Genomic DNA, 72089 nt, shown 5'->3' on the forward strand with positions numbered 1-72089 from the left:
TTCTAAATGCTCCCAAGCTCTTGATTTTACGCCTGACATGGTTAAAACTATCAGCTTATCTGACGTGAAAACAAGTGACTGACTGTCACCTCCTGTTTCCGTGTTTATGTTTATGTTGTTGTTTTTTCGGCGACCAACGACCAATTAAATCTTGACCGACCAAAGACTCTTTGGCCGACTAACCTTTGGTCGACTAATCGGGGGGCAGCCCTATTAGTTATACAGTAATACTATTGACAATCTAAAAAAAATGAGCAACTCAACAGTCAACTTTATGTTTCTTATTGTCTAAAGCATTTATTATTTTCATTTTCCCCCTCTCATATTCAGTGTGGACGGATTGAGACAGCGTGGTGTCCAGAACACTGCAGAGACTTCAGGGAGAAACCTCCGTGTGATGGACGTCCTGTCTGTTGGTTTGGAGAGGACTGAGGGTCTTTCCTCTGCGAGGGGGACCAGGCCTGATGGAGGAGCCCATGCTGGGCAAAGCTGATACCAACTGCACAGGCCTAGTCTGTCCCTTTATTTGACTAAATGTGTTTACTTATACATTTAATAGGTTTACACCTTCTGTCCATATGTGCTTTTTATTTAAAACATTTGATTAACTTTTGGTTCACATTTCAATAAATTGTATTTGTATTTGCACTCCTTTTGTCCATTATTCTTACTGAAAATGTTAGATTACACATTCACATCTGACTGAAGATTGGCCCTATTTATTTGTGACATTGCAAAGTCTGCGGTACAAGGCACAAGTGATGTGAAGCTCATAAAGTGAGGCAAATAGAAATAATCAGCTGATGGAGTGTAGATGTGGAGATAGGTGCATTCGATCAGCTGACTTTTTTTACAATAAAAGTAGTTTCTTAGTGTACTGGTCTTAAAATCTCATGACATCAGCTTTTAATGTTCCTCTTGGATGTTCTTCTTGACCCTCAAAGAAGGAGAAAATGTTGTGTCTTTCAGGCATGTCCATTCCTAACAAAAATTACAGGAAACATAAAACATATTATTGCAGAACAAGTGTGTTATTTATGAAAGCGGTGTTTTTGTGTGTTTAGGGGCTGTAGATATAATTATTTTGTAATTGTCCTTTTTTTTATTTCAACAGTGAGCAACAAAGACAATCAGATTATGAATGAACAGTATGAAGTTCATCAACATTGAAATATATGTTATCAAAATAATATTTAACTGTTATCAAAACGTAGTGCAACTGTAGAAGCTTGCTCTGTTGTCTCACTGAAAGAATAACTTTTACCACGTTTTTTTACAGACAATATTGAGAGATAAATAGTAGCAGTTCTCACTATGTGTTAAATATCTTTGCCTTCAATACATGAAATTAGAAAGCTGACAAAATCACATTGCTTGTTAACATCTAAATGTAACTTTTTGCATGGAAAAAACCCTCAACTTCACTGATGTGTACAGATGTAGCGATTCATTTCAGACAGTTTGAAACGCGAGGGCCGTGATTGGTACGTGATCTGCCCTCGCTCAAGGGAAAACCTCCAGCTTGACTTGAGACCACCCCTGTGATAGATAAATGTAATTATAATGAAGCTAGCTGCAATGGATCATTGATCCACCAGGGGGTGCAGTGGGGTTCCACACTGGAGCTCATGTGAAATAAAGTCAGATACAGTACGCTGGATGTACAGCGGAACTTTGTTAAGATCCATATGTCACGGATATCATACTACTGTGCTAAATAAGAGACATCTAATCATTTACAAAACATCACCATGTTGTTATTTAACAAAATAATTTTGTTATTCGAAAAAAACGAACGGGAGGAAATGCAGCCCGGCTCTCGATTTTTAATCCTAATTTAATCATCATCTTCACCACGATCATTTATGTTTATGTTCGCCGAATTGACATGAAATCACTGACACATATGAATATACTGTATTCAACTTCATTAAAACGTTATTAACGTGCCTAAACTCAGTAATTCACCAAAAATATGTATATTTTAATGGAGCTTCGTCGGTCGATCAGGATCCCAAAGTGTAGCGGAGGGATCCTCATCTGGATGAAGGGTGTTATTTTCCCCATAAGGAACAAGTCGCTGCAAATTATCCCGCTTATTACATGGCCACATTCTCAACAAAGTAACGACATGACTCCCAATATTAATTGAAATGCTTTTATGGATTTAGAAAATGTTTTTATTGATTTAAAAAATAGTTGTATGTATTGACTTAAATTGACATGCATCCGCTAAGAAAAATAGTCCGTTGTTACCATTTTTTAAACAGTCTGAATGAAACGGCAGCTCTCAGCTGTGTATTTACACAACTAATGGCCCATCAACCACAGCTCTCTCCCCCCCTCCCCCCCTGATCTTTCTTCTCCAGCAGCTAAATTAACAGGAGGTTACTCTGAGTGACCATAGACTGTGTGGCAAGCTTACAGTTAGTGACGTAACAACACCATAAAAGCTGGTGGGTTGAAAGCAATACGGGAGGTAAAAATAACTACAATAATTGTGATTTATTTATTGTGGCTTTTATGTTTTTAGGTATAAAATGTTATGCAATTCAGGCTTATAGTTCACCCTTCTCTAAAAGCCTTCAACAATGACAATATTCATAGTAATTTAATAAATCCTTCCAACACACATTGTAAAAAATAGCCTACTGTAAGTTAAGAAATCATTCCAATATGTACATCTTCTGATGTAACAACAATAACATTATAAATAGTAACATAGCTGAACATGGTATTGCACATTTAGCTTTGAGTGTTACTGACCTGAGATGTTTTTATTACATGAATTAAGGTGACTGAGGCTTTTTAACATACAGGGATGCAAACTCATCAGGTATGAAAAAGGTGACAAGGATCCGAGCCCCCGGCTCCCCCACCCCACGGAATAACAGAGGATTTTAGCAGTCAGAACAACTAAAGCAGCAGTGTTAATAATAACAGAAACGCCAAAGAGTCACATCTAATAGAAATATATAAAAGCATTTATTTTAAATTGTGTAGCAGTCAGTTTATAATTTTGGCAGCACTGTTGAGCATTTTGAAAATGTATTTTCATGCCTCTGTGCAAGGCTCAAGTCTTTTTATCTTTATAGCCACATGGTGTAAAGTAACTAAGTTCATAAACTCAACAAGTACTATACTTGGGCACAATTTTGAGATACTTGTACTTTATTTAAGTATTTCAATGTTTTGCTACTTTGTTCTTCTACTCCACTACAGTTCAGAGGTACATGCTGTACTTTTCCTCCACTCCATGTATTTAATACCTTTAGTTACTTCACAGATGTGGATGAATGATGTGAAATATAATCAAGTGTTAAATCAGACTTTAGTTCCACCTGGAGTAAAATCCACAAGCTACCCTGCAGTTTTCAAAGTCATTCAAACTAGCTGCACCTTTACCAGATTTGAGAACACTTTCATGATCAATCATTATAAAACATATCATATATATTATTCTGAAATGGACTAATCTGCACAATGACTACTTTTACTGTCGCTACTTTCACTATATTTTGATGATAATACTGTTCTACTTTTATTTGAGGAACATTTTGAATGCAGGACTTTTACTGTAACAGAGTATTCCTACACTCTGGGACTATTACTTTTACTCAACTACAAGATCTGAGTACTTCTACTTTTACTCAAGTACAAGACCTGAGTGCTTCTACCTTTACTCAAGTACAAGATTTGAGTACTTCTACTTTTACTCTATTACAAGATCTGTGTGCTTCTACTTTTACTCAAGTACAAGATCTGAGTACTTCTACTTTTACTCAAGTACAAGACCTGAGTACTTCTACTTTTATTCAAGTACAAGATCTGAGTACTTCTACTTTTACTCAAGTACAATATATACTTATACCACCTCTGCTTATAGCCTATGAAAAAAACTATTAGAAATAGAAGGCTAAAGCTAACGTTAGCAGATAGTGACAATGTATGCTAGCTAGCTAGCTCAACGATTCCTTAAATAATATTGCCACAGAAAAACCTTTCAGTTCACATCACGCTCTGCCGCTCCGACAGGGAGCTCTGCTCTGAACACCTGAACGGCCCGTTCTAACAGCTGTTCACCAGCGGTCCAGTCTGTGCCACAGTGACTCCGGACGCACAGTTAATATTAACGAACGCACCCGTAGGTAATGTAGCTGCTGAAGCTAGACCATCATCTCGGAGCAGCAGAGCCTTATTATACATCCATGAGCAGAGCCGACAGGCAGGAAGACTCGAGCACACAGCTCGTACTTCATTATAATATATAAAAAAAGAACACCATGCGTGTCACGATGGCACATAACAGCTCATGGTCGCAGATTACTCCGGGTCCCAGACCCCCCTATACCCCAAAAATATTTGTATTGCAGATCTACATGAATCACACAAACGACTTATTTTGGATTCAAAACGCCGAATTTCGCCGAAAGGTGACAAGTTTGCATCACTGAACATAGAAAGAGCACAACTAAAACATAACATCTGAAACGATGTAACAACATAATACACTTTTTGGGGATGCTTGGGATGTGAGGAGTGAGGGACACGGCTTAGAACGGGCGTGTCGCCTGGCAGGACAGGAGAGTGTGTGCACCAGTCTGCCTTGGTCTATGAATTCATGTCCGTGACACTCACTGCTGCCCACAGCTGTTTTATAGAAGGAAATTCCTTCACTTCATGAAAGTGTTTTAACCACACACACCTCAACACACACATGACGGGTGTTATTTTCCCCATAAGGAACAAGTCGCTGCAAATTATCCCGCTTATTACACGGACAGATTCTCAACAAAGTAACGGCATGACTCCCAATATTAATTTAAATGCTTTTATGGATTTAGAAAATGTTTTTATTGATTTAAAAAATAGTTGTATGTATTGATTTAAAAAATAGTTGTATTGATTTAAATTGACATGCATCCGCTAAGAAAAATTGTCCGTTGTTACCGTTTTTTAAACAGTCTGAATGAAACGGCAGCTCTCAGCTGTGTATTTACATAACTAATGGCCCATCAACCACAGCTCTCTCCCCCCCTCCCCCCTTGATCTTTCTTCTCCAGCAGCTAAATTAATGGTAGGTTACTCTGAGTGACAAGCTTACAGTTAGACACAACACTGTCATTGCAAGTGACCCTCAGTTAGTTGACTTTTATGTTCAACTGCTAAATTCGTTGCTGATAAAAAAGGGCTCCTACTGTACCTAATTACCTTAACACTAGAACCGCCAGAGGTTTTTGTATAGGCCTACCTAAACCCGTCAAATCCCGCTATTAGAATGCAATTTTTAACAACATAGGGTGCTACATAACACACTTTCAGGAAAAGTCACGGACTGGGAGACTCTAATATTTTATTCTTACTTACGTTGCTATGGTTATGGCGGTGATGCCGGCGCGGTATTTGAAATGTTCATATTGATATTTTTTTAACTCTGGCTTTGTAATAAAATATATGGCAAAACGAAAACAGCCAAGCGTCACAGCTTTTGGATTCACAAGCAAAGAAGCGAAGGAGTCTAAAAATGACAACGTGAACGGAAAACAACTTTTAGTTGGCCGGCTGTAAGCGGCGTTAGGGTCGAGCTTGACAGCTCCACACCGAGGGAGAGGCCTGCCGATGCGGAGCCTGAAGAGGCTTCAACAACGGCCACATCCGCCGGCATAGTGACACTGTTTGTATTAGTAGAAGAGTGTTTTTATAGCAATTGATCGCATCCGCGCTGCTGCGCCAGTCAACAGAGCGTGCGTGTGACATATTTAGTAGCAGGATGTGCTCTGAAAAATAGGGCTCGCCGAAAGCAAATGGGTAATTCGAAAACTGACAGAGCTCCCTCTATACAAATCAAACTGTAGACGGTGTGAAAGCACCTATTGTTTTAAATAATGGTCGGAATGTGACCTGTGAGCCTTCTGAATTACCGTGGGACAGCACATTCTAAACTAAAGTGTTCAATCAATAAAGTAACATCTTATCTTTTCTTAATAATAGCTTCATATTAATAATAATAATAAATCATACAGTATGTGTCCGAAAGGGAGCAGGAGGAAGCAAACACAAAAATATACAAAAAATATACTGCATATTAAAGCAAACGATTGTAAAGGTTAAAGTATGAGCATAACAAATAAAGAAGTGTAATGTAAACATTTAAATTATAATTATTTAATATATAAAGACTATATATTATTGAATTACAAGATTAGATATACTTTAGTTGATCTAAAATATTGATGTGTTCAAATGCTCTTCAAAACACAACTGAAAGTCCATGAAACTTGTCTTTCTGTATTTGTGAATGAAGCGCCATCTCCTGGTTAAAACCTGAAATTGAAAATCTGGCAACGCCCTCTTGGAAAATAGTGGGAGGGCTTAACATTCCTCTATACTGGTCTTTGGCAGGTCGTAGGCAGGAAGCTGTAAGCTGGAGTCCGAAATTCATTGCTACATCTGTAGGTGATCTAGTATTGTTTAATGGAATGTATATTAGTGTATTAAGGTCAATACTTCATTTATTTAAACCAATATCTTTGATTCTTTGTACAGTATGAAAAAAAGAGTCTTTGTACCTGAGCTGAAGTTCACTGCTGTGAGGAGTCCAGTTCTGTCTCTCACTCTCTGGTCCAGCCTGTCTGCATCACCTGGACAGCTTAAACAAACAGATAAAGTACCATGTGTACAAACAATATAACTGATTATCTTCTGTTGAACGTGTTGGATTGTGTATTGTCCGAGTCAGGGTCCTTTTTATACTACTGTAACTTTGGAAGTTGTGTTACCAATGCTTACTGTTTATTTGATACCAATTTCACACAATACACACGTACACTTCTTTGACATTAGCTTGTCTACATCAGGTCTACATACTTGAGCATAGCCAATTTAAATTAACCTTAGCGATGCATACAGTTCCTACCTACATAATAATCATCTCTCTAAGTTACAAGGATGACCTTATTTTATCAACCTCAAACAGAAGCCGTTTATTGTACAGTATTATCCCACTTAACGCTTAACACTTGTCTATTTCTTTTTAACCTTTATAAATATAGTCTATGATTTTAACTTGGAGGCTACTATTAGCATTGTTAGCACTGATGTAGCTACCACTCGCTTACACGCTAACCCAAGCCTTAACATTAATTACGTAGCTGATTAAAATCATTAACACATAAATAAGTACTCAAATTTCACTTACCGCAAAACCGCATTCATGCACCATCTGTTTCAACCGCAGAGCGAGTCACAATAGTCCGATATATAAGCATGAAGAACAAACAAACACGGCCGGTGGCAAGTTGTGTTCCCTGGATGAGCTGAACAGGCAGAGTGCCTGTATCTTCACGGAGCAGCTAGCAGAGAGACAAGAAGCTAACAGCAGCAGTCACTTCAAAGAGCCGTCGCTCAATGTGAACCACGCCCTAATTTATGCAAAAACTTTAAGACCTAATATAAATAAAAGGGTCGTGTTAGAAAACAATTCACTCACAGATCCATAATCATGAAGGTGGAATCTAACTGTATTCATAATAATATTTATTGCATCCATGGGTAGAAACATGTTTTTTTCTGCTGTAAACTTGGGCATTTTAACAAGGGGGTCTATTCATTTCATTTCAAGCCTTTATTTAATCAGATGAATCCCATTGAGATCATTGATCTCTTTTTCAAGGGAGACCTGCTCAAGTAGTTCCACGTGAAACAGACAGAACAACAAGGACATCATTACAGCATCATTTACATAATTATCCACAGAAACAGGTACCAATAGCTTCCGATTGAGTAACATCCAACCGAGCTTTAAAAACATTTAGCGGCATCAGATTGCTCAGCTTCCATTCCTTTTGCAGACTATTCCAAGACAGAGGAGCTGCGTATCTAAAAACTGTCTTCCCTAAGACAGTACTAGCAGTTGGCACATTTAATAAAACCACAGCATTTGATCTCAGGCAGTAGCCACTTACAATTTTCCGTGAGATCAGGGAGCAGATATAAGATGGAAGTTTCCCTAAAATGGCTTTGTATATAAAAATGTACCAGTGACTGAGCCTCCGTACAGTTAATGAAAGCAAACCAGCCCTTGCATACAGGGTACAGTGATGTGTTAATGCTTTACAATTTGTCACAAATCTTAGAGCACTGTGATACGCAGCATCTAACTTGACCAGGCAATTGGCAGGTGCATTCATATACATCAGATCACCATAGTCCAGCACAGGTAAAAAGGTCAGAGTGACTAGCCTTTTCTTGGCCTTAAGCGAGAAACAGGACTTGTTCCTGTAGAAGAAACCTAGCCTAACCCTCAGCTTTTTAAGCAGGTTATTTACATGAAGTTTAAAAGTGAGACAATCATCAAGCCAGATACCAAGGTATTTGTAACAGGTAACCACTTCAAGTTTTATTCCTTGCGTAGTTACAATATCTAAAACAGGCTCTGGTTTCTTTTTAGCTTTAGAAAAGAGCATTACCTTGGTTTTATCAACATTTAAAAGAAGCTTTAGTTCAGAGAGCTGAGTGTGAATAATGTTAAAAACAGCCTGTAATTTAACACCGGCCTCCTTAATGGAGGGACCTGCACAGTACATCACGGTATCATCCGCATAAAAATGTAAAGTGGCTTCATCGACATTTTCACCTAAACTGTTGATGTAGATGGAGAATAAAAGTGCACCTAAAACAGAACCTTGGGGAACACCATTTGCAATGTTCAACCACTCAGAAGACAGCCCATCAAAATGAACACATTGAGACCTTTCAGAGAGGTAGTTCACAAACCACCCCACTGCGTGGCTGGACATGCCTATACTGGCTAGCCTCTGCTTTAAGATGCGATGATCAACGGTGTCAAACGCTTTGGACAGGTCAATAAATAGAGCTGCACAACTCTGCTTATTATCTAAAATACTCACCACATCATTCACCACTTTCATTGTGGCAGTGATGGTGCTATGTTGCTTTCTGAAGCCTGACTGATGTTTAGACAGGATGTCATTTTTACATAAAAACTCCTTTACCTGTTCACTCACTAGGCGTTTGAGCACCTTCGCCAGAACTAACAACTTAGAGATTGGCCTATACTAATTTAATAAGGTGGCCTCCCCTCCTTTTAGTAAAGGCAGGACATACGCCGACTTCCACAATTTTGGAATTGTGTTTGTGCTGAGGGAGAGGTTAAAAAGAGTAGTAAGAGGTGGAGAAATAAAATCTGCAGCTATCTTTAAAAAGAAAGGTTCTAAGTTGTCCAGGCCAGCCGGTTTCTTAGGATCTAACTCGGTTAAAGATTCACGAACAACATCAACAGTAAAAGGACTAAAACTAAAAGGGTTTTTCAAAACACGTTTTTCAGAGTTACAGACTGTAATGTTCACAGAAACAGAGTTAGTGACAGAATCAAATAGAGAACCACAGGACACAAAATGCTCATTAAAGCAATTTAGCATAGTAGCCCTGTCCGATATGGAGCCAGATGCTGTGGTAATGCACGGAGGTAGCTCATTACGGATATCACCGATGGATAACGATTGAATGGCTTTCCAACATTTTCCAGGAGTATTCAGATTCTTTGTGGTTACTGACAGATAGTACTTTGATTTAGCACTTTTGATATGTGAAGTGAAGCTATTTCTTAGCTGCCTAAAACGCAGCCATTCTACCTCTGAGCCTGATTTCCTAGCCTTTGCCCAGGCCTCGTTTCTCTCATGCAGGAGACTGGACAGTTCAGCAGAAAACCAAGGATTGTCTCGTCCCTTTACTCTAAATTTACGCAGGGGTGTATGTCTATCAATGATCTCCATAAAACCAAGATAAAAATAAGACCATGCAGTTTCTACATCTGCACACAAATCGATTTTTCCCCCAATCAAACCCAAACAGATCATGAACAAAACCTTGCTCCACAAAATGTTTTTTGTCTCTCTTAATGATAATGCGAGGTTTAACCTTTTGGACCTTAGTGTCCCTAATTGTGGCTACAACACAGTGATCACTCAGATCATTTGCAAATACTCCCACAGATGAGTATTTATAGGGAACATTAGTTCAAATGAGATCAATTAGGGAGGATTTATTAGGGGACTTAGTGTTAGGACGAGTAGGACTGTCAACAATCTGAGTAACATTTAAAGAGATACAAAGGTTTTTAAAATCCTCTGACAATGCAGTTAACCAGTCCCAGTTAAAATCTCCAAGTAGCACTATTTCCTTGTAGTCTAGTTGCGATAAAAGTTTTGCTAGTGAAGACAAGGAGTCTTTGACAGCTGAGGGGGGTCTGTAACAACTCACTACCATGACCTGTTGACCCTTTGCCACTTCTATATTTTCGGCTAAAAATTCAAATTGCTTAATGATAGATTTGGAAACTACAGTGGTTACACTGAACTTATTTTTAACATAAATGGCAACGCCACCACATTTATTAGGCCGGTCGGTACGATACACATTATAACCATTTAAGGCAATGTCAGAGGCCAAAATTTATTTGTTTAGCCATGTTTCTGATAAAACAATGACGTCAGCGTCAGTCGAGCTTGCCCAAATGCGGACAAAGTCTAGTTTACCTAACAGACTGCGCACATTCAAGTGGATGAAACCCAACCCAGACCTAGCTTTAAAATCAGCAGGAGTAGCGATCTGACTACTACTACTGGGCGGACCAGGGTTTGATTGCACATTTCCTGATAGCAATAATAACAAGAAAACCAGACATTTTCCTTTTAAACGACACACATACATTTTCATCTAATTTAGAAACAGCAGCAAAGTCTGTGAAAGTGTGATTTGAGCTTAAGAAGCAGTCCTGAAGAACCATCATCGCAGGGAAACAAAAAAGACAAACATATTTTGTCGAGCAGATTGTCTGTGACAAGGCAACCGGTAATTGTTTGAGTATCACATCCGAACCTTTGCAGGGGATGCCCACTGCAGGCGGCAGAAAAGACCTGAATCCAGTAGATTTCTCCGAATGACTAGAGATCCTCTCATAGTCCAAAACAGTTAGCAGGCACAGCAAAAGAATCCTGACATGGGCCATTCTCCCAGCCCAGCCCACGGTATCCGCGATGTTCCTGGGGCAAATCAGCACAGCAGCAAAGGGCAGGAGAAAGCAGCAGCGTGGAAGCGCTCCGGTCCCTCCGCGGTATCCCCAGGGTGAAAAGACTCCTCAGCAAGCAGCACACGACAACGCAGCACACGACAGGCGGGAGCAGGCCTCGGCAACAGCAGAACCAGGACAGGTGGAAAGCAGGCCCCAGTCGCGTTAAATCCTCCTCCGCACAGCAGCACACGCCCGGTGGAAGCAGACCAAGCCCGAAGTGTGGAGCCACTCCTTCTCTCAGCGACGACTCCGGGGTAAAACCTCCTCAGTACAGCCGTACTCCACAGGTGGAAGAAGGCCTCCGCAGATCGCAGATCGTAGGCCGCAACAGGTGGAGCCGCAACAGGTGGAGCCGCTCCGTCCCTCCACGATGACTCCGGGGGAAAACCCCCTTGACACAGCCGTACTCGACAGGTAGGTGTAGGCCTCCACAGACCGCAGACAACTAAAAACTACTAGTTGTTATACAAACTACTACTTGTATAAGCAGAGATGGCTAAAATGTTTGTGAGCTAGATGCTAACAGATGCCAGATGCCAACAGGTAGTGGGAGCCTGTAAAAATTGCGACTGCCTCACGCGACTTCAGAACGTTACTAAGGCCCCGTCCACACGGAGACGAAAAAAAAGATGGAAATTGCTCCTTTCTGCAATCATTCCCCATCGGCCAATATATGAACTGCAGTGTGTGCCACTTCCGTATTGGCGCCCCGGCTCTTCCACAGAGTTTGCCGCTTGGTCACCCCACAGAAACTGGCTGGAAAGCGGACCCTAAGCGTATGCCTGTTACCATCTCACTGTATGTCACCAATGTAATGTTTATAGATCCCTTTATTACATTTATCCTCGCCATCCATAGTCTCTAAATAACTTATTTCACGTATATGATATTTAGGCCCGCTGGTCTCATCATACAACGGCAATGAAAAAAGCACCTGGAGAGGCAACCATAACCTCTGCCGCACTAAAGGGGGTGCACGTGAGCCCACAGGTTCTTGTTGCTACTGTTATTCTACGCAGAGACGGTAGACGCAAACAACAAACTAGACTTTTGTTTTGAAACTAAAGGGAGATAAGGAGGACTTTTACAAAAATGTAATGGAGATTGTTGTCCAGAAGGATAGCATGGATTTCATCTTCAAGTCAAGGTAAGACCACAATTGTAATGAACATGGGATCATCTTACTAAGAAAGAACAATCCAATATTTAGATTTTGGGTATCCTTTTGTTGAACAGTCTGTTTAAAATGAATCGAAGCATCAGACTAAAAAAGCTTTTGAAAATAACCGAACATTTCGATTAAGGTCAAAATATAATATTTGTAAATCTGACTGAAAGAGTCAGTGCCTCACCAGCCATGAACGTCACCGCACGTCACTCTGTGTGTGTGTGTGTGTGTGTGTGTGTGTGTGTGTGTGTGTGTGTGTGTGTTTGTGTGTGTGTTTGTGCGTGTGTATGTGCGTGTGTATGTGCTCTGCTCAGCTCCGCTGTGTGTGTGTATGTTCGGTGTGTTTGTGTGTCCAACAACAGCATTTGTTTTCAAATTACCATGAACAGTAATTTACACACATCTAGCCAACTCCATAGGTATGTGGGTGTTCCCAAAAGAAGTTAGTTTAATCTTAATCTCGATGTAGTGCTAAATGCTGTCGGAGTGCACCGAAACGAACGCCCTGGTATGGCTTTATTATTGCTGGCAAACAAGCCCAGGGGTCTCATTGACATTTCAGTTTTCATTCATAACACTCCGTTCGATGTCTCACTATGGGATGCGCCTCAACGCGTATGCAAACAGAAGCATCAATCTCATTACGCCAATCCTGATCGGCTGGTGATCTTGACGTCTACGTAAGGGAATCCACCCACCCTATAAGTAGCTTGCGCTACGACGCAGCGTCATTCAAACACCTCTTCTCGCTTCGGAGCACATCTCAAAATATCAGTAGCCGGGCTAGCTTAACTGTCCACAGACTGAACCACAAGCTAACTTTCGGTCGACGGGCGCTTGCCGGCTACTCTTCCTTTGCAAGAAGATTGAATTGAATATTAACACACTAGTTAATATTGAAATCTGCCACGCCGTTTTTTTTTTCTTTCGGAATAACGGTAAGGTTTAGATTTTTCTTCTAACGGTAACGTACCTGTTACTAGTTTATCCCTCCACGCCGACACCCCGGCGAGCGAGGACGGATTCTTCTCTCCCTGACACCAGAGGAGATGGAGATAAAAGATATTAACACACCAGTTAATATTACAAAATCTGCCCGCCGTTTTTCCTTTCGGAATAACGATAAGGTTTTGATTTTTTCTTTCAAACGGTAACCTACCTGTTACTAGTTTGTCCCTCCACGCCGACACCCCGGCTAACGAGGATGGACCCTTCTCTCCCTCACACCGGAGGAGACGGAGGCTCGGAGACTCGGATCTGCGGGTTTAAGATTTTGAGCACGGACTCACACCAGGTCTGCTCTTCCTGCCTTGGGCTGAAACACGCCCAGGAAGCTATCGATAACCTCGGTTCGTGAGGGCATTGTGCCCGCTTCACCGTCAAGGGCCTCCGCCGACGGCTAGCGCGCCAAGCTAGCCTGTCGGGACAGGACCCCTTCATGTCCGTTGATTTGCCGGCCGGCAATCGGGACATGGTGGCGACCGCCGCGGAGATTGAGCCCCGCGCTGTGTCAGGCCGGGGCTCAACAACGGCGGTAGCCGCGGAATCGGAGCCCCGCGCCGTGTCAGGCTGGGGCCCGGTGGCGGCAAGAGCGGAGCCCCGCGCTCTGTCAAGCTGGGACTCCCAACTGGACCTCACCGTGGTTCCACCCGCGGAGGATGTCCTGGAGCTGGATTATATGGAGGAGGATGAAGAGGATACCTCTGAGCTCCTCTTATCCGACTCGGATGAGCACGAAGATGACATCTTCGTTTCTGCTCAGGCTGCAAAGCCGGAGGCGATGTCCGCTCCCCCGGGCGAAAGCACACCAGCTTCGCCCTGCCTCAGTATGGACTTGCAGGCCATGTGCCAACGCGCTGCGTCCAGGCTGGACATCCCCTTGCCTAAAGTGGCCAAGGAGACCTCCAGATCTCGCTATGAGGGGAAGAACTTGCCCCAAGCAGCGAGGATGAAGAGGCAGCTTCTCCCAGTCTTTCCAGAGATGCTGGACGAGGTGTCGGTCTCGTGGAGAGACCGCCCTTTCAGCAACAAGGCCCCAATCCAGGGTGCCTCCTCTTTGGACTGTGACGGCATGGAGAAACTCGGCCGGTTCCGCATGCCGCCCATGGAGCCGCTGGTGGCAGCCCACCTCCAACCGCGGCTGGCTTCGGCACCGAGCAGGAACCCCGCGCTACCGGCAAAGGCAGACCGCTTCCAGTCAGCAATGACCGAACAAGCCTATAAAGCCACAGCTTTGTCCGCCAGGGCGCTCAACGTCTCCTCGCTGCTGATCGCTTACCACGCGGAGCTCTGCGAGGACATGACGAACAAACCTGAGCCTCCCGTATGGGACGAAATCGCAGCGATCACGGACATTTGCCTCCGTGTGCAGCGCTGTGCAGTCCAAGCCACGGACAAAGCACTGGGGATAATGGTTGTACAGGAGAGAGCCAGGTGGCTTAACCTGACGAACCTTCCAGACCGGGAAAAAGAGGACGTCTTGGACATGCCTATTGTTCCCGAGGGCATATTTGGCTCCGCTCTAGCTTCGATGCAGCAGCGGTGTGAATCCAAAAAGAAGGAGGATGAAGCTCTCCAGCTTTGTCTTCCCCGAAGGGTCCAGCCGCCGCCTTCAACGCCCCCGCGGCAGTCCTTCGCTCAGGCTGCCTCACGTCCTGCCCGTTTCAAGGTCCCGAAACAACAGAGGTCACAGCCCGCCCCGGTTCTCCAGCCCAGACACGAGGCGAGGACGAGCTGGCCAAGAAAGTCTCTGTTTCCGGCAGCTGCCGCTCAGGCACAGCCGGTCCAGACTTTCAGCCACCAGGCGAGGAAGAAGAAAAGGGCGGCCTGACAGCCTCCTCTCCTCTCCTCGATAAAAGAGCTGGGAGTTCCCTGTTCTCCAGCTCCAGAACACGTTCCAGTGTTGGATGCTCAACAACCATGCCCCCATCTTCCCGCCGCCTCGAGTGATGTCAGAACGTCATCCTCAAGTTCGCGCCATGAGGGAAATGGACTTAACATCAAAGACAGCAAGCTCCGCTGCCTGTTTAAGTCACACAAACACATGTCATCACTATTGTCTTTTAATAAATCATTTTCCACTGTCGTTTCCAGGCTTAAAGCCAAGGGCGCAGTCAATAAAAATGAAAAGAAAAACAATAAAAACAATAAACAGTCTGACGTAGTGCTGCGTACCGGTACGCCGAACCGGTACTGGACTTGTAAAAAGTTTCGGTTCAAGTCCGGTTAAAATCGGAACGTCGGGAACCGGTACTTACGTATATTCTCCTTTTTGTTCTAAACCATCTAAAACCTTCCATAGATAGAGAAATTTGCGCTGAGAAAAGACGAAAAACATTGTTTTGGCTTCTGATATGGCGGCCATTACTGAACTCACAAAGTCTCGCAAAATATCGCAACTGCTCGCGAGATCTGTGTGACGTCAAGGGAAGCTGGCTTAGACATAGTGGACACTGACAGCGTGGGATACTGGTTGCCATATATGGTAGTGTAGCTAAGCTAACTCCTTTGTATGTAAACACAATGCCGCGGTGCTTTAAATCCAGTAAGGTGTGGGACCATGTGACGAAACTGCCGCTAGATACTGTGAAGTGTAACCTGTGCGGGAACGTGATCAAGTGCGCTGGGGGAACATCGAACATAGCGAGGCACTTGAGGAGAAACCACAAAATAGAAACAACTCCACATGCGGCCTCAGCCACATTGGCGGCGATGTTTGGCGACCAAAATAACAATGATCAAGGTAAGCTGAACAATACTTTTGGAGGATTTTCAGTTCAGGAAATAGGCTTGTAAAAAATTGGCATTCGTTATTAACACATGTAGAGTTCTAGTAAAGACATGGTGTAGACACAAGTTGGAAGGGGGCACAATAAACCTGACGAGTTTGAATTTGAGTTGATTATGAGTTTATTTTCAATTGATAATTAGCTCACAATAAGTTCACTTTAGTTACTCACACAACTTGACACAAGTCCGGACTTATAAGTCCGGACCTGAACCTGAACCTCTGGACTTGAGTCCGGACCTGAACCTGAATGTGAGTCCAGGTACACAGCACTAGTCTGACGTCAACCCCCCTTCTAAGAGTGGCTGCTGCCTCTCTCAGAAGGCGGACGATGGACGGGGCTGTGAAGGCATCACCTCCACGCGCATGCGCAGTGTCGACCGGGGTTGTCAACCTGGGGTACCACCGTGTTCAGACACTAGAGGGCCCCATAACACAACAAATAAAGACACAGAGGGCAGACGACAGGGATGTGACATCTCCACTCGCTTTGAGAAGCGAAAAGTGGAGGATGCTCACAGATTCTGCTTGGGTTTTCAAGACAATAGCACAGGGTTACAGGCTCCAATTCGCTGTCACCCCCCCTCACTTTTCGGGCATTCTGCATTCGCAAGCCCGGGGAGAGTCGGCCCATATTCTGGAGCAAGAGATTCCCTCGCTACTAGAAAAGAAGGCTATATCTATAATACCCTCCGAACGGAGTCAGAGCGGCTTTTATTCCAAGTATTTCCTCGTTCCCAAACGGGGAGGGAACGGAATTCGGCCTATACTAGATTTGAGGGCTCTGAACAAATATCTCAAAAGATACAAATTCAGAATGCTCACTCACACATCTGTTGCGTCTCGTGCGCCAAAACGATTGGATCACATCAGTCGACCTGAAAGACGCGTATTTACACATCCCAGTATATTACCCACACAGGAAATATCTGAGGTTCGCATTTCAGGGTGTCTGTTACGAGTACAGAGTACTTCCCTTCGGTCTGTCTCTCAGCCCACGAGTGTTTGTACGGTGTACGGAAGCCGCGATAGCCCCGTTAAGACAACAGGGTATTCGCCTGGCAACTTATCTGGACGATTGGCTCCTTCTCGCACAGTCGGAGCAAGAGGCTATTACGCAGACGAATGTCCTCGTAAAACACCTGCTCGACCTGGGTTTTGTAATAAACATAGAAAAGAGCATGTTGTCCCCAGCCCAGACTGTACTCTTCCTGGGCCTACGCCTGAATTCGGTGCCCTTTACAACGCGCCTGTCAGCAGAGAGAGTGAAAGCCTTCAGGGCTTGCCTCGCTCATTTCCAGCCACGCAAATATGTTCTCTTCAGATCATGTCTGCGGTTACTGGGGCTCATGGCGTCAGTCATCCTGGTGGTACGACTGGGACGCTTACACGAGGGTGTTTTAGCGCTGGGTAGCTGCCCTCAGACTGGACCCCGCGCGTCATGGCGCGCGGAGAGTGATGGTCACTATGAAATGCGTAATGGCACTGCGCCACTGGCTGCACCCGACTTTTCTAGTATGGGGCGTGCCTATGGGTGCTGTCCTATCGCGGAAGGTGGTCACCACAGACGCATGTCTGACGGGATGGGGGGGTATATACGAGGGTCGACCTGTGAGGGGTCTCTGGAGCAGAGACCTCCAAAGGTCACACATAAATTATCTGGAGCTTTTAGCGGTGTTCCTCACCCTGAAACGCTTTCTGCCTTTTCTCAGGAGGGCATCATGTCCTCGTGAGGACAGACAACACGACCACAATATCGTATATAAACCGCCAAGGGGGTTTGCGTTCTCTCCAGTTACACATGCTGGCACGCAAACTGATCTTAAAAAGGCTTCAAAAAGGGACACGTCTCTTTTCAATGTCTTGTGGGGGTGATTCTATCATTTCTACAGGACCTGATTGATAAACACAGAGCTTTCTCTACGATCAAAGTGTACCTGGCTGCTATTGCTGCATGCCATGTGGGCTTTGAGGGAAAGACGGCTAGCCAACATCCCTTGGTCTGCCGTTTTATGAAAGGGGCTCGCAGGTTCCTCCCTGTTTCCAGGTCACTGGGGCCCTTATGGGACTTGGCAGTGGTTTTAGATGGGCTCACTCGACCTCCATTTGAACCCCTGGAAGAAGCTGACATGAAACACCTGTCGCTGAAGACAGTGTTGTTACTGGCTCTGGCATCTGCCAAGCGAGTCAGTGACATTCATGCGCTCTCTGTACATCCTTCATGCACTCAGTTTGCCCCGGGGCAAACGAGAGTGTTGCTGAAGCCCAACCCTGCCTTTGTACCTAAGGTGGTTGGCTCCTGTACCCCCATTGACATTGAGACATTTCCTCGGCCACTGTGTTCCTCTGAGGAACAGCGGCCAAAGTTTCTGTGTCCAGTCCGTGCTTTACGCACCTATATGGACAGGTCAAAAGAGTTTCGATGCAATGACCAACTCTTTGTATCCTGGGCTAACCCTCATAAGGGCAAGCCCGTTACCAGGCAACGGCTCTCCCACTGGATTGTGGAAGCGATTGCTCTGGCTTATACGAGTCAGGGTTTGCAGGCACCAACGGGCCTGCGTGCTCATTCTACTCGTGGACTGGCTACATTCTGGGCTTTGTTAAAGGGTGTTTCCATCCAAGACATTTGTGCAGCGGCGAGCTGGTCCTCACCGCTCACTTTTGTCCGCTTTTACAGGCTAGATGTCTCTGCTCCAAGTGTGGCCCGCGCAGTGCTGGGCCCCGTGTTGAGACAGGGTTCTACCTGTTAAGTTCTGGTTGTTTTGGTGATTTTCGAGATAAGCATGTCTAGCAATACGGGAGTTTCAATATCCCATAGTGAGACATCGAACGGAGTGTTATGAATGAGAACTATAGGTTACTTACATAACCCCAGTTCTCAGAGTAACATGAAGTGAGATGTCTCACCAGACGGCCCTTCTTGCTAAGGCGAAGCGAGAAGAGGTGCTTATTTTTGAATGACGCTGCGTCGTAGCGCAAGCTACTTATAGGGTGGGTGGATTCCCTGACGTAGACGTCAAGATCACCAGCCAATCAGGATTGGCGTAATGAGATTGATGCTTCTGTTTGCATACGCGTTGAGGCGCATCCCATAGTGAGACATCTCACTTCATGTTACTCTGAGAACTGGGGTTACGTAAGTAACCTATAGTTATATCAATATGTGTACAGTGGTCCTAATTTGTTTTAATTGTATCCCGGTTTTAAACGTTGTTATGTTTTGGATGCATATTGGTATTTCTTCAGGCTGTTAAATACAATTAGCCTCTGTTGCCACCTGCTGGTGAGTAAATGTTCAAATAAGTTAATATTGACAACCGGTCTGCGAATTTTTTTTTAATGTATCTGCCGGTCCTTGGCACAATAAAGGTTGGGAACCCCTGTTTTAAACAGTTTGTTCTTAATCTATTGCATGGGCCTACCTTATGTCATAAAAAAGTGTTTCAAGCTGCTTGTTTATTCAGAAAGAAACTGAAGCCTACAATATATATTTACAACCACATGTTAGACATCAAAAGTACTTTTTTCCCTGCCAAGCTTTTATTATACAATACAGCTTTATGTATAGAGCACTTTAAACCTCCAGACCAAAGTGCTGTACAGTCAAATAAACAAAACATACAAAAAATAGCACAGCACAGCTCACACACCATAAAACAAGTACAAGTAAAAACAATAGACAACTTAAAAGCAATAAAAGCAACAGTGCGGGAGCCGCTACAGAGAAGCAACGGCCACCTCTGAGCTTTGACTTGGTTCTGGGCACATTCAGGAGCAGTTGATCCGCTGACCTGAGAGTGCGGGTGGGCGTGTAAGGGTGTAGTAGCTCAGAAAGATATGGTGCGGTCATGCCATTTAGGGATTTAAAAGCAAAGAAAAGGATTTTGAAATGAATCCTAAAATGTATTGGCAGCCAATGGAGCGAAGCCAAAATGGGGGAAATGTGGTCATATTTCCGTGTGCCAGTTAAAAGCCTTGCTGCTGCATTTTGCACCAGCTGCAGACGAGCGAGGGAGGACCCACTGACCCCCATGTAGAGACAGTTACAGTAATCAAGCCGAGTGGTGACAAAGGCTTGGATTACTGTCTCAAACTGCTGTCTGAGGAGAAAAGGTTTTATTTTGGCTAGCTGCCTAAGGTGATAGAAGCTCGTTTTTACCACAGCTTTGATATGACTCAAGTTTTAGTTCAGGGTCCATTTAAATGCCAAGGTTCGTAATGGTGGGCTTGGTGTACTGAGCCAAGGAACCCAGGTCTACAGAATTGATGCCAGTGGTGCCACCAAAAACCATTACTTCTGTTTTTCCTTCATTCAGTTTTAGGAAGTTGCACGCCATCCAGGCCTTTATGTCCTCTAGACACTTTAGCAGTGGGCTAATTGAGTAATCCTCCTTCATTTTTTAGTGGGACATAAATCTGGCTATCATCAGCATAGCAGTAGAATGCGATGCCGTGCTTTCTAAGTATGGACCCAAGAGTAGTGCTGCGTACCTGGAATCAGGTTCAGGTCCGGACTCAAGTCCAGAGGTTCAGGTTCCGGACCTGAACCCATGGCTTGTGTCAAGTTGTGTGAGTAACTAAAGTGAACTTATTGTGAGCTAATTATCAATTGAAAATAAACTAATAATCAACTCAAATTCAAACTTGTCAGGTTTATTGTGCTCCCTTCCAACTTGAGTCTACATTTCTCTACAAAGTACAAATGTAAAAAAAACACTTTTTGCAGCTTGGTCTACAAATGACTTATGACAGCAACTACAGTGAACTACTACAAAATTCAAACATTTATTTCATTTACCAAACTAAAGTAACCAAACAGTCCCTGAGCTGACTGAGTCTAAATCCCTAAAACTTTGCTGAAAGGTAGAGTGTAGAGTACACTATACTCATTACACTGTTGCACACCCAGTGGCGTTTCTATATGTACAAAAGTGGTGGGGCACAAAAAACTTAGATGTCTATATATAAGCTTCTGCAGTGAGGTTCATGGCTGGTGAGGCACTGGCACTGACTCTTCAGGTTTACAAATATTATATTTTGACCTAAATCAAAACATATTATTTTCAAAAGCTTTTTTAGTCTGATGCTTCGATTAATTTTAAACAGACAGTTCAACAGAAGGATACCCAAAAAATGTAATTTTATCATTTAAATATTGAATTGTTCTCTCTTAGTAAGATCCCATTTTCAATAAAATTACGGTCTTACCTTGACTTGAAGATGAAGTCCATTTGCCTATCCTTCTGGACAACAGTGGGTCAACAGTGATGCGGATGATGAGCTACGGGATTACTGCCAGCGGACACCGCATATCCCCACAATGGATAATCCACTGGAGTGGTGGGCAGAAAACGTGCACCGCTTCCCCCGCTTTCGAGGAGCTACCTGGCTATTCCAGCCACAAGAACCCCGAGTGAAAGGGTTTTTTCCCTGGCAGGCAACACTGTCACCCGAAAGCGGTCAAGCCTCCTTCCCTCACATGTCGATGCGTTGGTGTTCAAACCAAACCAAAAATATGGAAAGGTGGACGTTATTGTGGAGGACAGCGAAGTGTTGCGCAATGCGCTGTTGCGCACTGGATTTACGTGGCATTTATGTGAACAAGAGTTTTTTCCTGTCGATTTTGGTGAGTCCAGTTACTGTTTGTTATTTACTCAGCCATGTAACACAAATTAAAATGCAGTGTTTAATGTTACTGTATGAGTTCCAATATAAAATACAGTTGTACACCTCTCTTTGTGTGTCTTTATTATGACGTAACCACTAGTCGACTGTTATTTTGAAAAACGTGTCGACTAGTAAATATTGGTAGTTGTGAAACCACACACACACACACACACACACACACACACACACACACACACACACACACACACACACACACACACACACACACACACACACACACACACACACACACACACACACACACACACACACACACACACACACACACACACACACACACACACACACACACACACACACACACACACACACCACTGGTGTGAGGTCAGCGAGACACCGCGGAATTCAGCCTGAGCACACACAAAAACTCCCAGCCAGGCTGCGGGTGTGTGTGTGTTTCGGGCTGGGTTTCGCTGTGTCTCACTGTCTCGCAGACGGCCACTGGGCTCACAGGGAGGGGGGGCAGGAGCTCCAACAAGCCGTTTAGGACAGAGAATGAATACACATACTATACAGAGATGCTGTATGATAAACTAATGTGAGTTTGGAAAATTGCACAATATAAATGTATTTTAGTATACCTGAACAATGGAATTATGATCAGTAGAAATGGCCATGACATGGGATCTTTAAGGTGTCCAAAACTGACAATAAAATAGCGGTATGCAACGTGTGTAAAGCAGAAATCCTGCAGCTCCACCCACTGTGACGGACCGGTGACCGGAGCAAAACAAAGAGTTAGACCTAACACACTTAGCTAATGTATCTACCTCTGGAACAAGCTAAACTAGTTATAAATATAGTTATTCTTCACTGTCGGCCGGGTCACTCATTACTGGATCAGTGAGCTGCATGAGACGATACTGACAGGCTGTCAGGAGAGAGGGGGAGGGAGGGAGGGAGGGAGGGAGGGAGAGAGAGAGGGAGAGTGTTATTATCCAAAGTTAATGGAAACTTGAATAATGTACTTCATTTGAATGTAATAATTATGTTGATTGTTGTTTGTGGAAGCACCAGTGAATGAGCACCATTAACTGAGTTTTAAACATCATTTTAAATGGAAGATCCCCATCGGCCCCGCCCACTCGATCGGAGATCGGCCGATACTGATTCCGGCGATCGGCCCCAAAATTGGCGATCGGAGCATCCCTAGTATCTGCAGTAAAAAAAAGTTCTTGATAGGTATGTGGGAACCTCTTATGCTTGTACTCGGGTAGATACTTTAATTACCTCAAACAAGCTGATGGAAATACAAACTCACTCAATATTGGTTGCCACATTAATTGTTGAATCAACAATTAATGCAAAATAATCGCGATCAGCTCTCATAATCATGTGATTACAGAGTAATTGCAACAGTCGTAGTGCAGAGGGTTACGAGTTTCTTTGACAGTCAGCCTCAATGTTAGGGCTACAGTGTTATTATCTTGACTCTTTGATTTTGTTGCCATTGAGCTGGGGTGAATTTGATAACTTGAGTAGAGGTTCTACCTTTTCCAGAGACACTTTCCTAAGGCCTCTTTGCTGCCGCCTGGCACTAATGGTCAAGAGTGGCTACTAATACTCTACTGCTGGATATTTAATCACCCAATCAATCTTACCTGTGACAAAGGCTCCTTAGCTACACTTGGCGAGAACATCTCTGCCTGCAATCTCAACCACATTTGCCCCGTCAATGGAACGGGAGAATGGGTGGAGAGGAAAAGAAAGTGGGGAGGTGAGTGAGAGAGAGGGGAGAGGAGATGGGAAGAGCGGAGGAGGAGGAGGGGGTGTTTAATCTACTGATTCAATTCCTGCCAATGCCTGTCACTCTCCCTCTCTGTAAGGGAGGGCAAATGGAGCATGCAGCCCAAAACACCCAGACCAAATCACATTTTCTCTCAACTTCTCAGTCTCTCTCGCTGTATGTCTTGTATCTCTATGTCTATCTCTCGCTCCCTCTCTCACCCTCTCTGTCTTTCTCCCTTCTCACACCAACTCACTGACAGCCTCCCACTCCCGTCAGCCCTGTGAAAATTAAACCTTTAGAATCCAAAACTTATCTGAGGGAATTGGTAAACCGCAGGCTTCGTGTTTGTTGGTCTAGATCACCGTTTAGACACCCAGAACTGATACACACCGGAAAAAAGAGACATCCAAACCCCTGAAGTGAAACTGCAAAAATGATCACTCTATCCATTATTTTACATTAATAATAAATGATAAAAGTGATGGAATTCGGCCAGTCAGACAATTTTTCTAAGAAAAGTAAAATAGGAAATGTCTTGTTATCATGAGGTGCACATACTGTAACAGCACCCTGAAGTAGAATAACACTTTTCAAACCTCAGAAACTAACTGCTCCTGTATAACAAATAGCCACAGAAGAAACCACTGTTTGTCATTTTGACATTTATTTAAGGGGGGGTGAGGCTGGAAAAAAACAAGAAAACCTACAACATGTTCATTTTTAAGCTTTAGGGATGCATGTTGGTACTGTAGGTAGGTTGCACTGTCAACCAATAGCAGAAAGGTGTTGCAATAGAGAGGTGCAGTGACGCGTCCTAAAACCCGGAAGTAAGCTGCGCATGGGTTCCCTCGATTAGATTTATGATTCGAAAATTATAAAAGTAGGGTAGACATGTGGATATTATCCGGTTGAACAAAATGTGCATTTATCCAACAGGTGCGTTTTACACAGACCTTATTTCGAGCTATTTTCCAAAATCCTATGGAGAAATTGCATTGCTTTTTTGTCGACAGAACCCATGCGCAGCTTACTTCCGGGTTTTAGGATGCGTCACTGCACCACTCTATAACCATTTAAAAACACAACAGACACCTCATCGCTTCCTATAGATGGAACTTAAATTCACTCTGACCATTCACTAAATAGTACTGGTAACTATTATCTCTGCAAAGATTTAACATTTTTAGGCAGCATTGTGCCATGTCATAGTGGAGAGATTTGAACAAGGGCTGATCCTAAAAAAGATTTTACAGCCTTGGTTGGAAAATGTACATGATCACACTATGGTACAGCAATTTACAACAAAAACTCTTTACACAAATAGTTCTAAACATAATGCCAAAATGTTCAAATACTCTTTAAAAATGTGAATTTGGTTACCATGGTAAAAGTCCCCCTGACTGCTGTATCACACTCCGTTAATTTACGAACATGCTTGGAATAATAACAGGAGCAAACAGAGCAATGAACGTGCTGAATACATTTGTAAAGAGCTGCTCACCGTCCTCACCACATAGTTAAGTTGGATAATGAAATACTGATAAAAAACACTCCTCCCCGAGTTTTTCTGTTGCTAGGATGCAATGGGACATTTATTGTACATTGCCACTGGTTTGATGTATAAATTAGACTAGAAGGGTGTGAATAGAATATGTTTGGTGAAATTATACCCTTTTATTATGCTTCTGTATAATTTCCCCCTCGCCCTTCTCTGTCTAATCGTTTACTGATATACAGTGGGGCAAAAATGTATTTAGTCAGCCACCAATTGTGCAAGTTCTCCCACTTAAAAAGATGAGAGGCCTGTAATTTTCATCCTAGGTATACCTCAACTATGAGAGACAAAATGAGAAAAAAAAAAATCCAGAAAATCACATTGTGTGATTTTTAAAGAATTTATTTGCAAATGATGGTGGAAAATAAGTATTTGGTCACCTACAAACAAACAAACAGACCTGTAACTTCTTCTTTAAGAGCCTCCTCTGTCCTCCACTTGTTAACTGTATTAATGGCACTTGTTTGAACTCGTTATCAGTATAAAAAGACACCTGTCCACCTGAAAACAGTCACACTCAAAACTCCACTATGGCCAAGACCAAAGAGCTGTCAAAGGACACCAGAAACAAAATTGTAGACCTGCACCAGGCTAGGAAGACTGAATCTGCAATAGGTAAGCAGCTTGGTGTGAAGAAATCAACTGTGGGAGCAATTATTAGAAAATGGAAGACATACAAACCACTGATAATCTCCCTCGATCTGGGGCTCCACGCAAGATCTCACCCCGTGGGGTCAAAATGATCACAAGAACGGTGAGCAAAAATCCCAGAACCACACGGGGGGACCTAGTCAATGACCTGCAGAGAGCTGGGACCAAAGTAACAAAGGCTACAATCAGTACAGTGTTTCCCATACATTGATTTATTTGTGGCGGGCTGCCACAATTAAATATCGTCCGCCACAAATGGATCTCATAAAAAAAAAATATTATTTTTTTTTTTTTTTAAATGTTGGTGGTCTAATGCAGTGGTTTTCAAAGTGGGGGCCGCGGCCCCCTGGGGGCCCGCCAGGGGGCGCTAGGGGGGCCTCAGAAAATTGGAGGGAAGATAAGAAAAAAAAAGGAAAGACAAAAAAAAAAATTCTAATTATTTTTTAATAAATATTTTAAATCTGACTTTTTTAAAAAAATCATCATTATAAAATATAATTTATAATAATGGAACATATAATTTGCCATAGTCATCTTTCTGATTGCCTACCAGTCAAAACATCGTTCACGACGCCATGACGTCATGTTTAGACCTGGCGGTTTGCGCCATTTATCAAGCTGCTTTGCTCCTCAAGCGAGCAAGCTAGCTAGCTCAAAATGGACAGGTTTTTGACAAAGAACAGGTCAACGGAACCGACCAACAGCCCTGCTGTGGAGGACACTGCTGCAAAAAAACCTAAGAACTCCTGGCCAATTAAAATCAGAAGGTACGAGGCAGCGTACATTAAGTATGGCTTTACAGCCATACAGAAAAATGGCCATGATTGCCCGAAGTGTGTGCTCTGTCTGGAGACCCTCTCAAACGAGTGTTTAAAACCTTCGAAACTTCAGCGTCACTTGATGCAAAAACATCCGGCAGAGGCCGAAAAAACGGCAGACTTCTTCAGACGTAAAGAGGAGCATTTGGCCAGGCAATCTGCTGCATTCACACAGCAAGCTACCGTTCCCGAGCGGGCCCTGAAGGCATCATTTTTAGCTTCATACCACATTGCTCGTGCAAAAAAACCTCACACAATCGGAGAGGATTTGCTTTTACCAGCTACCAAAGACATTGTCCGAGAATTGCTTGGCGAGGATGCTGCTAAAAAAATTGACGCTGTCCCACTCTCGGACAACACCGTCAGCCGACGGATTGGTGACATGGCGCAGGACGTATCTGCTCAGCTTTTGGAGCAGGTGAGAGCCAGCGAGTACTTCGCTCTTCAACTAGATGAGAGCACAGACATATCGAATGAGGCCCAACTGCTTGTGTACATTCGATTTATTTCCCAGGAGAGATTTGTCGAGGAAATACTGTTTTGTAAAGCACTTGAAAGAAGAACCACTGGGAAAGATATTTTTCAAGTTTTGGACGATTACATCGAGTCTAACGGATTGAACTGGGCCCGCTGTGTGGGGGTGTGTTCGGACGGAGCCGCGGCAATGACCGGCAAGATCAGTGGAGTGACCGCTCTCATTAAGCAGAAAGCCCCGCATGTAGTCGCCACACACTGCATGCTCCACCGTGAGGCACTTGTCGCAAAAAGGATGGATAACGAGTTGAATCAGGTACTACAGGAGGTTGTACAAGTGGTGAATTTTATTAAAGCCCGCCCCTTGAAACACAGACTGTTTACCCTGCTTTGTAATGAGATGGGCGCCCGTTTTGAGGGGCTGCTGCTTCACTCAAACGTGCGCTGGCTGTCACGGGGCGCAGTTTTGAACCGTGTCTATGAGCTGCGGAGGGAGGTTGGAGAGTTCCTCTCTTCTGAAAAGCATCAGCTGGCAGAGCGGTTCACTGATGCAACCTGGATCCGCAAACTTGCATACATGTCAGACATTTTTCTGCATCTAAATGTACTGAACCAAAGCATGCAAGGACGTGACACGTACATACTGCAGGTGCAAGACAAAGTGCGTGCTTTTTCCAAAAAGATTATGCTGTGGTCAAACAAGCTCCAGGAGGGAGTCACAGAGATGTTCCCACTACTTCACCAGGAGCTGCTGTCATGTGATGATTTGGGCTCCATCTCTCCAATGATCCAGTCCCACCTGGAGCACCTCCAAGGATATTTTAAAGACTATTTCCCTGACCTTGAAAACACACATTTAAACTGGGTTAGGAACCCCTTTTCCCCCGGTGTCGGTTCTAGTTTGGACATAAAGTCACAGGAGGAGCTGATTGAGATGACAAACTCAGGGGATTTAAAACTAAACTTTGAGGCTCTTCCCCTGTCTAACTACTGGCTACATGTAAGAAAGGACTATCCCACCTTGGCTGACAGGGCACTGAAATGCCTTCTCCCTTTTGCAACAACTTACTTGTGTGAGTCTGGCTTTTCAACTTTAAAGGTACTCAAAACTAAACATAGAGCACGTCTACATGTGGACAATGACATGCGTATGGCACTGACAGACATTAAGCCCAGGCTTGACAGACTGTGTAGGAGCCACCAAGCCCATCCCTCCCACTAGTGTGATCACTGTCTGTCACTTCCAACACACACACACACACACACACACACACACACACACACACACACACACACACACACACACACACACACACACACACACACACACACACACACACACACACACACACACACACACACACACACACACACACACACACACACACACACACACACACACACACACACACACACACACACACACACACACACACACACACAAAAGAGAGGTTTGGTTTCTTTTTTCTGTTTTTGTATCATCAACAGTTTGTTGAAAGGTTTGTTATTCAGTGGGAATATAGTGTTGAACTTACAGAACCAAGTCAGTTTAATAGATTTTTTTCTTTTTTGACTGAAAACTTTTGAAGACATAATGCAAGAAAGACAAAAAAAAAAAACTCTTGCATATGTAAATATATTTTCTGTAGGGTAAAATGTATTGCAACATAGTGTCTATAATAAGAAAAACATTGTGGTGGAACAAAGATGCCCTGCCATACAAATCTTATTCTGTGTTGAAAACATATTGTTAATATTATTCTCATGCTAAACAAATGTAATAATTACAGTATTGAATAGAGAATAAAAGTAACAAAAACGTTCATAAAGTTGATGTGACATATTTTGTAGCATTGTTGGTGGATTTGCAAAGGGGGTCCCCGGCCAGAAGCTAATGATTTTTGGGGGGCCTTGGCATGGAAAAGTTTGGGAACCCCTGGTCTAATGGATAGTGAGGTGGGCTGATGATCGGAAGGTTGCGAGTTCAAATCCTGCCTGGAACATCACTTGAGTAAGGCACTTAGCCCCCGGTTACTCCAGGGAGAATGTCCCTGTAATTGGTCATTGTAAATCGGTTTGGAATAAGGCGTCTGCTAAATGCCTAAATTGTAAATTATATTTTTGGGAGAATAAATCCCACAGATCCTCAACTCCGGTGTGTTTCACAATTAACAACAGCAGTAACACACTATGCCGCCAGGGACTCAAATCCTGCAGTGCCAGACGTGTCCCCCTGCTTAAGCCAGTACATGTCCAGGCCCGTCTGAAGTTTGCTAGAGAGCATTTAGATGATCCAGAAGAGGATTGGGAGAATGTCGTATGGTCACATGAAATCAAAATATAACTTTTTGGTAAAAACTCAACTACAGATGTAGCACTTCATTTCAGACGCCTACCCGTGCGGGTCCGTGATCTGCACGGGGTGGGCCCCTGCCGAGAAGGAAACCCCCCCCCCGCAGGACTTGATACGGCCCCTTGATAAATAAATGTAATTTTAATGAAACCAGCTGCAATGGATCATGGATCCACCAGGGGGAGCCCTGAAAAGCTGCCACACTGGAACTCATGTGAAATAAACAGCTGATAGATCTACAGGCATCTGATATAGCGGATATTTGTTAAGATCCATATGTCACGGATAGGATCATATTCTGTGCTAAATAAGAGACATGTAATCATTTACAAAACATCACTATGTTTTTATTTAACAAAATAATGTTGTTTAATTCACGTTGGCGTAAATACAAAACCATCGCTATGTTTTTTCATCAGGAAATGCAGCCCGGCTCAAACAAACGATTTTCAATCATCATCCTCACGATCATTTAATGTATATGTTCGCAAATTGAAATGAATGCACTAATACATGTAGTTCAATCCACGTGAGTTTACAACAATAAAAATAATCGCTTTGTTTTTATATCACATCCGACCGGAGGAAAATGCAGCACGGCTCTCACTACCGATAATCCTAATCCCACGGGCAAACAATAATATGTACAGTGTTAATAGTTTACTGTATTATTAGTGTCTAATATTACTGCTATAACAATCACACATTGAGTTGTTAAAATCAGACCGTTGTTTTTTTTTTAAACAGTCTGAATGAAACGGCAGCTCTCAGGTGCCTCTCAGGTGTGTGTATCATATCAGCGTTGGGACTAACGCGTTACAAACTAACGCATTACTTAAACGCAACTACCTTTTGCGGTAACTAATAACGTTATTAGTTACCTATTCCCATTCAGTAACGCCGTTATAGTTACTGTGATTTAAATGGGTTACACTGCGTTACATTATGTGATACAACTGAAAATAATCTCCCTGCGGATGTAATTTACAGTTGAATACAGCGATGTCCTCTCACAGTACCATGGAAAAGTGAAAGTGAACAGAGAGGAGTGATGATTGGTTAACGCGGGGTAACATTTCAGGGTAAGCCAATCAGAGACAGAGTTGGGCGGGTCTTGCCTTATGGGGAAAATACACAGACACACAAACACTTGCTAACACACACACATACACGGCAACGCCCACCACCAGCACACACACTATGGCAGATGCAAGTATCAGCGAGAGCAGCAGCACATTTACAACTTGGAGATATAACCACTATTTTCAATTTGTGAGGATAAAGGACGCACAACATATTAGGGTCAAATGTAAACTGTGTGCAGGACAGAAAGCATTGTCCACATCAAATAACAGCAATGCCAATCTCCTGAAGCACCTAAGTAATGTACATGGGGCTATAAAACTAGTCGCCAAAGACCCCACCGTCTCAACCACCGGCAGTGACCCAGATTGAGCAACACCATCTAAATAGCCAAAAAACGATTTTTTTTAAATCGCCATATGTCACCCAGAGTCAACTAAACAGATTGATTGCTGAAAATCGTTTGTTTGTCTTCAGTGTCAGTTCAACAGTTTATTATTTATCTAATTGTTACTGCCAAAAGAGTGTAGTTCTTGTTTAATTGTCACACTGCCAAAATAGTGCAGTTGTTGTTAATGTGTACACTGTGGTGATTAACATTATTCACCCACGGATCTATGGGTCTATTGTTCTTCACGGACATTTTAGTGAACCGGACTTCCTGTTTCCGACGGGTCTTCCCTTCCCGGGCATGAAGTTGTTTACAATGGTTTTCGGATGCTAAATACAAGTCTAGCTTGTGCCTTTCATACCCCGCCTCCGACTCCCATCTCTCGGCACCACAACACTGCCAAAAGAGTGTAGTTGTTTTTATTTCATATTGCACTACTTAGAACTTGATTGTTGAGGCTACAATAAAGATGCCTGCTTTATTGTTATTGCACAGATTACAGGTACTGAGACAACGAAATGCAGTTTAGCTTCTAACGGTGCAACAAGCAGTAAAGTGAAAAGTAATGTACACGTTCTACAGAATAAAATATAGAATTAACTGAATGATGAATAAACAGTGAGGGGTATGAATACACTAGATATACACAGCAGCCTGTGAGCAGTATGAACAGTGTGTATGAATATGCTAAGATATATAAAGTATGAAAACGGTAAGCAGTGCAAGTATAGTATAAAATATATGGTTATTAATTTCATGATAAACATTGTGGAACATTTATGAAAAATGTGAATGGAAGTGGCGACACAAAACAACAACAAACTTTTGCAGAGCCAATGGAGAGTTTCATCAGCAGCATTGGGTACAAACCACCAATGAGCGCTCAGCTCGAGATACCAGCGAGTCGAGAGAGTGAATTATATCTGCATTTTCTCTTTTGAGAAGCCCCCACCCCCCATGTTGCCTATGCTGAATGCTGAAAACTCTTTGTTTAAAATTAATTGGCCATCGGAATGTGTGGAGTAAGTCTCCCAAGGGGGATGGTGGTCACATTCCACAGCTCTCCCCCCTCCTGTGATCTCCCAACCCCCAGTCTGTAGGTTTGTGTTTGCATACTTTAAACTGTCGCACTTTCTGTTTTTTCTATCGCACATTGCCGGTATGAAAAGGTCTGTGCCGGAAATATCAAACATTTAATAAAAGTGAAAAACAATGAACAAGACTTAACTATGGAGCTATTTCAGGGTCATAAGTTTTGATCGTTCAAAAAAATGCAATTTATTTGAAAGTTCAAGTTTTTATCCTGAACTTTGAAAAATACTATGATGTATTCAAAATAAAAATAAGTATTTGAAATCATTTTTCAGGTTGAATATTATTTTGATTCAGTTCAGCAATTTTTTTTGAATAAAATATTTATTTTCAGATTTCACTTTTATACATATTTTGATATTTGAATCCTTATTTTTTTTCAGTTGCAGATTTTTCGTTTTCAGATTCAAAACAATTATTTTTTCAGTTTCAAATCTTGTTTTTTCAGGTTTCACATTGCTCTTCACCTTCAGATCGTTTTTCACTTTCAGACCTTTTTTTTCGCTTATCTTAATGTATACATTGATCTACTTCAATCTACTGTACTGTGTAAAAACACCCCAATAATATTACAAAAAATATACTGCATAAAGCAAACTATATACTTTATTTGATCTAAAATATTGATGTTTTTTCATTATAGTAGCCTGTGAAAACCATAACAAATAAGTGATTAAATGCTACATTATTCAACAAACACAACTGCAGAGCTGCAAACATTGCAAACAGACTAAGTTCTACAACACCCAGTTGTCTTTGTGTATTTGTGAATGAAGCGCCATCTCATGGTTAAATCCAGTCATTGAACAAATGGGGAAATTTGGCAACGCCCTCTAGCAATTTGGCAACACCCCCAGCCACTGGGATGCGCTGGGCTTTTGACTGGGACACACCCATGTGAGTCTTATCTGGAGTGCTACATCTGTAGACATGTTTGGAGGAGAAAGAATAATGAGTTGCATCCAAAGAACACCATACCTACTGTGAAACATGGGGGTGGAAACATCATGCTTTGGGGCTGTTTTTCTGCAAAGGGACCAGGACGACTGATCCGTGTAAAGGAAAGAATGAATTTCAAGGTCCTGGAGTGGCCTAGCCAGTCTCCAGATCTCAACCCCATAGAAAATCTTTGGAGGGAGTTGAAAGTCTGTGTTGCCCAGCGACAGCCCCAAAACATCACTGCTGTAGAGGAGATCTGCATGGAGGAATGGGCCAAAATACCAGCAACAGTGTGTGTAAACCTTATGAAGACTTACAGAAAATGTTTGACCTCTGTCATTGCCAACAAAGGGTATATAACAAAGTATGGAGATGAACTTTTGTTATTGACTAAATACTAATTTTCCACCATAATTTGCCATTAAATTCTTTAAAAATCAGACAATGTGATTTTTTCCTTCTCATTTTGTCTCTCATAGTTGAGGTATACTTAGGATGAAAATGACAGGCCTCTCATCTTTTTAAGAGGGAGAACTTGCACAATTGGTGGCTGACTAAATACTTTTTTGCCCCACTGTAGCTCTCTCTGTAGCACCGCCCCACACAACATATTGGTGGTCACTCCCGGAAGAGACGTACAACAGGATGAAATAAACTGTAATATAGTTCTTAAGTTTAATTGTATTATTCACAACCTGTAAATTCCCTTTCATGTGGTACAACACGCTGTGTGTCAGGCCTTCATTTCATCGTTTTAATTCTGGTTTATGGACAGTGAATCGAGATTCAACACATTTAAATGTGAAATAAAAAAATCATATAGCATTAGCATACATGCCTTACGTTCTGTCTTTATTTCTGTCCTCTTTTCATCTGTGCGAGGCCTAAAGCTGATAGTGCCACTGTGCCGCAATAAGCTTCGTCACCCTCAAATGGGGGCCCCTGGTTAGCCATACCAGCTCTCTCCTCAGTCCTCTCATTTACACCCAGCATAATTAAGAGCTTCAACCCTAAAAAAAAAACTGGTGACTTGTAGAAACAACTCCCAGAGGATTTCACACTAAAACTGTCAAAGCAGCTGAGGGAGTGCAGTCAGAAATAACGGTGCAAACTTTTAGTGGGTGAGACTTTCTGCTATTACCGAACGCAAGACATTCAATAAGAATGTAAAGTCAGCCAAAGACAGATAAAATAAAGCATTCCTTTTACAGCTGCTTTTCAAATTACCCATATTCTGTATCAGCGGAACAGTTGACTGTAAAGAAGGTTATTGAAGGACATGCGGTTCTGAGGGTTTAGATTGTAATTTCTCTAATTTTACCGACATAGCAACATAAAGACGTCAACATATAATGCAATATACTTGAATTGTGTTTTCCTCTTCTGCTATCTGTACCTATAAAGTACAAGTAATACAAAAAAGGATGTTCATTTGCCATATGTTGCAGGGAATATTTTTGGTTTATAGTTGGTGAGTAGGTGGCATTTGAGATAATGTGCTCAACAGGATTTATTACAGAAGATACTTTGAAAACTTCCTCAAAAAGGAACACACTACCAACTAAAACCACTCTTGGCATTGGATTTGTCACAACGGAACCTGTCCCAAATTATAGATCCCAAGACATTTGTGATAAGGGATTTAGACCAACTTAAACATACATTATGCTCCTATGGTGCCTGAATTTAAAGACAAACTGCTTTTTTTTTTATGACCCACCCCAACTGTAACACCAATATGATGCAACTAACTACATACAGGGCACCATTCTTGCAGCTCTGGCAAGATAAAATATCACACAACTTCCCCTTTGCTACCCAACATAAACTTAGGTTGTGTTACGCTTAACAATTAACGAATGCTGCCGTTTTTCTAGCGAAGATGGTCTCTACCATGCACCAGTTAGAAGAAAAATAAATGAGTCTTTCCTTTGAAGTTTCTGCCTCAATGGTATTAGTCATCCTGTATATTTTTTATTGAGTCTTTAGCTGCTTTGATCTCATCTAAGCAATTGTCTCAGTCACTTTGATAAATATATTCAGGAAAAGTAGATGTCGGCAGCAAGTTTCTTTATTCAAGTCTGAAGTGAACTTTGAATGACGTATCCAATAATCCACAGGATAATCAACAAGGCCTGCATCACACACTGACAGTGTGTGACCTCCCTTATTATTTGATCAACAACAGAACTGATACAGTAAGATTACCGATCATACATGGTTAATATAAACACAGAACAGCTTGCTGGCTATAGAACGTGACGAATAACAACACATTCACATCCAGTATAGAGGCTGGAGATATCCCCTGTGTCGGAGATTAAAGAGGTGACCCTTATTTCCCGTAGGAGCACTTACATCGCATTTCCCTCCACCCCCCAAATCCCCACTGAATACATGATCATTGCTGAGAAGGCGACCTGGAGGATTGGCTGTAAACATCCCAGAGAGAGAGAGGAATAGACACTGGCTCCTCAGAGCTCGTCTATCAACTTGATGGGAGGTGTTATTTCTTAAGCAGGCAGCCAATATCCATGAGATCTGTCAAGGACAGGCAAAGGACGGGGAAGGTAAGCAGGAGAGGCCCCTAGACAACATAATGTCCTTGGTGGGTGAATATGTGCATACATGCAAGCACAAACACACATAGCAATCTTAAGGCTCTAGCACTATTCAACAATAAGAGGGATTAAAGATAGGGATGCACCGAATATTCGGCCGCCGAAAATTATCGGCCGAAAATGGTCGAAAGGGTTCTGGCACCGAAAAAATATCACCGAATGTCAGAGAACAGGGTTACGTTGGTAAGCTAACGTGTTGTTGTGATGACGTAATCAAAACGCGGCCACAAGCGACCATGCTCGCGGCTGGCTCACAGCCAACATGTCTGGCGCTTGGAGATATTTAAAAATATCAGAGAAAGAGGCGCGGATTGCGATTTGTAAAACTTGTTCAGCTGACATTTCTCGAGGGGGTGTAACTGCAAAGACTTTCACCACTTCGGGATTACTCCACCACTTGAAATCAAAACACCCGGACAAATATGCGGAGTAAGATAAAATCACAAGCACTGACAGCGAGAGACTGTTCAGCGCTGCCTCTCATGTGCTTCATGAGAAGAGGAACAGACTTATGGCTGATAAAGCAGAGAAGCTACTGTTCATTAAAAAGAACCTCCCACTTTTCCTTTATAAGTAGACAAGGCTGGCTTATCATAAGCTTATCTAGTTCTACATGTCTACTCTATACCCACTTTCCTGAACAATTTTCATTGTGAGTTATAATTCACCATCTCAGGTTATCATTATGGGGAAATGACAGCAGCACAGTGGTCAATATATTGTACTTTCGGTATCTAAATGATACAATGTTGTTTACATTGCTCATGAGGACAGACCACCTTATTTGCAGATTCTTGAAATTGTCATTTAATTTGTAATTGGTTGTGGATTTTGTATCCAGTTTTCACTTTATGTATCTTTATACAATGTTTACTACTTTGCTTATGAGGACAGACAGCCTTATTTACAGATTCTTGAAATTCAATTGTAATTTCATTTGTAAATAGTTACATTCATGTGGATTTATCCAGTTTGCACATTTGTATGCATGCACTTATAGGTGCATTTGTTGTTGTTGAAGGCCTGGCTGTTACAGTCTTTATTTACACTATTTTGTTGTAGGCCTACTGGCCTAGATGTTTATTTTAAAGCACCTTGGCTTTGTTCTGAATGCACTTTGTTGTAGTTATCCTACAGAGAAAAGAAAATGCACTTGACTTGGAATTAATGTACTGTATGCATTCAAAAGTGCTGAATAAATGTTTTATGGACCCATAATAGTGATTATTATTTAAGCTAAGTTGTTGCCATAATCATGTATTTTTCCATAATCAGGTAGCTGAACAACATTGGTAAAAAATGTATACATTATATGTATGTATGTATATATATATATATATATATATATATATATATATATATATATATATATATATATATATATATTTCTATTAATCATTTTCGGCCTTTCGGCATTCGGTTTTCGGCCAACTGTTTCCTATTTCCGATATCGGCCAAGAATTTCCCATTCGGTGCACCCCTAATTAAAGACCTTCATTCTGGAAACCCCATGTCATTACAAGAGAGATTCTACTCTGGACTGTGAATGGATGATCATATTCAAATCACATCCGAAGAAACGACTGAAATGCATCCAATTACTGACACCATCGACATGTGCAGGGGGACCTGGGAGCAGAAATAAGAAATACAAGTCCTTGTAGTGTTTCCTACAGAAGGCGATTCGGTCTGTTGTGGCAGCTGACCGTGTACACGCAGAACGAGGTACAACCACGCTTTCTTGAATTATTAAATAATAAACAATGCTTCACTGCAAATATTTTAATTGCCAAGAACTTAATGGAACAAGTATACAGCTCAATTGCCGGATATCTTTTTCATTTAATATTCCCTATTTATAAGCACATTTTCTTAATTGGTTAGCAGTATTTGAAGTAAAGTCGTTATAGTAGAACCTTGTATGGTTGTGGACAGAAGGATAGTATTTTCTTTTTCCAATGATGACTGATTATAACAGGCATGTCTAGAAAATATTAACTTTAGTCAAAAGGGCATTTTTCTTGTCAACACCGAACAAAGAAGACGATTGATTTTTTTTCCCGCTGACAGCAAAGACCACTGAAACACTGTGGTCATTGTGCCTAAGGAGGCAATCAGAAGTGTTGCCATTTTTTGAACTTTGTTTTAGCATCTTTTCCTTTAACAGATTACCTCTATTGGCCGACTTAATTTAGTTTGAAGACTGAAGACTGAAACGTTTGCTGCCACACAGGAGACTGGAATTTCCATCTCCATTTCAGTCAAGTTTTTTTAGTCTTGGATATATCGAGAGAAGCGATATGGAATAGGCAAGATATTCTGAACACGGGAAATCCTGAAGCTACAAGCACTTGGTTCACCAAGAGAAAACAAAGAAGAATAGTCTCTTTCTTCACCAGAGACCAGAGGAGAGGAAAGAGGAGAGGAAAGCCGCTCCAAAGACTCCAGTCTGTATTTAACACCCTGTGAATCACCTGATGTCATGGTATACTTTTTCTCAAATAAGCACGTTTTTGCAGCCAGGTGTAACAAACCTCATCAGCTCTTGTTCTGTATCAGGGGGACTGTGGTCTAAGTATGAGGTGTATATTGTTGTCCTATATTTCTTTTTCCAAAGATAATGTTTTTAACGTGCCTGATAACCCATCAGCACGTACCACTGAGAGTGACGCCATGTAGCCAGAATGTTTTATCTTGGCATCACTGGACATCATTTAGTGAGTATAACAATGTAATCTGATGTTTTCTGTTGCCAAACTTGCAGGACAGAAAGCGTTGTTAGGTCATCACTCTTTATTGACCCCAGTGCCCTCTTGTTCCAGGAGTAGTTGCTTTATTATCAGGGCCAAAGGGGGATGTCAGAGACCAGTAGAACTGTTGAGCTGAAGTCCCAGTTGCACGGCTTGTTGCTCCCACCTCTGCGACACACAGTACAGGGTGCATGGCTCCCAGCAAGGACACCGGAGAGATGTGCTTGTGTACTTGTGGTGTGTGTGTCATTAACGGAGAGCGCTGTTGTTAAGGCAAGGCAGTGTGTGCATGCAGTGCATTTGTCTGCTCTAATTACTCAAAACTAAGGCATAATTAACAAAACACCCCAAGGTGGATTGCATCACTAACAAAAAGCTAAAGCTGTTCCCTGAATACGACCAACACAGCATCTTTTTTGCCACGTTAAACTTTTTACCAGTCTTTGATTTATCTACCTTACAAATTACAAGTGTGTGATTGCCATCATAAGAAAGCACAAGACAATCAGAATAAGACTCATCTGAAGTATGGTCTCATTTCTCCAGATGTATAATTCATGGGACACACCTGTTTTCTGGACAGTTAACCCCCCTCCAGACATTGCCTCTTTGTTTTGTATTCTACCAGGTTCCTTCCCCATGCTATAATTATTCATTACAAGGGCCTTCCATCCAGTGTGACAGAGTTCCATTATGATGAAGTGGGCTTTGTTTGAGCTCACACAGCTGGACAATCTGAATGTGAAATCAACCTACCTCTGCAGGTGTCATTCTGCTGCTCTCCTTGTAATAATTAATTAATGTGTAATTTGTCAGCAGGATAAATTCCTGATGATGGCCGTGTCAAAATTAGATGCCAACTTCACCAATATCTCTTTTAACTTTGGAAACAAAACTATAAGGCGATGTAAGAAAGCATCTACAAAGATAGTGTTACTCAATTTATAGCATATCTTTGGTGTCACAGTTTCTGTTGTATACGACTAAAGTACATATTGACTTTGATAGTGGTTCATTATCTTTCCCCTCAGGGACCCAAGTGTCTAGTCATTACACGTAGAACATGTTAGGACTAGGGTTAAAACAAAAAATGGTTTTAAAGAGGTTCTAACAACATATTGGTTTGAAACATAGAGAACTTTATCACCACAAAATCAAATTGGGTTAGGATCCCTTAACGAGTGTAGTGGACCTACATTTTTGAGTTCAGACCTTTTAGAGTGCTAAGACTTACAACTTTACTATTAAGTCCCAAAGCAATGACTTTGCTCCACCTTTTTTTGTTTTAACTGATTACTACGCATCTAGAAAACATCTCACAACCCTGAGACAAGCCAAGCTACTTAAACACTGAACATTGCTCCTAAGAGCAAATAAACCCCTTTCATTGTTATTTATTGTTATTCATTAATAGTTAACTTCGTGGAGGTATTGGATTCTTGTAGGGCGCTGGAAGACATTGCTTATCAAGTTGATGCACTGTATCTCTCAAATGATGAAAATAAACCATCAATTTGATTGACTATAGAATTAGTCTTCCTGTAGGCAATTACAACAGCTGACACTCCGGAGAGCTGTTTTTTTAACTCTTACATTAAAAGGCTGCAACAGGGAAATCCTCCAGCTTCGGGCAGCTAAATGAGCTGATTGCACAAAATAATACAAAAGAAACACTGCAGCAGAATATTGCGCTGTTAAAAGTGCCGTATTGTCTTTACTGTGCATCAGCAACCTTCTACATTCTCCTTAGGAGTCACCAAATGATTCGAACGGGAGGTTTTTCCAGCATCACTGCCACCCCCTGGTAAGTGAATGTGAGAGGTAATGAGTGGAGAGGGCAGGGTTCAGGGCATGGAGGAGGTTGATCTGTGTTCCCCACAGGCAGCCAGGCCCTGGACCCCTCTCTGGGGTCACACAGATCAGAGGCAGCCAGCTGATGCAGCTGCTGCATCGTAAACCCGGGCTCTGGCTCCTCCATTAGGAGAATAACAACGAGGTAGAGAAGGGCTCATATTGTGAAGTCTTAATATAACGTTTTATTAACATCCTTTCTGTAACATCCATCAGTACCTTGAATTTCTCATCTGGGTGGTGTGTTTGGGTGGAAACCGCAGGGGGTGGTGGGCAAAGAAGGCTGAAATCATACCAGCTGTGTAAGCATAATGTTACACTAAATGAGTCAAACGAGACAGCAGTGATTATTGTAAGGAACCGAATCAAGTGTGAGTGGTTTGCCCCTAACCCACTGTGGGGGATTCTGAGAGTCTATTTATGTAAGCTGGTACCTTTTTAGGTAAAGTATTTAGACTTCACGTCACGTCACGTGAAGTCTAAATACTTTACCTAAAAAGGGCCATAGGGGGTTTCTCTTGTACACAAAGATAGTTATGCAGGCAGATTAGATACTTCTGACTTGCATCACATACAGTGTAGTACCTTCCCACTATGATATTGCACCTATATGCAGGGATACAAACACACGTATGGTGAAAAAAGAGAGAACTATTCGAAGCAGAAAAAAACAGCGTAATATACCATCTGACAAAGGCCTGTGCTATAAAGCTTCAATTAACTGGCTATTCTTTATAATATATAGAGATGTCCCGATCCGATCACGGATCGGAGCCGATCACGTGATTTTCAAAAGATCGGAATCGGGAGGAAAAAAATCGGGGATCGGGAATTTTTTTTTTTTTTTTTTTTTTTAAATACTTTTTTTTAAAATTTGTATTCAATGTTACAAAACAAAAATGACCATGTTCAAGTCTTAAAGTCATCCTGAGGCCTTAGTTTTGGTTTCAAATTACAGAACATCATGTATGTGTTGCTTCTTTGGGGCTTGTTTTCATAGACCTGGTTGCTTATTTCTCTCAAATCTGGCAACAGAGTGGGCAGGGCGCAGTTTCGAATTGTAGCAGTAAGCTAACGAGTACTGAAAGCTTTATTTTGTTTTGATCCAATGCTGCACAACTGAACCGATCCAATGCTGCTGTGAAAGAAAGAAGCTATATCCATGTTGGATAGAATATCCAATTTAAATAAAAAAATAACCTTAAGGGACAACTTGAATGCTTTTTTTCTTTTTTTTCTCTTAATGCATTGCATAAAGGTCGGATCGGGAAAAATTGGTATCGGCAAATTGTCAAAATCAAATGATCGGGAGCAAAAAAAGGTGATCGGGACATCCCTAATAATATACTCAGATCAATAGGAGACAGATGTTAAGTTATAAATCAAGGGTTTTTATTATTATAGGTAGATAAATATTATACACTATTAACTTTAAGGGCTTCAGTTTTTCTTCTTCTTCTTTGCTTGCGAAAGTGTCTCTATTGCTTTACGTATGGTATGACCTCTTCGCAAAAGGTCTCAGTAGTGTTTTGAAGTGAGAAGTTGTCCGTCAGTCCGTGAAAAAAAATGAAAACTCTTAGTTTATCCACGAATTACACAAGTCACCCAAATCAGCGTTAAAAAAGCGGGAGGCGCCAAAAAGTGACTAATTTGCATGCATGTATCTATATGGATTTGTTTTGACAGCGAGTCAATTTACAGACCTGCTCTCAGTGCTCCATCCTCACAGTAATGAGTAGTCATTAAAACAGCAAGGTTGTGTTGTTCTGTGTTGCCCTGTTACTAACAACTAGCAGATTTTATCCCAAGCTTGTCCTCTCGGCTTCCTTGCTAATTGTATTTCCCTTTTCCGTCCCCTGCAGCATGCCTAGCCCGGTCTTCGTCTTTCTTTCTCTTCCTCCGTCAGGGAAAACTGTTTCTTTTGACTTTGACCTCATGAGCCAATGAACCGCACTGAGCACCACATTCAGTTACTATAAGAAAACATAATCTTCTTTGGGTGAGAGACTATTTAATCATTGTGTTCAGTCAGATCCTTTTTCAATAAATAATTGATGCTTCACACACATGTACCCCTGATTAAAAAAATGAAATAGAATGTGTCTGCATTCAAACTGGTGTGAGATAAAAGAAAATTGATTAAAAAAGGGATAGCTGAAATTAAAACGAAAGGGAGGGCCCCTCTGGGACATGGTTAGCATATAAATGGTTTAAGGAGAGAGGGGGAAACTTCGGATAAAAGTTATTGGTCCAATTATTTAACTCCAATCCTTGGAGTTTAGTGGTTTCTCTTTATTGAAGCAATCATACCTTTTATCACTGACACCAACAAGTCTGTCACGTCTTAAACAAGTCAGCTCCAGTTATTTAAAGCTTGGCAACAATTTACTTTTATGTTCTTCAATGAAATAATGATCTGCCTGCTGGAGTACAGAAGAAAGCACTGCAGGGTTACTGAAGAGCTGAATCAGACCCCATGACACGCCATGCTTACATCCCTAAGCTTATACTAAGCCTTTTGACACTCTTAAAAGTCCAGTGCCAACTTCTGTTAACTATGAATTACTCTAGTGTGCGATGCATTGCAGAATATATGCTGCTTATATGTCTTCATCTTAAATTTGAGCACCTGCAGTACAGAGCCAAAAATCAACAGGTATGGTAAGAATGGATTCCCAAAAATGACTGACTCTGAGTTAGTGTAAACTGTCAGAAATATAAAATGTTATTGTTATACTTTGTTATTGACATGTACATTGGCAATTTGCATAACAAATAATACAAATCTAATTTTGAGGAGATCATTTAATGTACACAAGAGTATCAAGTATTCTTGCCTAAAACGTGTTACAATGTGTCCGTATCCGGTATCAGGGTGTTTTTTTCTCCACCATGGCACCGGTCCAAATGAAGGAATTGATAGACACAAAGGCCTTTGATTTCAAGGTATAAGACAACTATAGGAACCAATTTGCGATTCCCATCGCCATAAACAGGATGAAACAGTGGTTCAGTATTCAAATCCACCCTGAATCCCTATAGTAAATTTAAAAGTATTTCGCCTTCCGTTTTATTCAGAACTTGTATTTTATTACAGTGAAACACTTTCATCCGGACTGTCATCTTTCTCATCTCATGGCTCAAAGCAGCCCTCTCGGCTCACTCTTGATATAGGACATCATAGCACTTCCCGTTTTCTCACCTTACTCAAAGCACACAGTGAAAGCCTGCACATGAGACCGGGGTGTGATGATGGTCCACTCAGTCACACAAGGGCATCTCAGACACCAGTGGTTTAGCATGCATAAAGTAGATGCATTCAGTGTTCTCACTCTCAGAGGCAATATGGTGCTTGGAAAATACGCGCAACACCCTCTGAAAATAGATACATCTCTTTTGTGTACTTCTCATATAGTAAATACAGGTGTAGATCAAGCAAACATTTTTAAAAAAGAGGAAAATTACAATGTGCCAAAATATTATTCTCTACACTACATTATGCAGGAACTGTACAATATTTTGCATAAATACAACTGGGTGGCTCAACCAGCACGCAACATGAAAACTTGTCCATTACCTTTCAATTACTTGGAAATGAATCCAGAGCGCATTGATTTTTTTTACCCTCATTGGAAGCTATTTGGGGTTTGGTTTCTTGCACAAGGACACTTGGAAATATGGACAGCACCAGCGACTCCACAATTAATGGATGACACTCTAACACTTTAGCTAAAGCCAGCGATAGTAAGCAGACCAGGTTGCAAATCAGGCAGTGTTTTTTAAAAACACTTCACAACATACAAAATGAGCAAAATCTTAAGACCGGGGCAAAAATTACAAGAATTCCCATTTCGCAATAGTGGATCGTAACCAGGCGGTAAGTAGTGCTTAAAATGCAAAAAGAGGAAACGGGAGCAAGAGACCAAAAAAAGGAGTAGGCAATTTATTGAAAACTGAAATTCAACTCAAATAGGCTGTTCATCAGCAAATCAAAAGTTTAAGACCATAGCCCAAAAAAACAGAACTTAAAAGTGTCCAAAATGAATTCAGTGGTAAGTAGCCCCACAGTTGTTGTTGTTGTTGTTGTTGTTGTTGTTAACTTAAAAAATGTGTTTAGTCATGCTTGATGCAAGTGTTTCCAGGCGGCTGGTGGGAACGTTGCTCCATGTGGTGAGGATGGCTTAATGAGGGGCATCCACGGTCTGAAACTGACGTCCGTTTTTGTAAACTTCCCTTGCGATCCATCTCCATACATTCTCAATAGGAATTAGATCAGGGGAACACGCAGGATGGTCACAATCAGAAAGAGCAACGTTATTCTCCTGGAAGAAGTCTGTGGTCATGAGGGCGTTGTAAACCACAGTGTTGTCTTGTTAAAAGACCCAGTCATCACCGCACAGACGAGGCCCTCAGTCAAGAGGGATGGATGCCTCAGGAGTGTATATAAAGTGGGGCAAAAAAGTATTTAGTCAGCCACCAATTGTGCAAGTTCTCCCACTTAAAAAGATGAGAGGCCTGTCATCCTAGGTATACCTCAACTATGAGAGACAAAATGAGAAAGAAAAAAAATCCAGAAAATCACATCATAGACCAAAGAGCTGTCAAAGGACACCAGAAACAAAATTGTAGACCTGCACCAGGCTAGGAAGACTGAATCTGCAATAGGTAAGCAGCTTGGTGTGAAGAAATCAACTGTGGGAGCAATTATTAGAAAATGGAAGACATACAAGACCACTGATAATCTCCCTCGATCTGGGGCTCCACGCAAGATCTCACCCCGTGGGGTCACAATGATCATAAGAACGGTGAGCAAAAACCCCAGAACCACACGGGGGGACCTAGTCAATGACCTGCAGAGAGCTGGGACCAAAGTAACAAAGGCTACCATCAGTAACACACTACGCCGCCAGGGACTCAAATCCTGCAGTGCCAGACGTGTCCCCCTGCTTAAGCCAGTACATGTCCAGGCCCGTCTGAAGTTTGCTAGAGAGCATTTAGATGATCCAGAAGAGGATTGGGAGAATGTCATATGGTCAGATGAAACCAAAATAGAACTTTTTGGTAAAAACTCAACTCGACGTGTTTGGAGGAGAAAGAATGCTGAGTTGCATCCAAAGAACACCATACCTACTGTGAAACATGGGGGTGGAAACATCATGCTTTGGGGCTGTTTTTCTGCAAAGGGACCAGGACGACTGATCCGTGTAAAGGAAAGAATGAATGGGGCCATGTATCGTGAGATTTTGAGTGACAACTTCCTTCCATCAGCAAGGGCATTGAAGATGAAACGTGGCTGGGTCTTTCAGCATGAAAATGATCCCAAACACACAGCTAAGGGGGTTGTCGAGCCTCCGCTTCACGTCAGGCCGAACCACGCCCCTTAGCTGTGATATAATGAGCATATACCACGGCCTGTCGTGAGCTATTGCTTAAATGTACTGTGTATGCCTTTTGCAGTGAAGCAAAAATATAAGGAAGCAATAGATCAAAGCTAATCAACAAATGGTAAATAGACTTCATTTATACATTTATTTTTCTAGTCTTTGCAACAACTATAAGCACCTTATACAACTCAAGTCAGCATTCACTTTTTCACATACACCCATAGCAGAGGATGCCATTGGAAGCGCCATGCTCTTCAAAGGGTATAACATTCACACACGCTCAGACACAGTTAGCCATGCAATCTGGAGCAACTTATGGCGCAGTATCTCGCTGAAGCACATTTTTAAACGTTGTGCAGAGGTTATCATATAGTGACCAAAGCTCGTCATTCCAATGGTGGACGAACAAGCAACCCACTAATTCACAGTTGCACAAAGCACACAGATTGCTTGTGTTTAACATTTGCTTAAGTTGTATGTACTCTGCAAGTAATTTCAAGGTATAAAAAGCCGGAATAATGTATTTTAAGGATTGTGTTAAATACTATTTTTAACAATACAACAGTAACAGTGGTGGAATTAGTCACTTCTTTATTGCTAGTAGGGATGTAAAGAAAGCCCAATATTTGTCTTTGAGCCCAAAAAATCTACTTGAATAAGACTGTATTAAAAAAGCTTTTTCCTGAAATTCACCTCATAGAATACATTGATACAAATGTGTTGCAGCAAGGGCTTTAAGTGTTGTGAGGTTTTTGTAGACCCTCACAATGCAGGGCACGGAAATACTCATATACTGTAAAGTATATTTCCCAAAATAATTACATTTTGGGAAATACACTTGTTTACCATCTTATCCTGAGTCAGACCAGAGGATCAATACCAACATCATCCATGTTTAGCCTGGCTTAGCACAAAGAGGCAGGGGAAAACTCATAACCTTCGCAGTCAAATGTGAAAAATATGGTCTTATTTTTAGGGTTACAAACCAGCTTGTTACTGATAGGAAAACATCACTTTTTCTAGAACATCTGTGTCTTTTTCCACATGAGAACTTAATGACCTAAACATCCACAATTGAAAAAAAAACAATTAGAATCGTTTTGCTAAATCATAAAACTGAAACAGTTTTAGGCATTAAAACTAACTCAACCCAAAAAATCAAATGCTCATTAAATCTTGGGAATTGACCAAACGGCATTTGCCAGATCTTTCTGTGGACTACATTCAAATAAAGCAACCAGGTAAGGTATTAAGAGCCCTCTACCACTCTGCAGAGTTGTGCATGATAGTTAGGATCAACTCACCAAAAACAATGATCAAAGTAAAACTCGAGTTAAGCTTGAGAGAAGCGTATTGATTCTTACTGGGTTTAGAACTTATTTCACAGCTGCAAAGTAATCCCCTCCAACAACAACATTTAGGATTTTGATGTTAGACATGCAGTACTGACCAACAACAACAGTTTCTGCAACATGTGAATAGTTTTACCAGTGCAGAGAATAAAGGCCAAAGTCATGTCTTTCATAAATTCCTCTCTGAAGTTAAGCTCCAGAAGTCACTTGTAGGCAGCCGGTTTGTGCATTTCAAATGCCCTATTTCATCTCTGCAACAAAGGCTGCTATCTGGAGTTCACAGCCTTTCAGGATTGCGCATGGTCCAGCCTTGGCGGCAGCTGCTTCTTCTTGCTTTTTGATGAAGTGCAGGAGGACTGATGCCTTTTCGTGGCCGAATGATCTGCATCATTAAGATGTTAGGACTCTTTGAGCTGCAATGTGAGCAACAGGGAGTGGAATGAACTCCCTAAAGGGGGCCACACAAGGCTTTTAATCATACTTGATCTTCTATTCTTTTTCTGCATTGTTTCTCCCTGTTTTTTTTTACGAGTATGTCGTCTGTATCAACCAGGTTTCATGAGATATCAAAACATGTTTCTCTAAAAAGGAACAATAGAGCACTGAAACATCATCAAACACGCAATTTACAAAACACCAAATTCAGATTTCTTGAACCTGCTAACTTTTTATGTTTATGAAATCCTTTATCAATTTTCTTTTAAATCCTTGCCATTTAATTGTTCATGTGTATGAATAAATTCAAGGAAATGTAGTAATTAAAATTTGATAAAAGAACAACTTAATAAAAATGCAATAACTATTGGAGTACATTATCGGTTATCAGCCTGTTCAAAAACTGTCCGCCCTGCTATTGTATGTCGGCTTGGAAAGGTCCAGGGTTAAAATAGCCGCCCCCGACCTTGATATTTACCCTCCACCCGGAGTTCTCCGCATCACAGGGCTTTGGACTTATGCTGGGAGTGCTCTCTCCCTCTGCGGGTGGAAAAGTGACTCCCGGAGTGACAGTCAACTGAGGTGGACTGTCCTCAGTGTGTCAGCGGTCTGGGGCGATTTCCACAACTTACCCATCCTATTTTAAAGCACAGAGCCTGTCACATTTAACGTGTTTCTTTGGTGTGGCTTTCTTGAAACGTAATCACCATTCATATCTATACCCTACGGATTATGTGTTTGTAAATATATTGTTTGCTAGAGTTTACAAGAACAACTGGTTCATCCAGCCTCATAATTTTGCCTTTAGGATTGATGCATTTTATTTTTTTTTAAATGTGGCCAACTAAGTTTAGGGTGAATGTTCTTTTATTCATTTTTGATATTGCAATACAAAATTGCAGAAAGAAAAATATTGCTGGGTCCAATTTCCAATAATCCTAATTTCTTTTATTTTCTTCTCTCCCACCCTGAATTCAGGTGGGAGGACACCCTTCACCAATCACTTTAAAGCAGCTATGTGTTATTGGGGGCACACAAAGGAAAAACATCACAGCTGCCGACTAACCTGTCAACACTGCACTGTATCATTCAGCAAGGGCATGGACACAGGGACAGGAACATTAGTGCATACAGGTTACTGCAAACACATATACTGTAAACTATTGACAGTGAGAGTTTATCCTTGAGTGATGAAAGGTTTGTCTGACATGACAAGCTAAATGGACAAAATCATTGGTCATTTTAAAAAACACACAACTTATGCTAATAAGCAACAATTCATCATTATTTTAATTATTGAGAAATCCTATAAAGTCAGACTGTTAGAAGCCCACAGTAGATTGATCCCCCTTAAAAAGAGGTTAATGGAATTATTTTCCCTTAAATATTTGTTTAGGTTATTATACCATTTAATCAGTTACCTCAAAACATTGTTAAATGTGCACATTATACTTTTTCCCCAGGATTCAAAGTAAATTCTGCACTTGATTGATTTGGTTGTAGCTACAGTTGACACAACAATTAAATAATAAATGACAAAGCAGAAATCCTTTTCATTTGAGAACCTGGAAACAGGGTTCTTTGGTATTTGGACAATAACTTCTCTGTACTTATCACCTAAGCGTAAAGGAAGTTTTTAAATACCATAAAAAAATCTAATATTAATACATTGCCCAGCCTTTATATCAACACTACTAAATTACTTTAAAAACCAATGATGAACAACACGACCCAGATTATTTCACCCCTTGTCTGGTAACCACAATTTAACAGCCTCATTTTCAGAGACTGATCATGGGGCAGTGTCAAGCCAAACAACATCAACAACAACAACAACAACAACCACCGACTGATGAACGACTGCTGAGATGGAGAAGAGGATCGAAGGGATTGATCGGCGCCCTGCTATCTCATCCCTGTTTTTACCCTCTGTCAAACAGGTGCCAAGGGGAGATGGATTCTGCCTGCCGAAGGAGTGGATTAACGGCGGCAGGAGAGGGGGGTCTGGCTGCGCCCTGGACCCAGCCGAGTGGTGCTCTGCTCTGGGCAGAATGGAGGTGGCAGAGGGGTTATTGACAAGGCTCCAGGAGAATGGGAGTTGCCAATGCCTCAGGTAGTGCAGAGAGCATTGAGAGAGGAGAAACTCTCTGAAACACATGCGCACGCCAACACATGCACACTTACACCCTAACACAGGTGTGCACACACATTAACACACCACTGCAAACCGTCTCCCCGAGTACCTCCAGCGGGCATAATGATGGATGGTGAGAGGGTTCAGCCTCTCACTCACCTTTGTTCAGATTTCTTGCTCTGTGAATTGAGTAGCTATGGTAATGAATATGCATGCATGCGTAGATGATGTTCACAAGCTCAACACAGAGAATATAAATTGCCAATTGAACTCAGTTAATGACACAAACATAACCCTTTGTTCAATGTCCCATTGACTCATTGTACGCTAAATTAATTGTCTGGTTTCCAATTACATTGGATATTTTTAGTGCATTGAGATGTATTCTGTAAACATAGATTACATGACTCCAAATGAGGGAAGAGAAAATAAGTCTAAATTGCTCCTGATATCACATCAGTGCTAATGGCAAAACAAATGAGCAAGCTCGTTCAGCTTTGCCAACAGTTACTCAAATAAATGTGAAACGATACATTTAACGTTAAAGTGGTCACACCTGATTGGTATTTGTACTAAACTTTGAAGGTCACAATCCAGGAGCTCTACTTGTGTGGAAAAGTGTTATGGATTCACTGGCTGGCTAGGAAGCCTCGAGTGTTGTGAGGAGGGAGAGCAGAGAAGCTCAGTATGCTAGCGGCATCCATCTCTCGCTCTCCCGCTCCCTCGCTCTCGGCACAGCTCTCCCGTGAAACATCACTGACAATTTCTCAGTGCAGCAGAAGTGCTAATGCTGGTTTTTATAAAAGATGCTCAGTAAGACAACAGGGTGTGCCCCGTCTCAGATTAATGAGTACTCAAATGCAAGCAGACAGCAGTGGAATTAACAACCTCATCTCCAGCCTTTCTCTTCCTCCTTCCCTGCTCTGTTTTCTCAAGACTCTGGCGACTAATTAAAGAAACTGAAATGTGTGCTTCCTTCTTATCATTCCTACGTCTTTCTTCACTGGGCGAACAGGAGGGTGTTTGCAGGTCCCCCCCTTACTGTACCCTAATGATAAGACATACTTGCTAGCATGCGCGATGTTAACAACTCTGCAGGGTTCGTCACACTTGAGAAATAAAATTGTGTGAACATCTATGAGTGATCACCCACTTGTGATTCACAGGTGAAAGTGATGTAAAACAGCAGGAGATGGAAAGGTGTATTAAGGAATAATCTGATCAGGCTTAATGCAAAGGGCAAAGGATCAGCGCTGTTATAGCTGTGAGCTATAGTCCACCAAACAAATGAAGCCATCTTTGTTTACGTTACTAAACTGTTCTGATGAAGATGGAATACACACCCTTAAGAAGGGGACGGGTGACGGGATGTTTTTAATTACACATGACAGGCTCTGATTCACAGATACAGAAATAGCCCGGGAGCAGCGACTTCACAAGTACAAGAGGTTTCAGGGAACCCAGTATCTGTGACTTTACCCTCAGGCATTTGTAACTGTCTTCTAGTGTGTGAATACAAAACATACAAAGAAAGATAAAAAAGGACCCAAGATTGTCAAATACATTAAAAAAACTGTTATCTTGAAAACACACACATGTTTGTAAGTTATCCATTTCTTGACAGCTGTCACTTAATAGTACATGACTTTAAACGGCACTAATTGGGCATTTGTTCTGAACATTTTTAAGATGTAAATGACTATAAATGATGTGAACTCAGTGTTTCCCCTATATACAAATAGTGGCAGCGCAGCGCCGCTGCTGAAATATGAGCGCCACTGCTAGTGGGCGCCAGCCAGGTACCAAAAAAAAAAAAAAAAATCTTTTTTTTCCTTTTTTTTTTTTCCTTAAAATAATAATAAGTGGCGACCCTTTTTCATTTTTGATTGTTTCTTATGTGGATTTCTAGTATTTGTGTTACTGTATGTTCAATAAAGGTGTATTTTTGCTAAATCTTGAGACTAGGATTGTAGGATTTACTAGGTAGGGCCAATTTCTGGCATAGGCGACACAGGCGGTCGCCTAGGGCGCCAGATCTGGGGGGTGCTGCGCTGGTAGCTCTGGGAGGGAAAAAAACTTTTGGACCGTTGGCGCTCATCCAAATGTTCGACCTTGATGTAACAACATTCATAATTAAGTAAATGTAACACCCTTTTCACCCCGGTTACACGTTTAATTTGCCCTGTACGGTGGGCGCTGTAAGTGATGAAAGTGGGTGATGTTGGCTTATCTGGCACCCGCAGCTCACAGCCAAAGTGCGAGCATGGTAGCGAGAGAGCGAGCAAGGGAGAGGGCGCACCAGTACCGGCACTGTTGTTATTAGAATCTGGTGCTAGCTGCGCTAACGGATATTAGAAGTAGATGTTTCTACAACCAGGGTGGAGGAGAGCTCTCCTGTCAGACTGAGAGGCACGGTGAGGTTAAGGACTCTGAGGGCTTAGATAGTTCACTTTAGTCTAAGTTATCTCAGTGGGTCTCAAACGTTTTGACCACAAATTATGTAAACACATATTTCCAAGGCACTCCTTTATAATTATTAGGATAAATAAAAACAGGTTTGAAATCATTCCAATGTATACTATAGGACAGTTAACCAAAAATATCGTTTAAAGTTGGAGAGATACAAAAATATGCATAAATAAATAAATGTTAACTAGGTAAAATAAGATATGAATGAACAACAAAAATAAAATACGTTACATGTGTTTGTTATTGGCTATGGTAGGTTATTGGTTATGTTCACATACTTATTTGATTATTAAAATGTAAACCAATCTTTTTCATATGGGCGTTTTAGAGTTGTGCCCCCTAGAACAGTGTGTTCAAAGTGCACCAGATTGAAGCATTTTACTGTAAAATGTTCAAAAAAATATCTTCCCGGGGGGGCATACCCCCGGATCCCCCAAGAGGATGTGATGTACACCACCCAATTTAAACATGTTCATACAATACTGAATACATTTGAAGCCATTTTGACATCTATTACCTATGTCAATTAGTTTCTGTTTTTTGCAGTGTATTTGTCTTTTGCAGAGATTTTTCATTTATTCTTTTCATATAAAATGTTGCCTAAAATCTCACCTAGGGCAGCAAATTGTCTAGAACCGGCCGTGGTGCTAGGCCTCAATAGCCTTTCTTGTGCTGACACATAGAAACAAATTGGCGGGCGCACTTCGCACGCACTAAAAAATTCCACGCGCTCCGCACATTATGCTGAGCCCACATGCCTTAGAACCGCTGCTATGACTCCATCCTAGGGGAAACACTGGAACTAGTACATTTTTATTTGACCTGGATGGTGTTTTGGAATTGAAAAAAAACACTCATATTTCTAGTCTGTGGGCTACATCGTGAAATATTTAGTTTTTGGAAAACAAAGAAGGAAAATTGCACAAACAACGTGTTGTCCAAATCACATTTACAAGTATTGCTTTAAATTGAGGCCAAAATGATATTGGCCATAAAAGAGGTGAGGCAAAAAAACTCACAATATTAAAATTGTGATCAAATACATATACACCATAAGACACATCTGTGTCAGCAGTCACAAGTTGAAACCCACTGGCAGGGTTAAGACAGTTTAGAGAAGTAAAACATGAGCACGCTTCCTAATATAAATATATATTTTCATCTCAAGGAGTCATCTGGTAGACTAGATGATAAGTGTATATTGACCTTTAGGCCAAACTACTGGTACCAGTTAGCCTTGGCTTATGTTCAAGCCCCTCCTGCAGAAGGATTAGAGGTGTATGTGTACAGCATTAGCCTTTCAGTCATGGGAGAAAGCAGCAATACAGTCGGGATGGATGTGTCGGTGGAATTGGGATTGGGATTCAAGCGATTTGCCGACAACGCAGACGCACAGGCAGAGGGTCGGCGGGAGGCTGATGGATCGTTTTCTGTGAACAGGCGAGAAGACTTGGAGTACTTTTTTTACTGTCCCCATTGTCCCATTTGTCTTTGTCAAAGCAAACACAGATGTGTGAGTGTAAGAGAGGAGTTCATTTTGAAGAGCATTTTGGTACAAAGCGAAACCATGTGATGATCACTTCGAGCTGCTACTCTATCTAAACCAGAAATTAACTTACAAGTTCATGGGGAAAGCTCTATTTATATGCTAAACGTTTTACCTTTGATTAAGGAGACTGACAGCATTTTACCATCAATAAATCATTACTACATTAATTTTGAGACAGCAGTATAATGAGTAGTGATAAGCCATATGGAAAGATAATTTCAGAGATCATACTCTCTCTCTCTCTCTCTCTCTCTCTAGAGAAGAACAAAAAAAAAGAAATACAAAGTGCAGTGACAGAAAGAAGGATTGGAGACTCAAACTTTGTCGATGGGAGACGAAGACGGTCCAAATTTGTAAATATATCAGCTATTAAAAACAGGTGAAACCAATCATTTGTTGACATGTATAAAATATTTTACATACCGTCTCTAGGCTCTCACTTGTGACCAGCAAACAGCATGCTCATCACAAAAGTAACAAAAATAAACATAATCTATTCTAAGGGTTCTAAGTTTATCATCGATGACATTTAATCAACCTCTGGACAATTACATTCTGATCAACAATAATGAAAGGAAAGTAGACATTAAACCAAGCAGTGTAATATTCCACATCAAACTAAGACATACGCTATGCAGCAAATGTTCTTGTATGAGCTCATGGCTTAAAGCAGACGTGTTTTCAGAAGAAAACATTATTGTGCTGATTGCAGCAGATGTCAATTAGTGCATGAATATGAGCTCTAGAGTAACAGTGCAACTGTGTGTAAGAGCTTCGATAAATATGAAACAGGAGCTTTAGAGCAGGCTGTGATCTAAATCATTACATTTGAAAAAAATGTATTATTCTAATGCTTAGCTGAGTGTGAAGAAAAAGTAAATGTGACTACTCCTCCTGTGTGTGACAAATCAATGCCATGTTGAGTTTCCCCATGGAGCAGTGAAATAATTATGCGAATTGGATGTGAGAAAGACAACATTTTATGTTTACATGCCCATTGCCAGTACACCATAAACCCTCTGCTAGAATAGATAACCAAGTTTCAGTTAACCAGAAGGGATTCTCCAAAACAACAGGCAACAAGAGAGGTGCAAAACTATAGGTTACTTACGTAACCCCAGTTCTCAGAGTAACATGAAGTGAGATGTCTCACTATGGGATGCGCCTCAACGCATATGCACCAGAAGCATCAATCTCATTACGCCAATCCTGATTGGCTGGTGATCTTGACGCCAACGTCAGGGAATCCACCAACCCTATAAGTAGCTTGCGCCACGACGCAGGCGTCATTCAAAATAAGCACCTCTTCTCGCTTCGCCTCAGCAAGAAGGGCCGTCAGGTGAGACATCTCACTTCATGTTACTCTGAGAACTGGGGTTACGTAAGTAACCTATAGTTCTCATTCATAACACTCCGTTCGATGTCTCACTATGGGATATTGAGACTCCCGCATTGCCAGACATGCTTATCTCGAAAATCACCAACACAAAAACAGAACTTAACAGGTAGAACCCTGTCCCAATACGGGGCCCAGCACTGCGCGGGCCACACTTGGAGCAGAAACATCTAGCCTGTAAAAGCGGACAAAAGTGAGCGGCGAGGACCAGCTCGCTGCTGCACAAATGTCTTGAATGGAAACACCCTTGAACAAAGCCCAGGATGTAGCCAATCCACGAGTAGAATGAGCGCGCAGGCCCGTTGGTGCCTGCAAACCCTGACTCGTATAAGCCAGAGCAATCGTCTCCACAATCCAGTGGGAGAGCCGTTGCCTGGTAACGGGCTTGCCCTTATGAGGGTTAGCCCAAGATACAAAGAGTTGGTCATTGCACCGAAACTCTTTCGACCTGTCCATATAAGTGCGCAAAGCACGAACCGGGCAAAGCAAATTCGGCCGCTGTTCCCCAGAGGAACCTAGCGGTGAAGGAAATGCCTCAAGGTCAATGGGAGTGCATGAGCCAACCACCTTAGGCACAAAGGCCGGGTTGGGCTTCAGCAATACTCTCGTTTGCCCCGGGGCAAACTGAGTACACGAAGGATGCACAGAGAGCGCGTGAATATCACTGACTCGTTTGGCAGATGCCAGAGCCAGTAACAACACTGTCTTCAGTGACAAGTGCTTCATGTCAGCGTCTTCCAGGGGTTCAAATGGAGCTCGAGCGAGCCCATCTAAAACCACCGTCAAGTCCCACAAGGGCACCAATGACCTGGAAACGGGGAGGAGCCGGCGAGCCCCTTTCATAAAACGGCAGACCAAGGGATGTTGACTAGCCGTCTTTCCCCCAAAGCCCACATGGCATGCGGCAATAGCAGCCAGGTACACTTTGATCGTGGAGAAAGCTCTGTGTTTATCAATCAGATCCTGTAGAAATGATAGAATCACACCGACAGGGCATTGAAAAGAGATGTGTTTCTTTTGAAGACACCACTCCTCAAACACCCTCCACTTACAGTCATAGAGAGACCTGGTGGAGGAAGCCCTTGCACTCTGAATAGTGTTTATCACTTTCTGAGGGAGCCCCACTGTACTCAGGTTATACCACTCACGGGCCAGGCCCATAGCGCCAGGTGCTCCGGGTGAGGGTGAAAAATCATTCCCCCCGCCTGAGATAGAATGTCCCTGTGTAGCGGGAGCTGCCATGGCTGTCCGCACAGCAGCTGATATATCTCCGCCAGCCAGTACATTGCAGGCCAGTGTGGAGCTATCAGGATCAGTGTGTGGCGTTGTTCTCTCACTCTGGCCAGAGTTGGAGGAATTAGAGCCAGGGGTGGGAACGCGTATAGAAGGACCGGGGGCCAAACGTGCGCGAGCGCGTCCACGCCTAACGGTGCATTTAGATCGCGCATTGAAAAGAACAGCTGACATTGAGCATTTTCTTTTGATGCGAACAGATCTACCGCGGCCCGGCCGTAACGCACCCACAGCTGACTCACAATCTTTGGATGTAGAGTCCAGTCTGCGTACAGTGGTGCACCTCTGGACAGCAGATCTGCCCCGAGGTTCATCACTCCCGGTACGTGTGTCGCTCTCAGAGAGAGGAGACGTCCGCAGCTCCATAAGATCAGTTTGCGTGCCAGCCTGTGTAACTGTAGAGAACGCAAACCCCCTTGGCGGTTTATATACGATATCGTGGTCGTGTTGTCTGTCCTCACGAGGACATGATGTCCCCTGAGAGAAGGCAGAAAGCGTCTTAGGGTGAGAAACACCGCTAAGAGCTCCAGATAATTTATGTGTGACCGTTGGAGGTCTCTGCTCCAGAGACCCCTCACAGGTCGACCTTCGTATATGCCCCCCCAGCCCGTCAGACATGCGTCCGTGGTGACCACCTTCCGCGATAAGACAGCACCCATAGGCACGCCTCGCACCAGGAAAGTCGGGTGCAGCCAGTGGCGTAGCGCCGTTACGCAGTGCACAGTGACCATCACTCTCCGCGCGCCATGACGCGTGGGGTTTAGTCTGAGGGCAGCTACCCAGCGCTGAAATTCCCTCATGTGTAAGCGGCCCAGACGTACTACTAGGATGGCTGACGCCATGAGCCCCAGTAACCGCAGACACGATCTGAAGAGAACATATTTGCGTGGCTGGAAACGAGCGAGGCAAGCCCTGAAGGCTCTCACTCTCTCCGCTGACAGGCGGGCTGTGAAGGGCACCGAGCTCAGGCGTAAGCCCAGGAAGAGCACCGACTGGGCTGGGGACAACATGCTCTTTTCTGTGTTTATTACAAAACCCAGGTCGAGCAGGTGTTTCATGAGGATATTCGTCTGCATAATAGCCTCCTGCTCCGACTGTGCCAGAAGGAGCCAGTCGTCTAAATAGGTTGCCAGGCGAATCCCCTGTTGTCTTAACGGGGCTATCGCTGCCTCCGTACATCGCACAAACACCCGTGGGCTGAGAGACAGACCGAAGGGAAGCACTCTGTACTCGTAACAGACACCCTGAAAAGCGAACCTCAGATATTTCCTGTGTGGATAATATACTGGGATGTGAAAATACGCGTCTTTCAGGTCGATTGATGTGAACCAATCGTCCTGACGCACGAGACGCAGTAGGGATGTGTGAGTGAGCATCCGGAATTTGTATTTTCTGAGATACCCGTTCAGAGCCCTTAAATCTAGGATGGGGCGAATTCCATTCCCTCCCCGTTTGGGAACGAGGAAATATTTGGAATAGAAGCCGCTCTGACTCCGTTTGGAGGGTACGATGGATATGGCTTTCTTTTCTAGTAGCGAGAGAATCTCCTGCTCTAGAATGTGAGCCGACGCTCCCCGGGCATGTGATTGCACAATGCCCGAGAAGCGAGGGGGGGTGACAGCGAATTGGAGTCTGTAGCCCCGTGATATCGTTTTGAAAACCCAAGCAGAGCATGTGAGCATTTTCCACCTTTCGCTCCTCAGAGCGAGCGGGGATGTCACCATATCTCTGTTGTCTGCACCCTGTGACCGCATTGGTTGTGTTATGGCGCCCTCTAGTGTCTGAACACGGTGGCGCTCTAGGGTGACAACCTCGGTTGACACTGCGCATGCGCGCGGTGATGGTGCGTTCACAGGCCCGGCCACCGTCCGCATTCCGAGAGAGGCGTTCATAGCCACTCTCAGAAGCGGAGCAGTCGCCTGACTGTTTATTGACATTATTATTTGTCTTTTTAATATTTTCGACTGTGCCCTTGGCTTTAAGCCTGGAAGCAACAGTGGCAAACATTTTATTTTTAGACCCTTGTGTGTGTTTGTGTGACTTGAACGACTGGCAGGAACTGCTGCCAGTGCTGTGAAGTCTGCTTCCCTCATGGCGCGAACTGGAGGATGACGTGCAGTCATCACCCGAGGCGGCGGGAAGGCGGGAGCGTGGTTGTCCCCCGGAAACACATGGGTGCTGGATACGTGTGGAACACGATCCAGGGCTGAAAGAGAACAGGAAACCTCCAGCCCTTTCCCCGAGGGGGGGAGGGAAGGCTGTCAGGCTGCCCTCTTCTTCTTCCTCGCCTGGTGACTGAAAGTCTGGGTCGGCGGTGCCTGTGTGGCTGCTGCCGGGACCGGGGACTTTCTCGGCCAATTCGTCCGCGCCTCGCGTCTCGGTGGGAGACCGGGGGCGGGCTGTGGCTTCTGCCATCTCGGGACCTTGAACAGGGCCGAGTGCGGGGTAGCCTGGGGGAAGTTCCGTCGCAGGACCGTTGGGGGCGGCGGCTGGGCTTTCCGAGGGAGGCAAAGCTGGAGAGCTTCATCCTCCTTCTTCTTGGCCTCACACCGCTGTTGCATGGAGGCAAGAGCTGAGCCGAATATGCCATCAGGGACGATTGGCATGTCCAACACGTCCTCCTTTTCCCGGTCGGGGAGGTTTGTCAGGTTTAGCCATCTGGCTCTCTCCTGCACCACCATCATCCCCAGCGATTTTCCTGTGGCCTGTACTGCACAGCGCTGCACGCGGAGGCAAATATCCGTGATCGCCATGATCTCCTCCCACACGGCCGGTTCAGGCTTCACCGTCATGTCCGCGCACAGCTCCGCTTGGTACGCGGTTAGCATGGAGGAGACATTTAGCGCCCTGGCGGACAAAGCAGCCGCTTTGTAGGCCCGTTCAGTCATTGCGGACTGGAACCGGTCCGCCTTTGTCGGCAGTGTGGGGTTCCTGCTCGGGGCCGCCGACACCCGCGGTTGGAGGTGGGCTGCCACAAGCGGCTCCATAGGAGGCATGCGGAGTAACCCGAGCTTCTCCATGCCCTCACAGTCCAGAGAGGAGGCTCCCTGGATTGGGGCCTTGCTGCTGAAGGGGCGGTCTCTCCAGGAGACCGACACCTCATCCAGCAGCTCCGGAAATACGGGGAGAAGTTGCCTGGTCAGCCTTGCGGCTTGGGGCAAGTTCTTTCCCTCGTATCTAGACCTGGAGGGCTCTCTGGCCGCTTCAGGCCAGGGGATGTCCAGCTTAGATGCAGCGCGTTGACACACGGCCTGCAGGTCCATGCTGAGGCGGGGGAGCGGTGGCTCGTCCCCGCCCGGGGAGATAGACATGGCCTCAGGCTTGGCAGCCTGGGCAGACGAGACGAAGATGTCATCTTCGCCTTCGTCTGAGTCGGAAAGAAGAAACTCCGAGGCGTATTCTTCTTCCTCCTCCTCATAGTCCAGCTCCAGGACATCCTCCGCGGGTGAGGCCATGGTGAGGTCCAGTTGGGAGCCCCAGCTTGACACAGCACGGGACCCCCTTCCCGCGGCTGTCGCCGCCACCGAGTCCCAGCTTGACACAGCGCGGGACCCGGCACCCGTGGCGGTCGCCACCATGCCCTGCTCGCCGGCCGGCGAGTCTACAGGCATGGGGAGGTCTCGGACCGGCATGCTAGCTTGGCGCGCTAGACGCCGGCGGCGGCTTTTGGCGGTAAAACGGGAACAATGCCCGCACGCGCCGGGGGTGTCGATAGCCTCCTGGGCATGTTGCAGCCCGAGGCAAGACGAGCAGACCTGGTGTGAGTCAGTACTCGATATTTTTAGCCCGCAGCCGCAGAGCCGAGCCTCCGACACTCCGTCTCCTCTGGTGTGAGGGAGGGAAGAGTCCATCTTAGCTAGCCTTGGTGCGGCGTAGAAAGGACAAACGAGCAACAGGCGTGTTACCGTTTGCGGGAAAAAATCCAAAAACCTTACCGTTATCCGTTGGAAAAAAACGGCAGGGTAGATTCTGATATTAACTGGAGTGTTAATACAGTAAATTCCCGTGCGAAGCAAAAGTAGCTGGCGAGCGCCCGTCGACCGAAGGTTAGCTTCGTATATCAGTCTGTGGACCGTTAAGCTAGCTAGCTACTGATCTTTCTCGAGATGTGCTCCGAAGCGAGAAGAGGTGTTTGAATGACGCCTGCGTCGTGGCGCAAGCTACTTATAGGGTTGGTGGATTCCCTGACGTTGGCGTCAAGATCACCAGCCAATCAGGATTGGCGTAATGAGATTGATGCTTCTGGTGCATATGCGTTGAGGCGCATCCCATAGTGAGACATCGAACGGAGTGTTATGAATGAGAACAGGCAGCACAAGTACACATCATATGCCTACAAAAGCATCAGATACTTAGATGAGTATTCCAGAGTGTGATCAAGAAATGTTTTAGTAATTCCTCTACCTTCTTACCTAACCACTAGTATCATAATATGGGAGCCTCTGTTCCCAGTGACCTACATTGCCTAGCTTAATACAATATATTCACAATATGACCCACCTAAAGTTTATGGTCTAGTGTTATACATCCTAAAACCCACAGTTCTCTTTCTCTTTTCTTTAGACATTGATATCTCCACATTGCCTTAATGGGTGGTTAACATTAAAACAAATGTGATCCATCCATCACCATTCATTAGTTCTCAATCTGAACTGCAAAGACAGCCCTTACCAATCTCTTACAATGTTTATAGCAAGAACATAGGACCCTTTAAACACTGTAGGGATGAACCCCAACTATAACATACATGCCTAACAATGACTAAAAGAAAAATAAGCCAAGGACACAATAAATTACAATTTATTCTAATGCAATAAGCACACAGGCCAAAACATTAACCACAAATTAGTATTCTGCAGAAAAACAAAGCTGATTTAAAAAAAACATGCAGCATAGTCTTACATGTAAAACACAAGTAAAAAAAACACTTAGCTTGATAAAGAGCAGTGTTCTTCGTCATTTCTGCGGAGTTGGGAGGATTCGCCGAGGTTTCTGGCTGTCAACAGCAGGACAGGAAACTCCTCTTGTGCTTGTTTAGCTGCTAACTTTTGGCTAATGGGTTAAGCTAACAGGTAGATCAGCAGACTCGCAGAACTTCTCCGGTCCCACCACAGCGAAGAAAAACCCGCTTATTCCCCCAAAACACGAGTATGCCTCCAAAAAACCTCCTAAAAAGGTAACAAGGATAAGGGGAACATAACATTGCAGATTTTAAAACTTGCAGCCGCAGAGCAGCGCAAACAGCTAAGTACTAATTAGGCAATCAGGTGCGTTTTTTTCAAAACTTTATTGACAAAGAAAGTGTACAATATCCTGACAGGCACAGAAAGCAGTGGTGTAAAGTAAGTACATTTACTCAAGTATTGTACTTAAGTACAATTTTGTACTAACACTTTTCTTGAGTATTTAAATGTTTTTGCTTACTTCTGCCCCACTACAATTCAGAGGTATATATTGCAATTTGACAACATTTATATAATATCCTATACTTTGCAGCTTTGGATTAATAATGTGAAATATGAACAACGCTTGAATAAGACTTCTTAAATCCTAATAGCTGCACCTTTAACAGACGCGATAAACACACATCAATAATTTTTATCAAAGCAAATATAATTCTGAAATGGGCCAATCTGTATAGGCTAACGAATACTTTAACATTTGGTACTTTAAGTATATTTTGATGCTTATACTTTAAGTATATTTTGAAGCTTATACTTTTGTACTTTTACTTTTTTTTTAAAAGTAAAAGTAAAATCAAACATTTTGATAGCGTGACTTTTACTTGTAAGTTACATAGTATTACTACACTCAGATTTTTGTACTTTTTCCACCTCTACCTCTCGCTACACAACATATCCAAGACTGCTGTTATATTATTCAACTTAACAAGTAATTATTGCCTTTAATTCTCTCTCTCCCTCTAAAACAAATTAATGATCTATTGTTTGATTAGTATATATTTAATTTGGAGTAGTGTTATGGCCTTATCTTGTTTTTTTCTTTAATTTATTTTATTTTTATATATAAATTATGACTATTGATTTTTAACATTTAATTGTTTTGTTTTTTATTTTTTAAAGAAGCAAATATTTTACTTTGTGAAGATTGATAATGTATATCAAAATGTCCTATATTATAATTATATGCAGTATATTTAGTTGATGTCATATTTTTAGCATGCAATGAAGATATGCTATGTCACATCCAACATATTGATCATTTCGAATATTCTAGGAGGTGGAACGATTTTCATCAAAGTGCTGTATTCTTTGAAATGGGGAAGTTGTGTTTGGTTAAATCTCAGAGGACTGTGAAAGGCCACATTCATGTACATTGAAAAGATTGTTGCAAAGGGCAGAATATGTCATTTGTGAATTGAGTTGTTTACCCGAGCTCTATACAGCTATTTTACAGGCATGTAAGGAATGTTTCCTAGGAAGTAATGCTTAATAAATAATCAGTGTTATGTTAACTCTATAGAGTATCAGAGTGGATTACTACTGAAAAATAAAAAGTGTCACATACTAAAGGACGCTGATATACAGAAGTAATGACCTTTCTCCAATTCTCTGCTCTGTCTTTCCAGCTAAAAACTCTCCCCTCGCTGATCTCTGGCACACATCAGCTGAGTTGTCCCTTGCAAGCCTCCTGTCACACAAAATAAATTGCCTTCACTGTGAATGGGTCAAAACAACACAGAGATGTCATTATTTCACTGCAATTGATCATACCTTGGGAAACACAAGTCAATAGTTTCTATAATTGCAATGTCTCAAACCCCTTAGAGGTTCTTCTGTGTGGGCTCCTTTGCCTAGTTCCATCTTCCCACTGATTACTATTTTCATGTCTCATATTTTTGCCATCCTTGAGAAGGCTTCAACTTATTAAAAATAAATATGTTAGGGCTTTGTAGAGGGCGTTTGTATGATATATGTCAACCTAATACTTCACTTAAGTTCAGCATTTCCATTTTCACTATACAACCTTTGACATTTTAAATATTTAACTATTTACATCAAAGCTTTTACTCTTGAATTATTTTTGAATGCAGCACTCAATAATTATTTTTTCCTTGGGTGCCTATCAACATATTTTAGAGAATAACTGTACATTTCAAACTAGCAAAAGCAAAAACAACACAGAACAACCGGTCGGAAAGGATATCACATATTCGCTTTTAATTAAAAAGATTCTAATATGGTCACTGCAGTTATAAGGTGTATTTCTTTAATTATTTTAAAAAATTGATTTTCAATTCAATTAGCTCTCCATGGGAAGCTCTTGGACTGAATTGATGTGATTGCGATATTTTGTTTTTCTAAAATGTGCTTGTTTTTTTTTCTGGTTTCAACCTGTTGTATAGATGCTATCAGAGGTTTTTCCACACTGCCACGATTACATTCTGGAGAAGACAGACAGGCACAACAGTCGATCAACAATAAATCGGTCACTCATTTCATCTGCTGTTTTTTCTATTGATCTATCTAGTTATGCATTCACTAATTTTAATACAATTCTTATTCAAAGAATTGAGTGTCAGGCATTATGTTGCTGCAGTGTTTTGTGTCATTGGCGGGTTGATCTAAGACGTGAACCTACCAATATATATCCCAAGGCAATACAGTATGTCAATCAAACCTGAGTCTGGTCAAACACCTTTAAGAAGCTGCATAAATCCAAACAGTTCTGACATGTACTTGAATATTTTTAAAAGGGGAAGATTTTGGAGATTACTATCAGGGTAAATAAAGTATCTTTGGGTGTTGGACTGTTTTAGAAGAGCAACTCAATCATAATTCGATATATGTTTTTCACCAATTTCTGACCTTTATAGGCTCAACAATTGATTCAAAACATGTAAGAATTGGCCTGAATATACAATAACAATTATAATCATTGGTTAACAGTATACATTTATCAAAAAGTTCTAAAGTGAGCAGATCTGTTGCAATTTTCCAAACTGAGATTATACCACTTAATTACATCCAACACAGAGCTAACTTACTGCGTATTTATATGGAATCAAGCGGAGCTACACCAACAGTATCAAAGTTGAAAAAGCCAGTAATGCTTGGAGATGAGCAAAGCCAAGCGTGTTGAGACTCATGGAGTTCTATGAAAGCGGAGTCCTGTAGTGAGGAGCCCACCCAGCCTTCTGTTAGGCCTCACATGTTCTGACACAAATAGCTAAATGTGCCATCTACATGAGCTAGCATTTCCTTTCTTCGTGGTCCAAACATACCCAGATGTGATGCATATCCCCGTGTGTGATTTCTGTTGCTTTAATCATCTATACTTCATAATTTTTAACCGGAAGAGTTGTGAACAGTATAGGATACATCAAAAACATCAACCTGCATATTCACTATGGACTGCACACACAAAGACACAGCAAAGGCAGGAAATATGGGATCTACACACATCATTGCTCTCTAATATCCTAATAAAACACACACATTGTAATTTATTCATACCCACACACATACTCAGACGCTGCACTGTGTCAGTATCATCAGTCCCTAATGTAACCATCTGCTCCACTCTGTATTTCCTTTATGCAAAAAATGCTAACCATCTCTTGGCAAAAGGCCCTCACTCACCATCTCGTATGCATCACAGCAAATTAATGAGTTACCTGAGAGAGAACATGAATAGAGCTTTTGTGGGTCTAATGGGAAATTAAAAATGGCTAACAACCCTGAATCAGCCAATCTAATGGAGAGTGCTGCTGAGGCCTTTCTGGACTGTGCCAGGATTGCATCTAAACTGCCAATGCACAGAGAAATAAACAGGAAGTCCTCCATGATGGCTCAGTAACATGCAGGACTAATAAGTGGTACAAAAATAAAATCAAGTAGGGGTGAACCGGTGAGGAGCATGACACTTAACTCAGTTGTAAAGCATTCCTAAAGCAACACACTGTCTAGTGTGGGACACAAAGTCTATCTATAATGAACCTGCATGCTTTAAATGTATGATTCAAAATGTGGGATTTATGCTGAGCCGTTTCAAAATATGATTTAAAGGTCTGTTTATTCTAAAAAGCAGATACTTAAATGTGCATGCATGCAACGTTTTTATAACAATAACACTGTCGGATCAGTTTTCTTCATTTTAAAACAAATCCCCTGGGAGAGCAATGCTTGTCACTGTAGAAGAATGCATCAGAGGGTGAAGTACTATGAAAGAAAATGATTTGCTTAAAGTACAATGCTGGTGATATTTATATGTTCTTGTTGTGAACTCATTCTGTGAAAAACAGCCAGACCCACAATGAATTGCTTTTTCTTTATCCAAGGCGGGATATAGTACAGTGTATTTTTCTCCACTGTTGTTAGAAAACTATAAAAATCAAGTCAATGAGCAGCATTGTGACACTGGGATTTTAAATCAATTCCTCATACTCATACTATATTACTCATCGGTGAAAATAAACACCACCATTTACTATATGCTAGTGTAAAGTACACTGAGGAAAATCTAAAATGTACTAAAACATACATAGCCCAACGATTTCAGTAAATTAAAAAGCCTTAACCAAAATATAAAATCTATATATCTGACATATTTGTGACACATTTTCAAAGTGTTTTGTATCTCTAGTGAAACAATTGGTGTTAGTGGTCAGGGCAGTACATTTTTTTTACAATACAAAGATTATTGAATAACTTCAGCTTTAAGCTGGGCTACAAAAAACAAAAATTGATATGTAAACAATATTTGCAGAAATCTGTTATGGTAGCTGTTAAACAATGGGAATTAGTGATCCAATTGTGTTATAAAAACACCTGATGCATAATATATTTAATGTATTCAGACCTTTGGTAATCTATTATAATTGTGGAGGTTGCCTGTAATATTCAGGGGCCCTGATAGATTACCTGTTGGGGCAGACAGCCCATGTACTGTCATTACCTCTTCACTGCGACAACTGTAGCGTCTGGCAATCGCTAAGTCAAGGTCACTTTTTAAAAGATGATGTTGACACTTCCTATAGCTTCATACCGTAAAGGTCATATAAAAATATCTGCTAAAAGATTATGTTCTGGAAATTTACGAAATGTCCCTATATTTTTTATGGGGACTTGGACTGTTAGCAGTAGGGTGGCCGGTAAGTCCCCGAACAGACCTAAATGTGGAGTGTGGACTGCTACTTGGAGAGGTCCCAGTTCACCTCCTGGGCCCTGCCGTGGTGCCCTTGAGCAAGGCACCAGACATCCCCCCACCCCCCCACTCCCATTGCTCCCCTGTCACTGTACGATAGCTGCCCACTGCTACTAGTACTAGGATGGGTTAAATGCAGAGGTCAACATTTCACTGTGTGTGCCTCCAATTCTTAGTTTCACTGCAGATTTAACATTTGTGATGTAAGTCATGAACAATGAATCACATATCGCTAAACATTTAACATCATGCAGCGGGAAGTGAAACTCATTTAAGATTTGCAGAAAATGTAAGATTATTTCATCATGGAAGTTCAAATAATTATCATGGTAAATGATTTAGAAGAGAGGATTGCAAATTCAAATGTGGCGGCATCAACAACCTTCAAGTCCCCCTTTCACACCTCCTGCGACTTCATCTCTTCTTATCAGCCAACACGGTTTAATGTGAAACACAAGCCCTGGGTTGCAACAGTCACTCTACATCTTGTCTGGACAATATTTTCACTGCCTCCTTTTCCCAGCGGCGATGACCTTCCTACGTCTCTGTGATCTGCCAGCCCACAGCCACAGCCCACATTGACAGGACTGCGAAAGGCAGCCAAGCATATCTTAATCCATTCTAGCTCTGCTTTGCTGTGGCCCGGGTTTTCTGAGGTGCTGTTGGAGCTCTACCAGTGTACAAGAAGGGTCTCTCAACCAGCCTGTCCAAGTCCGAATGGAAGGTGCTAGCACAGGCCGGGGCAGCTGACAGAACCATACGTTTACTGTCGCTTCATGTTGTGTAGCTAAACCGTCCATCTTTCTCTGACCTTCCCATACTGAAATATTCAGGCTGTGTTTGTGAAGGCGTGCACACTCTTTCAATTTGCTCTCCATGTAAACGCTCCTTTTGTTAAATTATTCATCGGGAATAAATGTGGCGACATGCTCATCATAGAGAGCGGCGTTAAGAGCAGAAAACTCATTCTCCTCTCAGATGCTCCACATTTTTGAAAAGGGATTCACAGAGCATTAAGTGCCTTTGAATCGAGTCACATCCGCTCGCTTATCTATCAAACGGTAGATTCATGCCTTTCAATTTTATGCTTCTTCACTCGTAAATGTATTCTACCTGTTGAATAGGATGCATGATTTGAATTTGAATAAATAACTAGATTGCTTTAAAATGCCTGACAAGCATCAATGTTCAAAGGTCTGATTCCATAAATAACCGCCAGGCTCATCACCATGCTACAACAGTTTTTTTCAGATCACACTTAAACATAACAGCTGTAGACTGTTGAACTTTGTATAAGACCTTTCCTGTTGAGCTATAGCAGCAGGGTAGCGGGGTGTTTGCACCTGAAAATGACAGCCAAACAGGGGTGGACTGGGACAAAAATTCAGCCCTGGCATTTTCTGTCCAGACCAGCCCACTACATTTTCAGCGGACACTACATAGAAGTCCACTAAACTTGCGGCATCTTCTCTCATGCATACTACAAAGGAGAGTCATATTCCTTGATAGCAGTTAACAAATAAAGCACTTAACTATGAACTCAAGGACTAAAATTGACAGCTATATCAATCAACCTTTATTCATTATAGTGTCAAATCACAACAGAAGTTATGTCATGACTAGGGGTGGGACGAGACTAACGGGAAGAACCCTTATGCTACCCTTTCAGTTTTTAGTCTGTGACTGTGAAAATCTTTTGGTGTAAGCCCAGTATTAGTTAAAACCAGACTCGGACAATAATACTCTGACAAATACTCTGACAAATAATCTAAATAGAAACATATTACAGACAGTAGCAGCATTAGAGCTGAAACTCACTCACTCATTATGAAACCATAAATAGAGAATTGGAAAAATATATATATATATATACTGTAGCTGTGTGAAAAGTCTAAGACATGGGTTACAGGTCTGAATAGATATGCATTCTCATATACGTGTATGTGCACAAGTATGTATTGCTCTATACTTCCTCGTCCGCAGCCAGCCAGCTCCACTCCTCACCAAATTCGTGACCTGCAAGAAACAGCAAACAGAACTTGTACTCAGTATCTGTGCACTGACAAATATATGTAGCCATGTAGCCTTTTTGTGACGTAGTGACACTTAGTGAACAAATGTATCCGTCATGAAGGATGACTTAAGTCTCAAAAGAGCCCTAAGGCCTACCTGCATAACTGTTAATTGAACTTAAAAGATATGCAGATGTTTGAAATTAAAACCATCAATATGAAAATCTTCAGCCAGGAAATAATCATAATCAAACCTTTTGTTTCAATCTGAGACAAAACAAGTTGCATAATAAACTCACAAAGTCAAGACGAAGCTCTCAGATATGATGGATGACTAAAGCATCATAGAAGAACTTCTAGCAGGTCAGGAAAACCTGTTTGACAGGAGATAATGGTAGCAGAGAATATAAAGAGACATTTATGAATTACCAATTGTCATTTTATCACACATATAGTATGTTTCTTCACATAAACCTTTAAACATACACATATTGCATTCCTCTCACCACATGAAATAAGCTCAGGAACCTAAAAGTGGCCCATTTAATGATGGAGCCTTAGGCTCTCATATATAGGGTGGTCCACCTAAAAGAGAGATGGAAACATTATTAAGTCTCATCATCACAAATCAAGTATGAATTAATATAACATTATAAGACACATGACATACTCAACAAATCATAGACTTCTCAAAAAGTGGTGAAGTGGTAAGGGAGCGAATCCTCGAACATGGACGGAGGGGGAACAACTCCTCAAGCTCTCACATGTCAAGTGGTCAACCTGAGAGGGAATCGGATACATTATTAAGTCTGAAAAATAAATAAAATGTTTTCCTCTGTCCTGCACCTAGAGTTGAAAACTTTTGGGATGTGCGTTTCTTTCAAAACTTTTTTAAATGATGAAGTATGAATTTATACAACATTAAAAAATACATGATAAACTTACCAAATTCTAACAATGGTCCCAAATGAGAGAACAAGTCCACATATAGAACAGAGGGAGAACGACTCCTCAAATATATCAGAACAACCTGTAATGGAGAATAATTGATAATTTAGTGTACATGATCACACCATTAAGGATCAATACATAAGCACAATACAACTTCTGAAAAGCATCATTAAAATGACAAATAATTAATTACTACATCCATAATGTGTGATGTGTGATAATAACAATAATATTAAATATTTCTCGCCTTATCAGTGGAGCAGCTTTTTAAGCAGCTCACTCTTCTCTGCAAGTCTGTCTATCACAGAGTCAGAGTCCAAGGACATGAGGATGTCTTTCTCTGTGGCCATCAACATAAATGCCTCCAATTTATCAGATGAGAGGGTGCTTCTGAGTCTGTTTTTAATAAACTTCAAAATTGAAAATGTGCGCTCACAAGCCACCTGTGTGAGGGATAATGTAAGCAGGTATTTATAAGCAAGGCCTAGGACAGGGTATGCATCTGTTAGCATGTTGAAACGGCGAAGTATCTGGTAGCAGCACAGAGGGCATTCTTTGCAGGAGCAACAGCTTATGGGAGTTATCTCAACCTCTTCTGTGTTGTCCTCCTCACCACCTGATCCATCTTCTACTGTTCTTGCTTTGTACTCTGCCAATGGGGATGCCTTCAGCCTGTTCCACTGGAGTGCAAAGCTTTTCAACTCGTCCTGCATATTTTCCTTGGTTGCCCTGCTGTCAAATCCTTGCAAGCACTTGCTTAAGTCTTGAAGGGCAGACTGGGGAAGAGCACTGGTGCAGAGCTGAGGGAAGTTTCTGGGATCCAGACATGCCAAGTCAGCATATAGATTGCCGTGTGTTAAAAAGCGCCTATGAATGGCTTCAATTGCTGTGTCCATGATCCGGTTATGCACATTCACCTCATAGGATTTTTCTGCATCATCCAGGGTCTCATCCTGAGCCATCTCTCCAGGCAAGACTTTCTTCATCCTCCTCCTCTTTTGTGGCAGTGTGGCCTCCACTTCAATGTCCGTGTCATCTCTCTCTTGGATTTCTGTGTTTGTCTAGTTGACAAATGTGTCTGCTGCTTTTTTTACAGATTCAAAATCTCTTCCCAAGCTTTTCAGCGTATCCTGTGTCGATGCCACCATTCTGTGAGCAGAGAGGATGTCCAATCCTGCCGTCTGAAGGTATTTAGACAATGGAGAGGTATGTTCAAATATGCGGAGGAAGATTTGAGCCATCAAGATCGTCTCATACTTGAGCAATGACTCTGCATATCCTCTGGCCATGACACATGGTTTCACTGTTGCCTGTTTCTGTATAGCTGATAATATCAACAGCACATCAACGTACAGAACCATCTTCCGGTTTTCCAAAGGAGCCAAACACCTTCTTCAGGGCCTCATGCTTGGCCCACCAGCGTGTCTCGCCAATAGGAGCAAGGCGTCTACGTCTCTTGTTTCGGCCTGACTCTTCCCACACATTCATCCTTTTATATGACTCTTTGATGAATACCGCAATGCCATTGAGGAGCGCAAACAGGGACCCACTCTCAATAACAATCTGGGTTGTGTTTGCAAGCACCAGATTTAGTACATGTGCGTAGCACCATACAGTACATGCACCTGGTTTGGAGATTGTGCAGACAATAGTGAGGAGAATCCTTTGTATTGGCCTTGCATGTTTGATGCCCCATCAGTCGCATTTTCAATGCACATGGTCTTGCTGAGGCCCATTTTGTCCAGAACTTCTGACAGCATGTTGACAAAGGCCTGTCCAGTGGATGAACTGCACTTCAGCACTGCAACAAGCCTCTCATGAACAACATCAGTAACATACCTCATAATTATAGAGCATTGATCCTGAGAGGTGATGTCCTGTGTTGTGTCCAGCTGCACTGAAAATATTACTGCTTTCTTGATATCACTGGAGATGTTTTTTTGAATGAGATGGTGAATTGCATCTATCAATGAGTTGACTGTGGTTTTGGAGAGTAAAGTTACAAGGGAGCCTCTGCCTCTCGTGCCACCAGACAAATGCAACCATTTTTCGCTGTTCTCAATGCAGCTGTTCCAGGGGTGCTCTTTTAAACAGAAATCATACTTCCCCAGTAGAAGTATGAGTTCCAAGAAATTACCATGATCAACTGTGTGGTCTTCCAGAGTATATGCTGCCTCATTTTCTGACCTCCTGTATGCAAGCCCCCTCTTCCCAAGACCCTTGATGACATCTACGATGCGCTCCAAAACCTGGCGTCTCTTTCTGACCTGCTCTCTGTGCGCCAACATCTGACTGCCACCAAACACACTGCTGATATCAGCACTGGCGGATTTCAAGAGGTAAGCTTCAGCACAGTTTCTGTGTCCACTGCTTCTCTCATGCTCCTCTGTGCGCTGGTGTATATGCCTCCAATCTGACATTCCACTGATGAACAGACTGCTATCAGTTCTCTTACCGAATGCCATGCAGATGAAACAATACAGCATGTGACGCTCTGGACAGTATGTCAGCCACCTTCTACTGGTGCCGTCTCTGCTACAGAACACTTTCTGCACCACTGGATTGCTACTTTTTTGCTGAGGATGGTAATTTAAAAGTGACTGGAGATTTCTCTGATCAGGTTGTGAAAAAAAATATGTTATTTGACTGGCACACTCATAGCTCTCAACAGCTGTTTCCCTCTCAGGTGATCCTGTCTTTGGGCTGACACACTCCTCACTCTCTACAGCCAAACCACAGAATAATGTACAAGATAAAAGATTGTTCATATTGAACGAAACGTTCGCAAGCGTAACAACACTAGTGGCTTTGCCATGTTTTCATTATGACACTTAGTGTTTTCCAATGCAAAAAAGTCAGATCTTTGTGACAATACCTGAAAATGCTCAAGACAGCACTATAC

The 72089-nt window shown here is 42.4% G+C and overlaps 2 protein-coding genes across 3 annotated transcripts in view; one reads left to right on the forward strand and one right to left on the reverse strand.

The window, feature by feature from the left end:
• Nucleotides 1-14463: 14463 nt before the first annotated feature.
• Nucleotides 14464-49333, forward strand: LOC307038865 (zinc finger BED domain-containing protein 5-like; the record flags this gene model as incomplete). The annotated part of the gene is made up of 3 exons (XM_079680539.1): nt 14464-14583; nt 26565-27965; nt 49157-49333. The coding sequence occupies 3 exons, from the start codon at nt 14464-14466 to the stop codon at nt 49331-49333; spliced, it is 1698 nt and encodes a 565-aa protein (XP_079536665.1).
• Nucleotides 49334-67787: 18454 nt separating this feature from the next.
• LOC307039313 (uncharacterized protein) overlaps nt 67788-72089 on the reverse strand; it is a 5319-nt gene continuing 1017 nt past the window's right edge. The window contains exons 2-6 of one of the 2 annotated variants that reach the window (XM_079681228.1): nt 69182-69266; nt 68912-69016; nt 68743-68821; nt 68536-68610; nt 67788-68240 (exon numbers count right to left, since the gene is read on the reverse strand). In XM_079681228.1, coding sequence (XP_079537354.1) covers nt 69012-69016; nt 69182-69266 — 90 coding nt within the window. In that variant the 3' untranslated portion in view covers nt 67788-68240; nt 68536-68610; nt 68743-68821; nt 68912-69011. Of the gene's footprint in view, nt 68241-68535; nt 68611-68742; nt 68822-68906; nt 69017-69181; nt 69267-72089 lie in introns of both variants that reach the window. The other variant, XM_079681227.1, reaches the window with a different exon arrangement.

The sequence above is a fragment of the Notothenia rossii genome, assembly GCF_949606895.1.
Source record: "Notothenia rossii genome assembly, chromosome: 5".
NCBI classification, from domain to species: Eukaryota; Metazoa; Chordata; class Actinopteri; order Perciformes; family Nototheniidae; genus Notothenia; species Notothenia rossii.